At 40.0% G+C, this 72,089-nt stretch overlaps 1 protein-coding gene, 2 long non-coding RNA genes and 1 other non-coding gene across 4 annotated transcripts; 3 read left to right on the top strand and 1 right to left on the bottom strand.

Annotated features, from left to right (window-relative positions):
- Window positions 1-39,186: 39,186 nt before the first annotated feature.
- On the bottom strand, window positions 39,187-39,292 carry LOC130460411 (small nucleolar RNA R71). Its single transcript, XR_008920285.1, has one exon. It is a non-coding gene; the product is annotated as a small nucleolar RNA R71 (small nucleolar RNA).
- A 7,005-nt stretch (window positions 39,293-46,297) lies between these two features.
- On the top strand, window positions 46,298-51,067 carry LOC110785988 (uncharacterized). The gene is made up of 5 exons (XR_002532760.2): window positions 46,298-46,511; window positions 46,619-46,670; window positions 48,687-48,750; window positions 50,097-50,252; window positions 50,753-51,067. It is a non-coding gene; the product is annotated as an uncharacterized lncRNA (long non-coding RNA).
- Window positions 51,068-57,539: 6,472 nt separating this feature from the next.
- On the top strand, window positions 57,540-61,473 carry LOC110785983 (uncharacterized). Its single transcript, XR_002532754.2, has 3 exons — window positions 57,540-57,845; window positions 58,729-58,879; window positions 59,274-61,473. It is a non-coding gene; the product is annotated as an uncharacterized lncRNA (long non-coding RNA).
- Window positions 61,474-61,513: 40 nt separating this feature from the next.
- On the top strand, window positions 61,514-66,436 carry LOC130459874 (uncharacterized). Its single transcript, XM_056827494.1, has 2 exons — window positions 61,514-66,162; window positions 66,251-66,436. Exon 1 carries the CDS (start codon window positions 65,315-65,317, stop codon window positions 66,107-66,109), a length of 795 nt encoding a protein of 264 aa, XP_056683472.1. The 5' UTR covers window positions 61,514-65,314; the 3' UTR covers window positions 66,110-66,162; window positions 66,251-66,436.
- The last annotated feature ends 5,653 nt before the right edge of the window (window positions 66,437-72,089 follow it).

The following is a 72,089-nucleotide window of genomic DNA, read 5'->3' as shown; positions in this document are numbered from 1 at the left end:
CTTATAGCCGACATCGAACAGGAAGCAAGTCCGTCTTCTACAAATCAAACTTTAAACCCCTTTCCGAACCGATCCAAATGGCAACAGTTGACCAAATCACACAGCTCATGGCCGCCCTAGCCAGTCTCAACACCAACTTACAACTTGTGAGTAACCGTCAGGGTGTAGTAGAGCAAACCGCAGCTCCAGTTGATCTTATTAAGAAAATCGAAAGCATGGTTAATAAGGTAACCAACAAGGAAAACTACTTCGACACCTTGGCGGAGGACGACCTCAAGGGGGAGGCCAATTTTCCGGACAAATTATCAGCCAATGACATCCCTAAGTTCAAATCAACAGATAACCCTATGTACCATCTCAAAAACTTCAGAGCGACCATGACACTCAAGGGAGTCGATCATGACCTATACCCTGTGGTGTTCCCTATGTCCTTGTAACCAATCTGTAAGAAATGGTACTATTCCCTCAAGGACCATCAAACTAGCACTTGGGATAAGGTAGCTCAAGCATTCATGAGCGATACCAACCAAATATACAACTTCAAACCACTCATCGAGAATTGGAGGTTCTCAGACAAGGACCCCAAGAAGGTTTCACCAATTACCTCAACCGATGGAGGGAAATGACATCTCAAATGGTCACTCGGACCTCTGAGAGAGAACTAGTCAAGATCTTCTTGTCGGGCTCTTACCAAAATATAACACTCACATGAAGTATCTGGGCCTAGAGAGTTTCAAGAGAACCTATGATATCGGGGGTCGACATAGAAGATGACCTCATGAAAGCATCCACGACACAGGTTCCACAAAGTTGAGAAGTGGAAAGGAAAGAAGGCTGAGACGACACACAAGGTCCACGAGGTCAACGCCTTAGAGACTCCTCAAGGTCCGAAATCAAGCAACTTCAAAAGCAATGCCAATCAGCGGAATTTCCAGAACAGGGCTCAAAGATTTTTCACCAACCTTGGAATGTCCTATGCCGACGCCTTTGACCGGTTGGTATAGAGAAGTAAGTAATCACTCCTATTGGTCCAACCGAGGATCCCCCAGCTTACAAGAGATCCAAAAGTTGGGACCCCAAGGCTTATTGCAAATTCTACCAGGAAACGAACACGACATCGAGAATCGTTTCAAGCTCAAACACCTGATCAAAAACATGATTGACAACAAAACTTTACCTTTGTCCGCGGGAGCCAAGCAGTCACCATCTGTACAAGCCATCTTCCAAGACTACGGGGATGAGGGAAATGATTTTCCATGTAACCTGATTCATACAATGTACAAACCTTCTTTTGAGTTGGTAGTCCAAAGCTTCTATCATCTCATCCCGTAGATTCAAGATTGGATGATCCCTAATCCTAGGGTAACCACAGACATTCAAGTAAACATCTTCCCTTTGACAACCCTAAAAGCTTTAGGCTTCACTGAATATGACCTGATTCTGACTATGGAGCGGGAAATCCAATTCCATGGCATCACATACAAGATCTTGGGGATCCTCACCCTGGTCATCTCTATCGAGACCTATCGCAACCAGGCAGAGTTCGTGGTCATTGACATACCAGCCGACTATGACTTTCTATTCGGAGAGCATTGGCTCGAGGAATTATTGGATGGTGTTAGGTTATGATACATATGACAATTCATAAATCATGCGGAAAAACCATAAAGCCAGGAAAGCATATTATTTACACATAATCATTTAGCATAGTTTAGATGCATACACTTTGTTGCGTGCCTTCCCTAGCTGCGCCCGAACCGAACAAGAACAAGTCTTTAGGACTCCAAGTGTCGTCCCTCCGTAGATAGTCCACAGCACGTCCGGATCCGCCTTAAGCTTGACCAACTAGGATCGCCCTTAAGGTACTTAGAATTTTCGGCTATTGTAGGCAATTATATGACTGAATTTTTGCTCTCAAAAATCACTTTGAATACTTGAATCCTCTATACAAAATAATGACCCTAGGCCTTTATTTATAGAGGTATGGAGAGAGAATCATAATCCTATTAGGATACGAATTAATTAAACTAGAATCCTAATTGAATTCTTATTTAATTAATTCATCCTTTTAGGTTTAGGAATTTAATCATTAGTCGAAACCTGATAGCTTTAGGATTCGTATAGCACACCAACACACACATGCACGCACAGCAGCCCACGAGGGGCGCCATGCGCGCGCGCGCAGCCCGCGAGCTCGCAGCCCATTGCCACGAGGCCCACACGCTGCCGCAGCGTTGTCGCGCGCTGGGCCTGCCTTGCGGTGGGCCTGGCGCAGCCTTGGCTGGTGCGTTGTGGCGCGCTGGCTTGCTGGGCGATGGCCCGGCTTCGTGCTGGGCCTTCGTCTTGCAGGCCTCGTCCGATGCTAATTCGTACGATACGCTTCCGATTAATTTCCCGATTCCGGAATTCATTTCCGATACGAACAATATTTAATATTTCCGAGTCCGGAATTAATTTCCGTTTCGAACAAATATTTAATATTTCCGTTTCCGGAATTATTTTCCGATTCCGATAATATTTCCGATTCTGACAATATTTCCGTTTCCGGCAATATTTCCGATTCCGGCAATATTTCCATTTTCGATAATATTTTCCGATACGTACCATGTTTCCGTTTCCGGCAACATCTACGACTTGGATAATATTTATATTTCCGATACGATCCATATTTCCGTTTCCGGCAATATCATCGTTTTCGGAGCATTCATTTCTTGCCTGTGACGATCTCAGCTCCCACTGAAACCAAGATCCGTCGATTCCGAATATCCATAGATGGAGTATTTAATGCCATTAAATACTTGATCCGTTTACGTACTATTTGTGTGACCCTACGGGTTCAGTCAAGAGTAAGCTGTGGATTAATATCATTAATTCCACTTGAACTGAAGCGGCCTCTAGCTAGGCATTCAGCTCACTTGATCTCACTGAATTATTAACTTGTTTAATTAATACTGAACCGCACTTATTAGACTTAACATAGAATGCATACTTGGAACAAGGGCATTATTTCCTTCAGTCTCCCACTTGTCCTTAGGGACAAGTGTGCATTTCCTAATTCCTTTGTCGCTCGATGCTTGCTCTTGAACATAAGGTAAGAGTTGTCATCCTTATTATGTCTAGAGGTGTTCCTCGGTTTCAGAGTTCAACTGATCAAATAGACAGATAATCATAGCCTATGATTCATCCGAGCACGGCCATGCATTTCACAGTTTCTAGCTCTCCGAGTGGCCTTGTACAACTAATAAGCATCTCATCCCGATTTATGGGAGGACAATCCCAATCTTGCGATCTTGAGATTAGACTTCGTTTGATAGGTGATTACCTGAGCGTTGCCTTTATAGCCTCCTTTTACGGTGCGACGGTTGGTCAACGTCAAAGCAACCAGTTCTCAAACAAGTATTCTCAAATCACTCAGGTATTGAGGATTTAGTGTCTAATAATTTTAATGAAATTTACTTATGACAGATTTTCATCTCTTACAGTAAAGTTTCATAGGTCTTGTCCGATACTAGTCTTCCCAAAGTAAGTATCTATGCAAATGATTATGACATTGCCATGTCCACATAGTTCAAGAAACAGAACTACTAGTCATCTTGCATTCTAATCGTCTAACGTTTTCTATGCGTCCAATTTTATACAAAACTCCGACTAGGGACCATTTTCAACCTTTGACATTCAAGTTCACTTGATAGACATTTCTTAGTCACAGGACTGGTCCTGACAGTCTATCTTGAATATATCGTCAAATTGAAGGGACTCATCATTTAATAAACCACAAATTAAATGGAAAATGAATTCTTTTCATTTGTTGTGAATGATTAACCAATAATGTTTTACAAAGATTTAAACTCTAAAACTTTAAAACATTAAACAGGGATATCAAAGCCATTCTCCAATATGCTTGATTCCCATAGCTGCAGTGTGCGAGTTGTGCTTCGCTTGCGGCAGAGGTTTAGTCAATGGATCAGATATGTTGTCATCAGTTCCAATCTTGTTTATCTCGACTTCTTTTCTTTCAACGAACTCTCGTAGAAGGTGAAATCTACGAAGTACATGCTTGACTCTCTGGTGGTGTCTAGGCTCCTTTGCCTGTGCAATAGCTCCGTTATTATCACAATACAGGGCTATTGGTCCTTTAATGGAGGGGACTACACCAAGTTCACCTATGAACTTCCTTAGCCATATAGCTTCCTTTGCTGCTTCATGTGCAGCAATGTACTCCGCTTCAGTTGTAGAATCCGCAATGGTGCTTTGCTTAGCACTTTTCCAGCTTACTGCACCCCCGTTGAGGCAGAAGACAAACCCAGACTGTGATCTGAAATCATCTTTGTCGGTTTGGAAACTTGCGTCCGTAAAGCCTTTAACAATTAATTTATCATCTCCACCATAGACCAGGAAGTCATCTTTGTGCCTTTTCAGGTACTTCAGAATATTCTTGGCAGCAGTCCAATGCGCCTCTCCTGGGTCTGACTGGTATCTGCTCGTAGCACTGAGTGCGTACGTAACATCCGGGCGTGTACATATCATAGCATACATTATTGAACCAATCAATGATGCATATGGAATCCCATTCATTCGTCTACGCTCATCAAGTGTTTTTGGGCACTGAGTCTTGCTTAGAGTTATTCCATGAGACATGGGTAGGTAGCCTCGCTTGGAGTCCGCCATCTTGAACCTATCAAGCACCTTATTGATATAAGTGCTTTGACTAAGTCCAATCATCCTTTTAGATCTATCTATGTAGATCTTGATGCCCAATATGTACTGTGCTTCTCCTAGATCTTTCATCGAAAAACATTTCCCAAGCCAAATCTTGACAGAGTTCAACATAGGAATGTTATTTCCGATAAGTAATATGTCGTCGACATATAGTACTAGGAAAGCAATTTTGCTCCCACTGACCTTCTTGTATACACAAGATTCGTCTGCGTTCTTGGTGAAACCAAAGTCATTGACTGCTTCATCGAAACGTATATTCCAGCTCCTGGACGCCTGCTTCAATCCGTAGATTGACTTCTTTAGCTTGCATACCTTTTTAGCATTCTTTGGATCCTCAAAACCTTTAGGCTGTGTCATAAACACAGTTTCTGTTAAAACGCCGTTTAAGAAAGCAGTTTTGACATCCATCTGCCATATTTCGTAATCGTAATATGCAGCGATTGCTAACATTATCCGAATAGACTTTAGCATTGCAACTGGTGAAAAGGTTTCATTGTAATCCACACCGTGGACTTGCCTGTAACCTTTTGCAACCAATCTAGCTTTGAAAACTTCAAGTTTCCCATCCTTGTCCTTTTTCAGTTTGAAAACCCATTTGCTTCCAATGGCTTGGTAGCCATCTGGCAAATCGACCAAATCCCATACTTGGTTTTCAGACATGGAGTCTAATTCAGATTGCATGGCTTCTTGCCATTGCTTGGAGCTAGGGCTCGTCATAGCTTGTTTGTAAGTCACAGGTTCATCACTTTCAAGTAATAGAACGTCATAGCTCTCGTTCGTCAAAATACCTAAGTACCTTTCCGGTTGAGATCTATATCTTTGCGATCTACGCGGGGTAACATTTCTAGATTGACCATGATTCTCACCAGATTCTTCTAAAGATCTCTGAGTTTCATCCTGAATGTCATCTTGAGCATTCTCTAGAGTTTGTTGTTCGACTCGAATTTCTTCGAGGTCTACTTTTCTCCCACTTGTCATTTTGGAAATGTGATCTTTCTCCAAAAAGACACCATCTCGAGAAACAAACACCTTGTTCTCAGATGTATTGTAGAAGTAATACCCCTTTGTTTCCTTTGGATAGCCCACAAGGATACATTTGTCAGATTTTGGATGAAGTTTGTCTGAAATTAATCGTTTGACGTATACTTCACATCCCCAAATCTTAAGAAAAGACACATTTGGAGGCTTTCCAAACCATAATTCATATGGAGTCTTTTCGACAGCTTTAGACGGAGCTCTATTTATAGTGAGTGCAGCTGTATTTAGTGCATGTCCCCAAAATTCTAATGGAAGTTTGGCCTGACCCATCATTGACCTGACCATGTCTAGCAAGGTTCTGTTCCTCTGTTCCGACACACCGTTCCATTGTGGTGTTCCAGGAGGAGTCAATTCTGATAGAATTCCACATTCTTTCAGATGGTCATCAAATTCATAGCTCAGATATTCACCGCCTCTGTCAGACCGCAGTGCCTTAATCTTCTTGCCTAATTGATTCTCTACTTCACTCTTAAATTCCTTGAATTTGTCAAAGGATTCAGACTTATGCTTCATTAGGTAGACATAACCATATCTACTGAAGTCATCAGTGAAAGTGATAAAGTAGCTGAAACCACCTCTAGCATTTGTACTCATTGGTCCACATACATCTGTATGGATTAAACCCAATAGTTCATTTGCTCTTTCTCCAACTTTAGAGAAAGGTTGCTTTGTCATTTTGCCAAGTAAACATGATTCGCATTTACCATAATCCTCTAAGTCAAATGGTTCTAGAATTCCTTCCTTTTGAAGTCTTTCTAAGCGTTTCAAGTTTATATGGCCTAATCGACAATGCCACAGATAGGTGAGATCTGAATCATCCTTTTTGGCCTTTTTGGTATTTATGTTATATACTTGTTTGTCGTGATCTAATAAATAAAGTCCATTGACTAATCTAGCAGATCCATAAAACATCTCTTTAAAATAAAACGAACAACTATTGTCTTTTATTAAAAAGGAAAATCCCTTAGCATTTAAGCAAGAAACTGAAATGATGTTTTTAGTAAGACTTGGAACATGGAAACACTCTTCCAGTTCCAAAACTAGCCCGGAGGGCAACGACAAATAATAAGTTCCTACAGCTAATGCAGCAATCCGTGCTCCATTTCCCACTCGTAGGTCGACTTCACCCTTGCTTAACTTTCTACTTCTTCGTAGTCCCTGTGGATTGGAACATAAGTGTGAGCCACAACCTGTATCTAATACCCAAGAAGTTGAATTAGCAAGTATACAGTCTATAACGAAAATACCTGAAGATGGAACGACTGTTCCGTTCTTCTGATCTTCCTTTAGCTTCAAGCAATCTCTCTTCCAATGCCCCTTCTTCTTGCAGTAGAAGCATTCGGATTCAGAAGTGGGTTGACTGACCTTCCTCTTTACAGATTTGGCGCCAGTTTGCTTAGTTGGGCTGGCCTTGTTTCCACCTTTCTTAGCATTTCTCTTCTTTCCAGATTTCTTGAACTTGCCCCCACGCACCATAAGCACATCCTGCTTATCACTTTTGAGCATCTTTTCAGCGGTCTTCAGCATACCGTGAAGCTCAGTGAGCGTTTTGTCCAGACTATTCATACTGTAGTTCAGTTTGAACTGATCATACCCGCTATGAAGAGAATGGAGGATGGTGTCTATAGCCATTTCCTGAGAAAATTGCTGATCCAGCCGACTCATATTCTCAATGAGTCCAATCATTTTGAGAACATGTGGACTTACGGGCTCGCCTTTCTTAAGTTTGGTCTCAAGAATTTGCCTATGAGTCTCGAATCTTTCGACTCGAGCCAGATCTTGGAACATGTTCTTCAACTCACTGATGATTGTGAAAGCATCTGAGTTGATGAACGTTTTCTGCAGATCTGCACTCATGGTGGCGAGCATTAGACATTTCACATCCTTGTTGGCATCAATCCAACGATTGAGGGCTGCCTGAGTGACCCCGTCGCCTGCGGCTTCGGGCATCGCCTCTTCTAGGACATACTCCTTTTCTTCCTGCATAAGAACTATTTGCAAGTTCCTTTGCCAGTCAAGGAAGTTTTTCCCGTTCAACTTCTCCTTTTCGAGAATTGATCGAATGTTGAATGAATTGTTGTTTCCCATATTTAAAACTACAATTGAAAAGAATAAACAAATAAATAACCATTCACAGTTTCTCTTAATAAACTTAAATTCTAGCATACATGCATAATTCAATGTTCATTAAGCATTTTATTCAAGTTATGTGTTCCGGCAGGTGTGAATAAAATGATTCCAAGATCCTAAAATCATTGAAGAACTAAGCACAGTTTGTCGACTTAATCCTAAAACATCTTAGGTAAGCAAAAGCCTTTTGCTAATAGTCTAGAAACTATTCTTGGTTGATAGGTACGTCTAAGAACTTATTAGGTAAACCTATCGATTATGCCACGACATAAAAGGACTCCTTACTTATATCGTTGAGTTTCACCAAAACTAACATGTACTCACAATTATTTGTGTACCTTGCCCCTTTAGGACCAATAAGTAACACCTCGCTGAGCGAAAACTATTACTAGATTGATGTAAAGGATATCCAAGCAAGTGTATATTTTGGCATGGCACCTTTTAACTCAATTTTTAAGTTTGGAACTTAAGGCTCTTACTATGTTGGTTAGATTTTAAGTGAACTAAAATCCTTAATCATGCAACATAATCAAGCTTTTGATCTCATGCATTTTAAGACATATTTAAAAGCAATAAATAACTTAAAACATGCATAAGATAAATGTGATCTAGTATGGCCCGACTTCATCTTGAAGCTTTAACTTCAAAGTCCGTCTTGAAAATCTCCGTGGGAGGCACCATTTTCTTCAAATAGGATAAGCTATAATTAAAACTAATTACAACTATTTGATGGTACGCAGACCATATTTGAATTGAAAAACAACTTTGGTACTTTAGACCAATTACATTCAAATTAATGGTACGCAGACCATATTTTCTATCCTATTTGGGCCATACTAGTCACTTCATAACCTGCAAAACAGTACATATACAATATATACCATTCACCCATTCATTATCATGAATGGCCCACATAGCTGGTTAGTAAAACACATTATGCATCACATAAACATTTGCAGCAATTAATCAAGGGCACCAATAATCTACAAATTATTCAGTCCTTATTAATTCTAATCAAGTTGTTTTAACCTTAAGGATTTGTAGACCTAATCAAGAGTTTATGACTAAAAAGGGCTCCCACTTAAACCAATAAATTCATATGCTTTACTAATTTTAAACATGAAAATGTATTTCTAGTCTAACCGGAAACATACAAATTTAATTAAAATTTAAAGCTCATATAAATTTATAATTGAATCCAAAAAGTTTAATTTAATTTCAGTCGTATTTAAATTAATTCATGATTTTAATTTTAGTAAAATAATTAGAATAAATAAAATTTATTATAATTACAATATTCGAAATTAAAATCCAAGAAAATAATTTAAATCATTAATTATAAAATTAATTAAAATTACGTAAACTGAAAATTTCAAATTAAAATTTCAAAACGATCTAATCGCAACGCAACAATCCCACGCATCGCACGCCCATGGGCCACACGCACACAGCCATCGCTGGCCATGTGCGCGCAGCCCATGCGCTGCGTCGCATCGCTGCTGCTCACCATCGCAAGGCATCACGCGAGCTGGTGCTCGCTGCGCGCGCCAGCGCTCGACGCAACAAGCATGCTGCCGCAGCCCATCGCTGGGCGCAGCACTCGTCGCACGTCGCAACAAGCAAGCTGCTTGCCATCGCTGGGCGCAGCGCTCGTCGCACGTCGCAACAAGCACGCTGCACCCCATCGCTGGGCGCAGCGCTTGTTGCACGCACAATAGCGCTCGCTGCGCGCGAGCGACCGATGCTGGGCGTAGCACTCGTGGCACGCGAGCTTGCGCTCGCTGCGCGCGAGGCTCCGCACGCTTGCGCGAGGCAGTGCGCGCTGTGGCGCAGCACGCTTGCTGCCCACATGCGACTGCTGTGCCTTGCTTTCGCCCCTGCCCATACGCCCATTGCTCACAGCCCACGACACAAGGCAGGGCTGCTGCCTTGTGCTCGTGCACCATGCCCTTGCTCGCTGCATTCGTACCGCATGGGCGACGAGCTCCCTTGCTCGTCGTCGCATGCCCGCACTATACAACACCCCTTAAGGGTAGCACGTAGCGTCCATTGCTTTGTGCGTGCAAGTTTTATGAGCGAGTCGCATAAAAATTAAAATTTTATTTTCAAAATTAATGACAAATTAATAAATAATATTAATTTCATAATTTTAGGGCGAAAAATCGAAAATTTATTATTTAATTGATTTCCGATTAAATGGATTCAAGTGTAGGTCATAAAAATTTTAAATTTAACATAAATTTACAATTTTTATGGTGGTTTTTAATCATAGGTGTCTAATTAAATTATAACTAATTATGAAAATCAAATTAATTCTAAATTATTCCAATTTTCAACAAATTAATTATAATTACAAATTAGATTGCATAATTAACAAGGCTAGGCATTCAAACTTGTTAAACATATACAGTAGGTCAATCAAAAATTCAAGATTTATCAACAAGAATCGCAAATATTTAATTTAACATCTTAAATTTACGAAATTTTGCATTCGAAAAACTAAAACCTCCGAAAAGTCATAGTTAGGCTTCGAATTTGAGAATTCTGGGTTCGGCCGAAAATTACTATTTATGTCAAAATTTTAGAATGCCTTTTACATGCGGAATTGACACAAAAATCACTCGATTTGGATGAGTAACGAAGAAACTGCCGAAAAACTGCGTACGTATAATTAAATAAACGCAATTTGCAATTAATTAACAATTACGAAAATTAATCACCCCTTTTTAATTCTTGCAAATTTGTAATATTTAACCATGTTTATGCAATTTAGATTATGAAAATAATAAGAGGCTCGTGATACCACTGTTAGGTTATGATACATATGACAATTCATAAATCATGCGGAAAAACCATAAAGCCAGGAAAGCATATTATTTACACATAATCATTTAGCATAGTTTAGATGCATACACTTTGTTGCGTGCCTTCCCTAGCTGTGCCCGAACCGAACAAGAACAAGTCTTTAGGACCCCAAGTGTCGTCCCTCCGTAGATAGTCCACAGCACGTCCGGATCCGCCTTAAGCTTGACCAACTAGGATCGCCCTTAAGGTACTTAGAATTTTCGGCTATTGTAGGCAATTATATGACTGAATTTTTGCTCTCAAAAATCACTTTGAATACTTGAATCCTCTATACAAAATAATGACCCTAGGCCTTTATTTATAGAGGTATGGAAAGGGAATCGTAATCCTATTAGGATACGAATTAATTAAACTAGAATCCTAATAGAATTCTTATTTAATTAATTCATCCTTTTAGGTTTAGGAATTTAATCATTAGTCGAAACCTGATAGCTTTAGGATTCGTATAGCACACCAACACACACACGCACGCACAGCAGCCCACGAGGGGCGCCATGCGCGCGCGCAGTCCGCGAGCTCGCAGCCCATTGCCACGAGGCCCACACGCTGCCGCAGCGTTGGTGCGCGCTGGGCCTGCCTTGCGGTGGGCCTAGCGCAGCCTTTGCTGGTGCGTTGTGGCGCGCTGGCTTGCTGGGCGATGGCCCGGCTTCGTGCTGGGCGATGGCTCGGCTTCGTGCTGGGCCTTCGTCTGGCAGGCCTCGTCCGATGCTAATTCGTACGATACGCTTCCGATTAATTTCCCGATTCCGGAATTCATTTCCGATACGAACAATATTTAATATTTCCGATTCCGGAATTAATTTCCGTTTCGAACAAATATTTAATATTTCCGTTTCCGGAATTATTTTCCGATTCCGATAATATTTCCGATTCTGACAATATTTCCGTTTCCGGCAATATTTCCGATTCCGGCAATATTTCCATTTCCGATAATATTTTCCGATACGTACCATGTTTCCGTTTCCGGCAACATCTATGACTTGGATAATATTTATATTTCCGATACGATCCATATTTCCGTTTCCGGCAATATCATCGTTTCCGGAGCATTCATTTCTTGCCTGTGACGATCTCAGCTCCCACTGAAACCAAGATCCGTCGATTCCGAACATCCATAGATGGAGTATTTAATGCCATTAAATACTTGATCCGTTTACGTACTATTTGTGTGACCCTACGAGTTAAGTCAAGAGTAAGCTGTGGATTAATATCATTAATTCCACTTGAACTGAAGCGGCCTCTAGCTAGGCATTCTGCTCACTTGATCTCACTGAATTATTAACTTGTTTAATTAATACTGAACCGCACTTATTAGACTTAACATAGAATGCATACTTGGACCAAGGGCATTATTTCCTTCAGATGGTCCGTCCTGCTTCACACCTAAGGGCTCCAATTACAAAAGCACTTTCATCCAAGCAACATTTGCTCTGCGACAAGGAAAAGATGATCCTATTCATGAATACTACTGCAGGTGGAGGGACTCTGCTCATGAGATCCAACATGGACTACCAGAGGGAAGGGAGATCAGGATGTTCCTCCTAAGCCTCAATGATGCAGCAAGAGCCGCTTCGCTGCATTCCCATGCAGTACCTGGAATCAAGTCTGGGATCAAGCATCAAAGATCTATGGAAACAACCTATTCTACTATGATGATGATGAGGAGGACATCTGGGAATACCCCGAGAAATACTTCTATGATTAGTTTCTTATGTTTCAAGTCCAGAGTCTGTCTTTCAATTTTCGAGTGTAGTGATGCGTCCAAGAGTGTAGGGCTAGAGTCTTGCATTAATCCAGTGCCCTTAGAGGCCTAACTCCAAGTCAAAGTTGTCCATGTAATGATTGCTAATTTCAATATTACTTCAATTTCCTCCAACTCTTCAAGTCCAAATTCAAAACACATTCCTAATCCAAACGATGTTGTTTCTCACGAAACTGACTTTGAAATCTTAAAAGCTATCGAAAATCATGAAAATAGGACGCCCATAATTTAGGAAACATAAATAGGTTAACCTTTCTAACAGCAGTGATTCAAAACTAGTTCAGATTGGATTGACTCTATCTCAAGCAGAGCGGGATGATTTGATCAAGCTACTTTCAGAGTACATAGACGTCTTCGCATGGTCCTATCATGATATGCCAAGGGTTGATCCAAGCATCGGTTAGCATATAATTCCCCTCATTCCAAGTTCAAAGCCGGATGATCAAGCAGAAACTCCGTCGCATGAAACCGGATGTTTCCCTCAAAATTCAAGAAGAGGTCTCTAAGCAGCTAGAGGCCGAGTTTATTCGAGAGTCCAAGTATCCAGAATGGATTGCAAATGTCATTCCAGTTCCAAAGATGGACGGCAAAGTCCGAATGTGCGTCGATTGTAGAGATCTTAACAGGGCTAGCCCTAAAGACGGTTTTCCACTTCCACACATCGACATTCTGGTCGACAAGATAACAAATCATGCCTTACTCTCTTTTATGGACGGGTACGCAGGCTAAAATCAATCCCCATGGCAAAGGAAGACATGGAGAAAACAACCTTCATCACTCAATGCGGTACATATTGCTACACAGTTATGCTGTTCGGACTGAAGAGCGTGGGGGGTTATTTATCAGAGAACAACCACAACCATCATGAGTGATATGATTCAAAGAGAAATCGAGGTGTATGTCGACGATATGATCGTCAAATCCAAAGAACGACATGAACATAAATCAATGCTTCGAAAATTCTTCAACAGACTAAGGCAATACAATATGAGGCTCAATCCTCAAAAATGTGCATTCGGGGTAACGTCATCAGTTCCCAGGACATTGAGGTTGATCCTTCAAAAATCAAGGCCATCCAAGACATGAAACCTCCAGCGAATGAAAAATAAATTCGGGGTTCCTTGGCAAATTACAATACATCAGAAGATTCATGTCCAAACTCACCATGATTTGTGAGCAAGTACTTCGAAAACTCCGCAAGAGTGAGCCTGAGGTATGGGACGAAGACTGTCAGCATGCATTTGATACCATCAAGGGATATCTTTCAAATCCACGAATGTTAAAGCCAGCAATACCGGGTATTCCACTCAGGCTCTATCTTACAACAACTGACTCAGCAGTCGAGGCAATGCTTGCCCAAGAAATCAAAGGCAAAGAAAATTCGGTGTACTATTTAAGCAAGAAAATACTCGAGTACGAAACCAGATATACTCAACTCGAAAGACTCAGCATCGCCTTGGTTTGGGCAACAAAGAAACTCAGACACTACATGCTCTCCCATACAGTGCACGTTGTTTGCAAAGAAGATCCTCTCAAGTTTCTGTTCGAAAAACCGGCTCTTAACGGACGGTTGTCCAGATGGTTGGTTATGCTATCTAAATTTTATTTAAAGTACATCCCTCATAAATCTATCAAGGGTTCAGCGGTCTCTGATTTCCTAGCCGACTGTCCTATCGAGGCAGAAGATGAGAGTTACGACCTACCCGATGAGAAAATTCTAATGACAAGCTATGACAGTTGGTCGCTGCACTTTGACGGTGCCTCTAATCAAAGCGGATGCGGTGTCGGGGTAATCCTAATAGCTTCTGATGGGACTCACACTCCAATTTCAACGAAGTTACAATTCAATGTCATCAACAATGCGGCCGAATATGAAGCATGCCTTATGGGCCTGGAAGCCTCCATAGCATTGGGTGTCTAGAAACTTCGAGTATACGGGGACTTCTCCCTAATAATCAATCAAATTTCCGGCAAATGGAAAGTTAGAAGCGAAAGCTTAGCCCTTTACCAGTCCTATCTCGAAAAGCTGTCTGAACAACTGGAAGAGCTTCGTTACACATACCTACCCAGAGAGAAGAATCAGTTTGCCGATGCACTGGAAAAAATAGCATCAATGATCAACATTCCAAATGGCATTGCTGAAATGCCACTTACAATTGAAACCTGTCAAGAAGCAGCATATGTCCATTCTATTCACGATGTCGAGTCTGATGAAGATAAACCTTGGTTTTCAGACATTCAAAAGTATCTACAAACTTCCGAATATCCACCACATTTCTCAAGAAAGAATCAAAGGGCTTTGCGCCTTCAATCAGCCAACTTTGTTCTAGGATGTGGTATCCTATACAAGAGGTCCCCTAACGGCCACAATCTCCGATGTGTTGACAAGCATGAAGAACAAAAAGTCATGGACACCATACATGTCGGGGTCTGTGGCACTCACATGAATGGGAGGATGTTAGCTCTCAAAGTCATTAGGGCTCGGTATTACTGTACCACCCTCGAACAGGACTGATACTTCTTTGTCAATAGGTGTCCTACCTGCCAAAAGTGTGCGAACCTGAAGCACATTCCTCCATCCTAGCTATATTCACAATCATCACCATGGCCACTCTCAGCTTGGGGTACCAACGTCATCGGCAAAGTCACTCCAACAGGCACCAGGGGTCATGAGTCCATACTGGTTGCAATCGATTACTTCACTAAGTGGGTCAAAGCCAGATCTTTCCAAGTGTTGGGTTCCAAGCAAGTAGCCCAGTTCATACAAGAAAACATCATGCCGATACGACGTTCCTCACGAGTTCATCAGTGACCGGGGAACCCATTTCCAAGGCGAATGTGAAAATCTATTAACTGAGTAAAAAATCAAGCATCACCGTTCTTCGCCTTATCGCCCATAGGCCAATGGGGTAGTCGAAGCGGCCAACATAAATGTCAAGACCATTATAATGAAGATGACAACCAATTATAAAGGCCGGCCCCAAAAGATGCACTTTGCGGTGTGGGGGTATCGAACTTCAATTCGTACTTTAACTTGTTAGGTTATGATACATATGAATAAACATAAATCATGCGGAAAAACCATAAAGCCCGGAAATATATTATTTACACATAATCATATAGCATAATTTAGATGCATACACTTTGTAGCGTGCCCTCCCTAGCTGCGCCCGAACCGAACAAGAACAAGTCTTTAGGACTCCAAGTGTCGTCCCTCCGTAGATAGTCCACAACACGTCCGGGTCCGCCTTAAGCTTGACCAACTAGAATCGCCCTTAAGGTTACTAGGATTTTCGGCTATTTTGGGTTGCAAGTGTTTGGCTGATTTTTGCTTCAAAATCTTACCTTTTGAATACTTCAAATCTCGATGTAAATATGTGACCCTAGGCACCTATTTATAGAGTTTATGCAAATGAATTATAATCCTACTAGGATATGGATTTATTAATTAGAATCCTATAGAACACTAAATAATAAATTTAATCTTTTAGGATTAGGATTGAATCAATGCACGAATTCCGATAGGATTAGGATTCGTTACGAACACGAGCGTCGCACGACTACGAGGGAAGCACGCACCGCGCAGGCCTTGCGGCCCACACGCATGAGCGCTGCCTCGCAGCCCACGAGCACGCTCAGCGCGCGCGCCAGCAGCCTTGCTGGGCCTGGCCTTGCGCTGGGCTTTGCGAGGCTTGTGGCCTTCGTGTTGGGCGCTCGGCTTGTTGGGCGTGGGCCTGGCTTCGTGCTGGGCCTTCGTCTAGCAAGCCTCGTCCGATGCTAATTCGTACGATGCGCTTCCGATTAAATTCCCGGTTCCGGAATTCATTTCCGTTACGAACAATATTTAATATTTCCGATTCCGGAATTAATTTCCGTTTCGAACAAATATTTAATATTTCCGTTTTCGGAATTATTTTCCGATTCCGATAATATTTTCGATTCTGACAATATTTCCGTTTCCGGCAATATTTCCGATTCCGGCAATATTTCCATTTCCGGTAATGTTTTCCGATACGTACCATATTTCCATTTCCGGCAATATCATCGTTTCCGGAGTATTCATTTCTTGCTTGTGACGATCTCAGCTCCCACTGAAACCAAGATCCATCGATTCCGAATATCCATAGATGGAGTATTTAATTCCATTAAATACTTGATCCGTTTACGTACTATTTGTGTGACCCTACGGGTTCAGTCAAGAGTAAGCTGTGGATTAATATAATTAATTCCACTTGAACTGAAGCGGCCTCTAGCTAGGTATTCAGCTCACTTGATCTCACTGAATTATTAACTCATTAATTAATACTGAACCGCATTTATTAGACTTAATATTATATGCATACTTGGACCAAGGGCATTATTTCCTTCATAACTGGCGCAACTCCATTTTCATTAGTCACTAGAATGGAAGCGGTACAACCTATCGTGCCATAACTAACTTCCTTAAGGATAGTCCTCGAAAAAAAAATCCCAGAAGCTGCATGTGTACTATCAAGATACGGCGAGCTAGTCATGCTCAATGAGCGCCGACTTCAAGTCGCTTACCATGTACAGTCTATCAGTGCCGAGTGGCTAGAGACTTCAACAAAAGGGTCAGTACCTGAAACATCAAGGAAGTCAATCTTGTACTAAAGGCCCTTCACAAAAGCGTCATGGACCCAGGGGGAAAATTCAGACCCAACTGGGTCAGGCCATACATTGCAAAGAAGATCCTTTCCGGGGGAGCAGTCGAATTAACAGAAGTCGATGGAACTGAATTCCGTTCTTTGACGAACCTGGATCAACTCATGAAGTTCTATGTCTAAATTCAAATTCAAGTCCAAAATTCAAAAAATTATGTAGGTGAGAACTACGTTCGGACTGAATCTTTAACGGGACACTTATGCAACCTCATTCCGAGGCCCGACCACCTGAATACAAAAAAATTAAAAGTTTCATCAATTAAGTGCATCCTAAAAATCAAATCAATTTCAAAATTCAATCGTTGTCGTTCTCATTTCAAATGTGCAAGTAAAAAGCATGTTCAAGTGGAATTTGGCACAACTTTCAAATAACTGTTATTTTGGCAATAAAGACTAAATTCAAGCTAAAACGATTACAAGGTTGGGATCAAGTGAAGCAAAGTCCAAAGCCTTTCAAACAAATTTTCTAAACACATTCCAAAACACATCTCCTACAAATGCAATTTCAAAAGCCTTCCAAAACACATTTTTTAAACACATTCTATAACACATCAAATGCAAAGTCCAAAGCCTTCCAAAACACATTTTCTAAACACATTCAAAAACACATCTCCTACAACTGCAATTTCAAACACATCAAGCCTACGAAGATCTGGGGTTGGGCGACTGTGCTCTTGATTCCTAGCACCTCGAGTACTATCCCCTGACCCTTCTTGCAATCATTCATCCATCTTCCCCTTGCCCAAGGGGCGGGAGAAGGAACTTGCTAATCTTCCAAGGCGGGAGGATGACGAACCTCCCCTAGACCCGGAACGGTCAAGCATTGTACGTACCACACTCCTGTCACCTTCTTCATAAACAATTGATGCAAGGCCTCTAGCTCTAGAATATTTGGCTCCCACGGACGCGCAAAGAGAAATGTCCCTTTGGCTTGGACCTTTCATCCATACAATGTACCCCGCAGACAGAGTAACAGGCTCAAGTGGGAACTGAATATTCAAGAATAGTTTGGCAACCCAATACCTCCTCCACCGTGTAAGAGGGTCAACATTCAGTACAATAGGCTTCGGATGTTCCATAGCAAAATCCGGTATCTCTTGCCTCAAGCCATATTGCCTCATCACTCGAGCAGGAGAGTAGACGACCAATATCGAAAGGCTAGGCACCCTCAAAACAATAGAATCATGTGCATGTGTCATAACAGCAATTCCCCACCACGGAATTACCCATCTGATACAAGATCCAATCTCCGAAAGCGCACAACACCACTCATCCAGTGAAATCCGGCCATGCATCATGGGTCGCACAGTGAATCCCTTCCTATTATAGCTTGCCATGTTCTCTGGTGGTGCCACCAACATGAGTCTCTCCATAAGCAAGACCTTGGGGAAAATACAAGAAAGCAATTCAATATTTAATTTTCTAAATACATATGCCAATTTCAATATACGAGACACTCCAGATCCTTACTTGGAGTAACATCGAACTTCCCTATGGTTTGGAGGAGGGGTCCTATTTCAGCATATCAAGACCTAGCAGTGTCTCGCCAATCACGAACGGTATTGGGTTTCTAACACAAGCAAAATGCTCCACAATCTCTTTTATGGAGGCATCACCATTGCGAAACCCATGCTTCGAAAAGAGAAAGCGAGCAAGGATACAAAAGCTCTTAGCCCTCAAGCGGTAGACCTTGGGGATGTCCACTCAAGAAAAATAGGTGATGAAGAGGGACAAATCCACCCCTTGACCATATACAACAGCACTCATAAGTAGGGGCTCAAGGCCCAAGTACCTCTCGAAATTCGAAAAGAAGTGTCCTTCAACACTAGGCAGACAAGGCTATATCATAAGGGACCAACCCAATATAGCACTAAACTCTTCAGGGAGGGGACATACCTCGTTGTTACCAAAGCAGAAAACGTGGTGCATCGGATCCCAAGCCTGCAAAGCACCATGGAAAAAATACATATCAAGTTTCACGAACCGGAAGGAGACGAGCAACCCAAAATGCATGCCATCTAGCTCTCTTTTCTCCAGCTTGCCTAGCGAACCTAGCCAAGAGTTCAAGGCACTTTCAAAAGACACAACCATTTGCTTTCTTTTTGAGAAGAAGTAGAGGGCGAAGCAGAGCAGAGAGGGATTGGTGGAAAGGAAATGATCTGGAGGGCTCTCTATTTATACAAAAACCAGCACTTATGGTGGTACTTTCAAGTACCATCAGCGCTAGGCGCAAAAGCCTGCGCCAGGCGCAGGGCCTTCCAGAAGGACTAGACCAACTTTCCACTTTATGGCATCGAGTACGCCCCTCTTCATGGAATTGTACAAACAAATCGATTCCAATAATTTGGGCCGAATATTCCAAAATCCGTAAGTGCGCAATTTCAAGCAGTTCGAATCAGCACCCGGGTCAATTTTGGGTCAATTTTGTTCAAATTTCAAGCATTCTAGTCCTAGATCGACGTCTTAAGTCGAGTCAGCATATGAATAAGCACAAGTTGAATATACTTTGACTTGCGCTTTTTCTAACTTAAAAACCTTAGTCAAAGTGGGGCTTATAGTGGTTGTGTCTTTTGAAATGGGAATTTTTTTTCATTTTGCATGCATACATATAGCCACAAATTTCAAAATGCACACACTACGCATACAAAATTCAATTCAAAACCATACAAGGTCAAACCATACAAATCCAAACCATACTAGTTCAAAATACAAAATCCAAGATTCAAATACAAAAACCATACAAATCCAAATACAAATACAACTAGAAGTATCCATACAAAAATCCACATACAAAATCCCATCTGAGGCAAAGCTAGAACTCACTACCATGCAGGATTAGTCCGAGTCATGCTCGATCACAGTCTCGGTCACAGGCTCCTTGTTCCAGTTCCGACTCATGTACCTCTCCAGCTCCTTGTCAAACTCTGTCCCGGGGGTAACTGGCTCCTGCTCTGAAATACGGAGGGTACTGGAAAACCGCTGAGGTCCCGGCTGATGTGAAGAAACCTGATAAGAATATTGAGCCGCAGCAAGTCGACGCCGTATCTCCATATCCTGAAATCGGCACATCCTCTCAAGCTCGTACCACTGAGCCCAAGACATCGCACCATAGCCAGGTCCCCAGGCTGAGAACTGCTCGCTCCTAAGTGGTCGCCAAGAGGAGTCATGAAAGGCATCTGACCACCTGTATCTCCAAATGAATACGAATACCTGCCACGCTGAGTAGCAGAAGAGGGAATATCTCCACGACCAACATCTGAGTACCTCTGGCGAGCATCAGCACCAGAGTTCGGGCGATGACCTAAGCTCTGCCCGGTCTACTCCATCGAGACGTTGGCCTGAGGAGCCTTGTCCTCCCTGCGGTCCTGACGGCGCTCCTATACAAAGTCTAAAATTCAAGCATCAGGTATCCATATACAAGTTTCAAGATACAAACATCTCAGAGCTAGTGAACTGACAGCTCGATCTCTGCCTGCGAGCTTCTTGGTCAGATTGAGATAATGCTTCTTCAAGGAATCAATAGCGACCATCCAACGGTGCTCCCTCGCTCGAGGCACCTGCATACATACAAAATTCAAAATCAACTTCTACATAAAATATTACAACCTATTTCAAGAAAATACAAAGGCCCTTACAGCTGCATAATGCTCCGGAAGAGCATTGGCCGCCATCCGATCTGGAGGAGAGGCCATCGGGACAGTAAACTCCACCTGTTCCCCATCTGAGTCCACAAAACGGAGGACCTTGTCAGCATAGGGGATATCCTCCAGGTCGACCTCCTCGACCTACAAGCACATAAACAATGTTCAAATTGTACAAGATTCAAGAGTACAAGAATACAAAAATACAAGAATACAAGATTCAAACCCAAAGCTCACCGGTGGCACAAAGCGAACTGGTGGAGCAAGCCTCGACAGGAAGTCTCCATAGCTAGCCCTCTTGTCTAAAAGAATATCCCATGGGATACAAATGGAATCACCACCTACCTCCATGCCCACCGCATAGACTTGGGAAACATCGGCAACCTTCAACAACATGGACTCCGGAAGATCCAAGCCTACCTCCAATACTGTGCTGAGGAGTCACTCGCTCACCCAGATACCACATGGGGCGATAAATCCCCAGGAACAGCACCCGTCGCCCAGACAAGAAGAAAGCCCGCATAGCCGAAGCAGGCGTGGGTACATCAGAAAAGGGACGCCAACACACCTACAGGACAGGCAGCTCAGTTAATATACAAATACAATTGGGATAAGATCCTACTAAAGTCACCTTCTTGCGCGCCGCTCTTTCCCAAGGGGCGGCAAACGAGTAAGCCGCAACCCTAGGGCGGTCTGGCGCCAAGCCGGGAAAATTCTCGAACGCCCAGATCTTCAAAAGCATACAAGGCATCAGTCAGTCTCATGCATACGAAATACAACATATAAGTATAAAATACAAAATACAAGGAATCCTAAATACCTCCAGCACTCTCCACAGGACGAATATGCTCACCGAACTCTCCTGGGCAGTCCGCGAAGCGTTCTTCAAGTCGTACAAGAGGTGACCATATGCTAAGCTACCCCAGCTGCGGCCCGAAACAGCCCACAAATCTCTCAAAGACCCCAGAAAACCCGCCAGCATGCTACTATTACTACTAGGGGTAACTACTCGACCTATAAGGGCCAAAAGGAATAGTCGAACCCTCTACTTCGCTGTCATATCAGCTAGGCGAAGCCCCGCCAAAATCACCTCCACTGAGACAGAGGAATCAATATCCGTGATCAAACCAACAATAGGACTGACCAAGTCCCTAACGCAATCAAAATGCCATTTCAAGGCAGTGTCGAAAAGAACCTCCCTCTCAGAGAACGGGAGGCCATTAATCATAGCAAACTCGAAGGGAGTAATGGTAATCTCCCCCCAGCTCATATGGAATGTATTAGTGGTGTCCCACCACAATTCCAACAGGGCTTGTATCCAGGCTTTGACGCCCACCAGCCCTCTAAAGCCTCTCGTCGCCTCCCGGAAAAGAGCAAAACCAGTCTGATCCCAAATCACTCGGGTCTCCTCGACGACAAGAAATGTTGAAGAGACAGTCCAGAGCTCCTCCAACGACCAAAACACTTAGATCCCTTCCCTATCAGTCTACAAAAAGGACGGATCAATACAAACCTATACAAATTCAAGTAGCAAGTTCAATAGCAGAATATAAGGCATACCAAGCCAGCGCGTGGCCGCTGACACAAGTGATATCTCTGGTGGAATACAAGGTCCCTAGGCTGCCAGCCGTGACCGTCAAAAATAGGTCTTCCTCTCGGAATCATGCCAACAGGCAGTGGCTCTATCTCAACAGCTTCACTGTCTGAAGCATCTTCCATGGCCGTTCGGCTACTCGAGCATTCAACAAGCTTTCTCCGAATGTGACGAGGCATATTAAAGCATTCAAAATACGAAAATCAACATCCAAGTCTGGGGGCTATCTTATACTAGCCCGTAAAAAAATTCAAGAATCTAAAAAATAACTAGTGGCCATACAAGTTTAGCCAGGGACCTCTATTTTAAGGAAGCATACAAGTTCTAAACCAACGCCTGGGCTATCCATGCCGAAGCAGGTATTCAAGTTCTACTCCAACGCCTAGGTTATCCATGCCGAAACAGGTATCCAAGTTCTACACCAACGCTTAGGCTATCCATGCCGAAGCAGGTATTCAAGTTCTACACCAACACCTAGGTTGTCCATGCCGAAGCAGGTATTCAAGTTCTACACCAACGTCGAGGCTATCCAAGCCTATTATTTCACAAGACCCAGAAAGGTCCCCAGTGAAATCACTATCTATAAGTGCTAAGTGCAAAATTCAACATGCAAGATTTCGATTTCAAATCCTACAAAGTTCCAACGGTTCAAGTTCAAGATGGCTACCAAACAATTTTTTTCATACAAGATACAAGAAGACTGCTACTATATAAGTACATCATCAACAAGTACGAGAACATTTCAAGTAAAAAAACCTCCCCTACCCGCAATCCTAAGGTAATTTCATAAGCAAAACTTGAAATACTTTACATGGACAAAGGTAGAGGCAAGACAAGAGCAACAAAGCCAAAGGGAGAGAGCAATCAAACTATGAGATAGAAAGAAGAAGCAATGAATTTGCTCATGCAAGAGCACGGCGGGGGCCTTATATACTCAAACCCTGCACTGGGCGCTGGCCTTGTGCCAGATGCAGGCCATGATCCATGCACAGAGAATCTAGGCGCGGTCACCTGTACTGATTGTGCGTACTTTGCTTCTAGGGTTTTCTGCACCATGCATCAAACCTCAAATTATACTACTTTCTGATAAATACTAGTATGCATCTGTTCCACCGGCATCAACAGATAAATATCTCAAGCATACGAAGTCCGAAAAATATGCGGATTTAAGCATTCTACTCCCAGCGGACCCAAGCTCCGGGAAAGTCCAACAAAATTTTTCAAAACCCCGGAGTCAATTAAAAGCTCCTTTCCCCAATGAATATATTCCCTAGCAGCGCAAGTACAAAACCTAGCGGATTAACTACGGGTATTCAAAATTCAAAATTCACAATTCAAAATTCAAAATTAAAAATTCAAAGTTCAAAGTTCAAGATTCAAAATTTTGACTTTAAACATCTTGACCATTTTCCGTCCCTATTCGAAAACTTTGACTTTCGCTTTCCTGACCTAACGCTCAGTCAAAGTGGGGGCATTCTGTAGACACCAAATTTGTGTCTCCCCTAATGGGATGATGACGAGACCATTATCCTTGCTAGGTAGTTGGTGCAACTCCGTGCAGAAGTCCCAATTGCTAAGGTATATTCCAAAATCAAAAATCCAAAGTCTAATCCCCGAGCCCGTTCCCATTTTGGAACTCGGTACAAAATTCAATTTCCAAAAATCAAATTCAAAATCCATACACAATCTGGCCCAATGGACCTCTCCACTGGTTTTACAACGTCGTTCCCAATCGAAATGACACTAAGAAATCCAAAATCGGGGGTCGGCCCTAAAACCGAGCATGCCGGGCCCCTTCCCGTAAAACTGAGTCCAAATTCGCAACCCGAATACAAGAAAAGGAGTGTTTTTAGACACAAACCCAGGCCTTAACCTCCAAGAAAAACTATGTGAAAAAATCGTACAAACTCGTACAAGGTACAAGACTACAAGACAAACAAAAAGGACGGTGTCATCGTCCTTTTTTGGCGGAACCTAAGACACGTCACCTGCGCCAGGCGCAGGCCTTGCGCTGGGCGCTGACGTGTCTTGGCGTTTAGCCGCCTAATCTCCTATAAAAACCCTTGTTTTCTACACAAATGGAAGAGGCAAATTTCAATACAACGTCTTAATCTCAAATTTTCCCCTCAAATTCCAATACAAAATTCAAGTTTCCAAATCTAAAATTTCATTTACAATTTCCAAAATATGTAAGCAATTGGGAGCACTAATCGGAAAACTAATCTAATCCTAAATAGGTAATTCCGAATCCCTTATCAAATCATTATGATGTTTTCTACTTTTCTACATTCCTAGATTCAATATACAATTCCAATGATGTTGTCAGTTGAGTTCATGCTCATGACCAACTAAGAAGCATATCCAAAAGTTCCATCTTTGGGGAGGTTTTCGTTCTTGAAATTCTTCGCAAATTATTTTCTAAGCACATTTTCAATATCAATATGCAAGATTCAAGATTTATTTTCGAAAATGATTAGTAAAGTGTTGAACTTTCATACATGAAAGGTTTCTCCTTTACAACAATCATCATACAATTTTACAAAATACAAATCATTTCAAAGTTCAAGGATGTTTGGAAAAGTGCAAACCCTTTTCCAAACTAGAACACATGAACATTCATATTTCTATGTTCAAATACAAGTTCTATTTTCAATATTCAATGATGTTTAAGTGAGATCAACTCCTCCTTAAACTAGAATGAATTTCACGTCATGGAGCATATTAAAGGTGAGGCCTTTTTCATATTAAAAGGTCTAATCTTTAAGAACCAAGTCCCCTAATTTCAATATTCAAGTTCAATATTCAAGTTCTATTTCAATAATCAAAATCAATGATACTTTATGATGAGCAACTCATCTAAAGTTGATATTTTTAGAGAATTGAATCCGTGTTGGACACACTTATTATTAAGTAGTTGTTTGCCGTTCGGATCTCAAGTACAATAATACAATTTCAATATAGTCATTTCAATAATGTCATTTCAATACCGTCATTTCAATATTGTTATTTCAATATCGCACTTTCAATACCGCATTTCAATACAACAATTTCAATATCGCACTTTCAATATCGCACTCTCAATAACGCACTTTCAATAACGCATTTTTGTTTTTGCAATTTCAATTCCGCACTGTTGGCACACCTTTTTTTAAGCTGATGTGGTTTTGTACGCATTTTAATAATTCCTTCATTTTTGTGATGATGCTTTACATGTTTATTACTTTCATCACCCCACATGCTAAATACAATAATATACAAAAGGTTACATCACGCTTAACAAAGATAATTTTTGGACAAACCGGCCTTAGGTTCCCTTAAATAACTTTAAAGCAAAGTGACCACGTACAATTAGCAAATACAATGTTCTAAATGCATGTTTCAACCGACTTAATGTCATGATTAGGATTTCATGAAAATGTTCCTTGTCTTGTATTCGAATGTACTTGAAAAACTTGCCAAATAAGCGGTTTGTTCCCGTGCTCGAATCCCACCCATTCGGTTTCTAAGATTCAATGCCTTATTCACAAGAGTCAATTTTAGTCCTTCCAAACCGGACCCTTAAAATGTTTGGTGGCGACTCTTTCGAAATCCGAAATCTCAAAACCCGTAGGGAAAAAAATACAAAGAGAAACACCCCCTACAGTAAGTCTCCCAACACTTATCTTATTAGAGAATACCACCTGAAAGCCGTCATTATCCACCTTAAGGGCAATACCTTCTTGATTTTTTGACTAAACATGTTTTGGAACCCAAACCTTCCTTCCCACCTTCTTCTTACATACCGTAGTTTCATGTCCTATCCCTTTGCACGATGAGCATACTACTCGCCTCCATTCACATTTATTTCCATGTTCACAGTCTGCTCTTTCTTATTCTCAAAAAAACTGTGATCCAGAAAAAATTTAGACACTAACGCTTCTACTAAGAGTCTCGGGTATTGTAAACGATCTCTTTTTAGGGTAGCTTGATGTACCTTTATAGGCTTTCAAATTTGGTAAATTATCTTGAATAAACTTCTCTCCCCCTAATATTTGATATCTAAACCTAACAATTGTACCCAAATTGGCACTTATTTAACTTTGTCTTTGGTAAAATCATCCTCACAATTCCATGGTTTCATTATGATAAGTTTCTTATCAAAGAATTCCATGCCTTTAACCAAGATTCTATCTTTGGTTTCTACAGCAACAAATCTAATGATAAACAACCCATGGTTCAACATACCCACTTTCTCAACTGCATTATCCTTCAAAATTCTTGGCACAAAACCATCAAAAACATTCAAAGGGGCTTTTATCTCCCAACATTTATGGGCTTGGAGTTCTGGGTATTCTCTTATTACTATTAATTTCTCCTAACCATGTCAAAAATTCAACTCGGGCTCTCGATTATTGTTGCACAGAAATCACAGAAGATCTTGGAGTCAATACCTCGCCTTCATCTTCGGCCGCAAAATCTAGGTCTGAAAACTCCAACTCCGAATTCATCAAAACATCCATCGTTGTTTGTCGATTCATATTCTTTACAGTTTCTACACATATGTCTTTCAATTTTTGAACGGGACTACCTTGTTTTGATTTTTTTTTCTCTAGTAAGCCCTTCCATGGCAACATCAAATGCTGAGAGGTTTACTAAAGCCGCTTTTTTAATGTTTGACGAAAAAAGAATTTTTTTTTCCCCAAGTTAGATTTTACTCTCACATTATCAAATATTTTCTTACCCTTATGCCCATCCTATAATATAAGCTTGAATAATGTCCTTTTTTTATCATTGTACAATATGTGTACCAAAAAAGATTGAAAGTAGTCACTTATCAAGGACTAAAGGGATTGTGTGCATTTCAAGTCGACTTCGGCGTAGGTTGAATGATTATGAGAACCCAAATATTCGAGTATTGTGATTTGAGAGTGGATATTATCCATTTGATTAGTATGCATGTTCTAATTTGAGTGGCGAGTGAACGGGCCACATTTGGTTCACTTATCCCGCCACAAATACGAGAGGAGTTACTAGAATGGTGAGGTCTAATCTTTGATTTTATACATGTATATCTTCTGAGCGTTGCGTGACCTTTGTACATGTTGATGTGTGACAATGAGGACTAGACGAGTCAGTCATGATACTTGTCTACTTTGATTTGACCCTTGATTTATCGCTAATATTCTTCTTGAACTTGGGGTGAATTGATTGTCTTATGTCTCATTGATGTTGTTTACTAAGGGACAAGCAAAGGTTTATCTTTGGGAAATTTTATATATTCATTTTATATAGAGCTTTTACCCACGTCCCATGTGCACTTTTGATCTCAATTGAGCTCTTCTGATCCATTTTTAGTGCTAATGTGGGTTGTGTAGTGTGCATAGTTACAAGATCGCTATTTGATGGAAATTGATCTTTTGAGACCCTTTTTCCTATGTCCCTACATAGCTACACTGATCACCAGCATGTTCATGATGTTTCAGTCGACTTCAAGAGGCCACTGATAGTTATTTAGGCCCAAAGGAGTTAGAATTGGGCCTAAAGGAAGGAAGCCCATGGAAACGAATATAATTACATATGCGCCTGGTTGCACCGGGTAATGCCGCCTGGCCGGGCAGATTTATACAAGAAAATGCAAGTCAAAGTCGTGCCCGACCAGGCGAAACTTCTAGGAGCCATTGGGGGGAGGAGAAAACAAATGTTGTTGCCTGCTAATGTTTGTCGCACCCGATCGGGCGAGCCAATCTAATCGGGCTCAATTCTTCCGGATTCCGTTGTTTCCTTTGTTTCATTGTCGAGTACCAATAAATACGTAATGGGTTCAAATCCCAAAACATCGAATTTTCCAACATTTTTAGTTTCACTTAGTTTATTTTGAAGCACTTCTATTCCCTCGAACATTGGGATTTACATTATTCAATTTCAATTCAAGATTCAAGCTTTTGTTCATCGATTCGTTATTCACCTTGGTATATTTCTTTCACTAGTAGAAAAAACATCAAAGGTTGCGCTTAAAATAGGGGTATAGGTGGCTCTTTACAAGTGCATCACATGACCTGGTCACATTTGGCCAATTCACAAAGGTGGCGCTTATTACCAACAAGGGCCACCTTTGTGATTAAATTTCTTTTTAAAAAAAAAAATTGTAATATAATACTAGCTTGTTCTGAGCCTGTGCAATACATATTAATTTATAGAAGACTATTTCACCAAACATCACCGTGACATTCCTCAAAAATTAGACAAAATTTCAAGTTTACAATAATAGTACCACATTAATTCAAATGTAATTAAATCAATAAATAACAAAGTAATTTTAGAGTCACGGATAACTACTAGCTTGTTCTATTTACAACGAGGGTATTTCACAATCGGTGAAGTAAGTAGCTCACTTGTCTCGAACTTCATGCATCTCCTCTTTGGTAAAGGGCCGCTCCCTTGGAGTATTGAAAACTTTAAAAGAACAACATGCAAACGAATAAGTTAAATTAAGTTAAATATAAGATTAGTTGAGAGTTGGGAGCGAAAACAGCTTTTATAGCCAAAATATTTCCTATAACGATCAAATGAGCCTTAAATATGCATAAATAGACCAAAGCAGATGAGAACGAGTATTGACAACCTAATACTAAGTATATTAAATATGTAAAGGGTTGTGCATAAATAGCTTTGAATAAGTTTAATAAACCTTAAACTAATAATATTAATATGTAAATGGTTTAGAATGTTTACTTAGGTTCGTTTTGTGAAAGTTGGGAGCGAAAACGACATTTAGGCTACATATGACCTATAATGACCAAAACGAGCCTTAGATGTGCATAAATTGACCAAAGTAGATGAAAATGAGGATTGTAAACCTAATACTAAGTGTATTAAACATGCAAAGCGTTTAGAAATCCTATTTTGGTTCATTAGTTGAGAGTTTGGAGCGAAAACGACTATTTTAGTCATAAAATGACATATAACGATCAAACTAGCGTTAAATATGCATAAATTGACTAAAGTAGATGAGAATGAGGATTTTAAATCTAATACTAAGTATTTTAAACATGTAAAGGGTTATGAATTCCTATTTTGGTTCATTAGTTGAGAGTTGGTAGCGAAAACGAATTTAGTCAAAATATGACATGTAAGGATCGAACGAGCCTTAAATTGACAAAGGTAGATGAGAAGGAGGATTGGTAACCTATTACTAAGTTTATTAAACGTGAACATGGTTTAGAATTCCTATTTTAGTTCATCAGTTGAGAGTTGGGAGCGAAAATAGTTATTTTAGTCAAAATATGACATGTAATGATCAAACGAGCATCAAATGTGCATAAATTGACCAAAGTAGATGAGAAAGAGGATTGTAAATCTAATACTAAGTATTTTAAACATGTAAAGGGTTAAGAATTCCTATATTGGTTCAATAGTTGAGAGTTAGGAGCGAAAATGACTATTTTAGTCCAAATATGACATGTAAGGATTGAACAAGCCTTAAATTGACCAAAGTATATGAGAATGAGGATTAGAAACCTAATATTAAGTATATTAAACATTTAAATGGTTAAGAATTCCTATTTTGTTTCATTAGTTGAGAGTTGGGAGCAAAAACGACAATTTTAGTCAAAATATGACATATAACGATCAAATGATCCTTAAATTTGCATAAATTGACCAAAGTAGATGAGAATTGGGATTGGAAACCTAATACTAAGTATTTTAAACATGTAAAGGGTTAAGAATTACTATTTTGGTTCATTATTTGAGAGTTTGGAGCGAAATTTGCTATTTTTGTCAAAATATGACATGTAAGAATCGAACGAGCCTTAAATGTGCATAAATTGTCCAAAGTTGAGAGTTGGGAGAAAAAACGGTTATGTAGTAAAAAGTATGCCTAATGTAAGGTTCTTTTGGTATAACTATGTTCATTTTAAGTTCTTTACATTGAATTTGAATACGTTTTATAGGCGAATAGTTGTTTTTAACTAATTTCTAGCTTAAAAATACATCATAAGTATACTATTTTATGTACCTTTTCCATATATTCAATTTCCTTGCAACTTTCGAATAAGTCATGCATGAATTGAACCACGTAATAGCCAAAATCAACTTCACCCTCTTGTTGGGCGGACTAGATTAAAGAGAACATAAGTGAGATAAGGAAATGTATTTCTTTTTGCCGTAGAATAAGTGGTGAACAAGTTATTATTTACCTTAACTGATTTCCATTTAGGAATTGCACTTTGTTTTACATTTATTTTCTTCAACGCTCTGCAATTCCATGATTCATTGAAAGTTAATTAACATTCAATGTTTGAATGTAAAATATGGTTGCAAGTTTTATTTGATATGTACAAAAAACTTAATACGGAATGTACCTATTCCATAGTTACCTGACCAACAAGAACAGGAGCTGTAGACACCTAAATCGTGTCTCCCCATTGGGATGATGACGATACCATTATCCTTGCTAGGTGGTTGGAACAACTCCATGCGGAATTCCCAATTGCTAGAATTTATTCCAAAGTCCAAATCCCCGGGACCGTTCCCATTCCGGAACTCGGTACAAAATTCAATTTCCGAAAATCAATTTTAAAATCCAAGTACAATCTCACCCAACGGACCACTCCATTGGTTTTACAAGGGCTTTTCCAGTCAAAATGACACTAAGAAATCCAAATTCGGGCGCCGACACACAAAAACGAGCGAGCCGGGCCTCGTCCCGTAAAACCGAATTCAAAAACCGAAACGACTAGTTTTTAGTCGCAGACTTCCTTATTCCCCAAGAAAACCTACGTGCCAAAAAATGTATAATTCTTATAAAGGTATGCCCACTACAAGCCAAACACAAGGACGACATCTTCGTCCTTGCTTGGCATCTTCTGCGCCACGTCAGCGGCGCCTGGCACAGCTGATGCGCTGGACGCAGCTGTCAGCTGGCGTTCATCCCCTCATTTTCCTATTGAAACCCATAATTTTCAGCATTTTAGGGCAGCAATTGACAAACAGAACGTCGTAATACAAAAATTGCCTCTCAACATCAAAATACAAACTCTTCAAAAATCCCATATAAACTTTAAATATTCAAGCAATTGGGAGCTCCAAGAGGAATTCTAACCTAAACCTAACTAGGTAATTCCGAATCCCAATCCTAATCTACTATGTTTCCATAATTTCTCTTTCAAAATGATTAGTAAAGTTGGCACTTTTATTCTTACAAAATCAATCACATATTTTTACAAAATCAACACTTTCTATGATACAAATACAAAGTTTCAAGATTCAATGATGTCTAAGGTTGTTTATAATCACTTCCTTAAACGAGAATCATTTTCAAAACATGGAGTAATCAAAGGTGAGGCCTTTTTAATGTTCAAAGGTCTAATCTTTGAGCTTCAAGACTCCACTTTTCAATATTCAAGTTCAAGTTTCAAGGTTCAATTATGTTTAAGGTTGTTTGTAATCACTTCCTTAAACTAGAACCACATCAAAATAGGAGCACATCAAAGATGAAACCTTTTCAACATTAAAAAGTCTAATCTTTGAGATTCAATACTCCTCATTTCAATATTCAAATACAAGTTTCAAAATTCAATGATGTTTAGGGTTGTTTGTAATCACTTCCCTAAACTAGAATCATCTCAATATATGGAGCATATTAAAGATGAAGCCTTTTCAACATTAAAAGGTCTAATCTTTGAGATTCATTACTCCTAAGTTCAATATTCAAGTTCAATATTTCAAGTTCAATATTCAAGTTTCAATATTTCAAGTTCAATTTCTATGTCAAAAATCTAAGACACTTTAAGATGAGCAACTTGTCCTAAAGTTGAGATTTCTAGACTTGAATCCGTGTCGGCCGCACTTATTCTTAAGAAGTCGTTTGGCGTTCGAATCTCAAATACAATAGTTCAATTTCAATATCGCATCTTTTAATTATGCACTTCAACATCGCAATTTCAGTAACTCCTTTCAATTATGCACTTCAATATCGCAATTTCAATAACGCCTTTAAATATTGCACTTTTCAATTCCGCACTTACTATTATGCAACTTTACTTGCCTAGTCCTTCAACAGGGCCGGTCCTGATAATTTAGAGGCCCTAGGCTAACTAATATACAAGTGCCCCTTCACCCTTGCGGTCTTGCCACTAATTTAAAGTGTAAGCACATGTCGATTACTACATCCGAGACTCCGAGTATAAAAACTAAACATTCATTTATATCCCATTTTTGCAACAAAAAGAAAAACTTGTACACCTTTTATCATTTTACTGATTACCATCATATAAACATTATTAAAAAAGAATTCAACTAATGAGTAAAATGATAGGTAGTACGATTGTACACAACTTCAGTTTTCATAAATCCATACACAGACATAGTTACATACCAAAAAAAAAACAGTGAAATAACATGATATCTCCGGACAAGGTTCACACTTCAAGTCTTGAATAATCTGAACCTTAGTACGTCGTATAGTATTTGTATTATAAGCCAGATCCCTTATGATTCACTAGTTATGTAAAAATAAAAACATAAATTTTACAAATTTTGGGTAAATTTTGGATCCAACAAAGAAACTAAGGACACTATGTTCGATCGTCTTCCCTCATCCCATAATACTAGAAGAAAAGTACTCCGTATTAAACATTGGAGTTATCGATTATCGGTGTAAAATTCATTTCTTTTCAATTTTCAATACCAATTAAAAGAAGAAAAGTATGGAGGAAATTGTTGTACTAGATGTTTCAAAGGGTAAACGAGGCTATTCAATTGATTATGAAGGGTTGATGGTTTGAATTCCTTCCAAATGCAAAAATTAAAAAACAGGAAGTATTATTCGGAGAATGGGAGTATATAGTCTTTCAATTTTTTATTGGAAACTATCATTGTCTTTAATAATCTCCATTTACAGGAGTTAATGACGTTTTTAATTGAAATCTGGATTTATAGGAGTACAATTGAAAGCATTACAGAATTTTACGTACTTTTTGGTACATTAAATGCCATTTTTATTACTTTGTTCTCTCTTCATAGCAGCTTATGCGGTAATTTTTGGGCCCATCCGAGCCTTGGGCCCTGGGCGGTGGCACTCCTCGCCTACCCTCAGGGCCGGGCCTGTCCTTCAAGGCAATGTGGTTTCCCACCTAGTCCTTTTCTAGGTGGTGATGTATTTTTACTAATTACGCATTTATTTTCTATTGTGATGTTGCTTTACTTGTTTATTGCTTTCATCACCTCACATGCTAAATACAATAAAATGCAAGGTTACACCACGCTTAACAAAGATAATTTCTTGGACAAACCGGTTTTAGGTTCCCTAAAAGTAACTTTAAAGCAAAGTGGTCACAATACAAAGTAGAAATTCTATTTGTTCAAGTACTAAATCCTAACCCACATAGTGTCATGACTAGGGTTATTCGAAAAAATTTTGTGCCATGCATTCGAATATAATTTCTAAATCTCTCGGAATAAGCATCTCGTTCCCTTGCCCGGATCTCACACATCTGTTTCTAAGATTCAATGCCTTATCCAATATAGAGTCAAATTTGGTCTTTCCAAACGGGACCCTTAAAAATTTTTGGTGGCGACTCCTTCGAAATCCAAAAATATACAAAGTTCTAAAGCCACTCTCGTAGGGGAAATACAAAAAAGTACGAGAGGAAAAATACCCCCTACAATTCTGGCGACTCCTCTAGGAGTTCCTGATTTCAATTTTGATAATACGAGCATACTTTGAGCAGCAAGCCACTTCCTTGCTTAAGTTCTGGATGCCAGCTTTGGCGCCAGGCGCAGACCCCTGTGCCAAACGCCACTGCCTGCATCCAGCACAGTGTCTTACAGTGGCTGGTTGCCCATGTAGCTCAAGTTTTCGAGTGGGAGTCAGTCTGTTTTTGAATTTCGAAGGACACTCCCAAACCTTGAGAACAAATGTCGAAAAACGAGCCTTTCAAATACAATATTCGAATGCGATTTTCAATTTTCAATTTCTAGGCATTTCATGCATATTTCGAAAACCATATTTGTGCATAACGAATTTCTACCTTGCCCAATACGGATGTGTTCTACATTCGGGCTAGCCCCAGGGGCAACGAAATGGTGACTCTCTATACGGTTCCTGACCAAAGTGTGTGACCATTTCCGCGCCTACCGAAACTTGGCATTTTCTTGACATTCCCGATGTCAAGCATGGAGGTCGTCTGCCGACACACACGTCCCTTAGGTCGACGTGCAAGTTGTTGCCGGATCCTCCTCTTAGTCAAGTACCCTTTTAACACCTAATGCCGACCACTTGCATCATACAAAACTTAGACCGACCTTAGGTTGAGAACTTTGCATGTCGCATTTCATATCCATGTTAGTGTGACAACGTGTTATTTGTGCATTGTGTGGGCGTCTTTGCACGCGTGAATGTCTAACCTCGAGTTCTAGCTTTGCCAAAACCATTATCTCCAACTAGGAAACCAAACCCCTAGGAGCATCATTCAAGTTTAAAATGCATCCAAAATCGCCGATTTAAGGTCTTTTAGGAGTGCCACTCCATTTGATTCAAAACCCTTAAACACGCCTCACGCACAAATGCCAAATTCAAATTCCATCCAACGGCGTCATAATGCCGGGTTTTCTAGTCCAAATTTCAAAATTCAAAATTCAAATCCAACGGCGTCATTAAGCCGGATTTTCTAGTCCAAATTTCAAATCCCAAATTCAAAATTCAATCCAACAGCGTCATAATGTCGGATTTTCTAGTTCAAGCCTTCAAAAACCTCCAATTTCAAAACCTCAATTTCAAATGTCTCAATTCATGATGGCGTAATTCCAACTTTTCAATTCCATCTCTCAAACCTCAAATTCAAGTTACCAATTTCAAAAACTCAAGTTCAAATGTCCAAACTCGTGCCGTCGTAATACCGACTTTTCCATTCCATCTTTCAAACCTCAAGTTCGAACTCCTAAATTCAATCTTTCAAATTTCAAGTCCTATATTCGAAAACTTCAAATTCCAAATCCGTGATGGTTTTATGCCGAATTTTCCCCATTCAATTCAAATTCAAAATTCCATGACCAAACACTTGAAAATTCCAAAGTCCATGGCGGCATGATGCCGGACTTTCAAAATTCGAAATCCAATGTCTCAAATTCATGGCGACATAATGCAGGAATTTTCAAATTCAAAGCCTCACACTCTACACAAAAGTGCATCTATTCCATTTCAAAGTTCAAACTCCGAATCAAATTCAAATTTCAAATTCATCTTCGAACTACAAAAAATTCTTGCCTCCCATTGCTCCCAAATACAAAATTCAAAAACACTTCCTAAAGGGTTGAAATCCCCCTAAAATACTTCGAAATTCAAAGGGTTGAAATCCCCCTAAAATACTTCGAAATTCAAAGGGTTGAAATCCCCCTAAAATACTTCAAAATTCAAAGGGTTGAAATCTCCCTAAAATTCTTCGAAATTTAACGGGTTGAAATTCCCCTAAAATACTCCAAACTCTACTATGGGTTGAAATTCCCTTGAAATATTCCAAAATCCAATGGGTTGAAATTCCCCTAAAATATTTTCAAATTCTATTGAATGTTTGAAATCCCCTTGAAATAATACAAAATCCAATTCCCTTTCGATCGGGTTCAAATCCCCTTGAAATAATACAAATTCAATTTCCAAATTCCCTTTCTCATGGGTTGAAACTCCCCTGAAATAATACAAATCCGATCTACTAAAACATTTCCAACGGGTTGAAAATCCCTTGAAATAATACAAGTCCAATTTCCAAATTCCAATGGGTTAGAATTCCCCTAAAATAGTCCAAATTCCAATCGGTCGAAATCCCTTTTTGATATTCCTAGTTATAGTACAAGGAGAAAGCCTCCACAAAATAATGAAGCTCCTTTCAAATATTCCCAACGGGTCGCAAATCCCGAATACAAATACAAAATCCAAAATCCCGAATCTTCGGAGTGGAACTTAGAGTCAAGTCTAGGTCTCAAAGTTCTAAATTTAAATCATGTGGTAACTAGGTGCTCGGACTCATTCTCTCATAATCCTATTCAAGATGACTTCACTAGCAACGGCTGTAGCAGAGCTCTATGAACGTGTTAAAGAAGTTGAGGCTCGCATAAGGGCTCTCGAAGACAATCAGGAAACTCTTTTCCATGCAGTGGGTCCTTTTGAGGTAGAGGAAATTTTCCATAACCAGAGGCCTGCGCCCTACCTTGTGCAACCAAGTAAAGGTTCAGAGCCTCGGTTTGTTACCGGATTGCCTCAAGAAGACATTTGTGGGATATGGGCCAGCGACGATGAAAACATATACCAAGACCCTCCTATTGAGGACATCTCTGACGATGAATGCCAAGAAATTGTGAACCCCGATTGGTACCTGGACACCAAGGCAGAAAACAGTGTTCAGGTGATGAGCGGCATTTATGTCGCTCTAGGCCTAGGATTTTATAGAATTTTATTAAGATTTTCGATAGTTTTGCGTAGTTTTGTTGCATTTTTATCCCCTTATTCCATCTTTGTACTTTTCAGGTAAAAATATTGAAAATGATGGAAAATAGCTGAGAATTGCTCGAACAGGGCCCGTGCGATCGCACGAAATTTATGTGCGTTCGCACGGGTCAGCAAAGTTGCCTCCAAAGTCAAGCAAGTTCGTGTGCTCGTGCCCCAGAAGTGTGTGTTCGCACAAATTTGGAAAATCGATGCAGGAACTATATGGGAATTTGTGCGATCGCATATCATAGAGGAGCTCGTTCGCACGAATCTGAAAAATCGATGCAGGAACTATGATTGATTTTGTGCGATCGCACCACAGAGGAGCCCGCTTGCACGGAATTTCGGTGGGCTCGCACTGAATTCCTGTGCGAGCACATGAAGATTTATGAAGATTTGGCCAATTTAGAACCGTGCGATCGCACGGTTGCTGAGCACGATCGCACGGCACGAAGGAGGAGAATCGTCGCTGAGCTCGTTCGCATGGATCACAGCACGATCGCACTGGTGCTATCGCAGCTGGGTATGCCCGTTCGCACAGCTGCCGGGATTCAATTTTCGAGTTTAAATCTCTTATTTTCGGGGTTTAGTATAAATAGAATTTTCTTTATTTTCATTAACAATTAATTTTCAGAAATAGATTTTAGGAGGTTTTTAGATATTTTGCTCTTCAAGCTAGTATTCTAGAGAGAGAAACTCATTGATTTTCAAGCTTCAATTCTGTAATTCCTTCAACTCTTCTCTTTTTCTTGAAATTTAATTCTTAGTTTCTTAATTCTTGCTCTTGCTTTGTTGTTGATTGTTCTTCAATTCCTTAATTTCTTGAATTCTTGATTTCATTGATTGAAGTTACTTTGATTTTCAATTTGTGATTTGATTGTGCAATTAAACTCTTAATTCTCTTCTCCTACTCCTTCAATATCATGCTTGCTAGCTTATTCTTAATGGATTGCTTGATTTCTAGAATGACTAGTGAGTAGAATTAGGTTAGGGTAAGGGGAGAATCTAGGGGCTTAATTAGGGGATATTGTTGATTGATTGTTGGTTGATTCATGTGATTAAATATGATTATTTGATGATAGGATATCCATTCTAGTTGAGTGGTAGTTGCAAATACTATTCGATTAGATTCACATTGGAACCATAGGATAGGTTTGGCGAGAGATTGTGGGCCTATCTTGTGTGATCAAATGGCGGTACCTATTATATGCTAGTTAGTTTAATCTAGGATTAGGCGAAAGCTCTTCCGTGGATTAGACGCTTAGCGTTCCCTATCCGAGAGGTGACGGATTCGTCTTTAGATGCCATTTGCCTAATCACCATTTCGTTGCATGATCACCATTGCTAGATAGTTGAATTCATTTCCCCCGGTTTCCCTAGTCTATCCCCGACTCCCAAACGTTTCCCTTTCTTGATTCAATTTAGCATAATTATTAGTTTTTAGATTCTTAAAAGTGACAATTCGAAACCAAATCCTTGTTCGAACTAGATTGACTTTCAAACTCAATAACCACCGTTTCTTTGGGACGATCCCTTTTCTTACCGCTAGCCGGTAGTTGAGTGGTTTTATAAATATTGTTTGCATAGGTTGTTTTCTATCAATGACGGAAAATACGCCTATCAAAATGGCGCCGTTGCCGGGGAACGGTTGTTGTTTTTGAGTTTTAGTTGATCATTAGAAAATACAAAAACATTGCAATTTCGCTTAGCTTTCTTTTTCCTTGGCATTGCTCACGGTTTTGGTTGAGTTTGTATGCTTGTTAGGGGGCGTACTCGTCAAAGGATCCTCCATCCTCTTGACCTTGAATTGGAGAGGACACTTAGGAGACAAAGGCGTGTACGGTGTAGCTCATCAAGCAATAACAGATTCGCTTCGTTGAGTGTTGGTGAGGAACAACATGAGAGTGAGCAAGTGTTTGAGAACATGGCGCTCCCGGTTAAGAACTTGGGAATACCGGGGGCATTCGAAGCTACATGTGGAATTCAAGCCCCAACAACGGGTGCCAACAACTTTGAGATCAAGCCCGCCTTGATCAATTTGGTGCAAAGCCACCCCTTTTGTGGGAAGAGTAATGAATCACCTCACGAACATCTCAAACAGTTCGAGCACTATTGTGACACAATCAAACACAATGGTGTCACATCGGATTATGTGAGGTTGACATTGTTTCGGTTCTCTCTACTTGGGCGAGCGAGTGATTGGCTTGACAAGGAGGTCAAGCCCAACGAGATGAGTGATTGGATTGGCTTGACAAGGAGGTCAAGCACAATGGTGTCGCATGGGAAGACGGCGGAGTGTCGCCATAAGATCCAATCCTTTGAGCAAAAGCGAGACGAGTCACTCTTCGAAGCTTGGGATCGTTACAAGGAGTACCAAAGGGAATGCCCTCACCATGGGATTCCTAAATGGTTGTTGCTCCAAACATTTTACTTGGGGTTGAGTCCGAGTTCGAAGACAAGTCTTGATGCGGGTGCGGGAGGCCCCATTATGAATAAAACTAAGGATCAAATAGAGGAAATCATTGAGGATATAGTTCAAAACTACCAATCTTGGAATGTAGGCACAAGGAATTATGATGGGAAAGGTAGGAGTGAAGATGGTAAGGGTTCGGTGTACGGCATAGAGCAAGCAAGGATGATAGAGAAGCTTACCTCACGCTTGGAGAAGCTCGAAAACACATGAGCCAACCGCCATCACCGTCTACAATTCCTCCTCCCTCGGCCACTCTTCTCTCTAAGGGGAAGGGCAAGGTTAGTTCTTATGGCTCAATGCCTCCGGGCACATTTTTTTGTGAAAATTTCCAAGACTATAGTCATTCCCCCGATGCATGCCCCTTAGTTCATAACTTGTCATTTGTGGATTATGGCCCTTCGTATGACGGAGAGTTTGATGTAGAGTATGCTAATTCCATTAATGAGAGGTATAGGAATGATAACAACCCTAACAATCCTAATTTTTCTAGGCAACCTAGAGGGCCCTCCATGTATGGTCCCCACCAAGGCTATGGCCAAGGAAGTGGGTATGATAGCCAAAATCGAGGTGGCTATAGAGCACAAGGCTATCAAATCCAAGCGCCCTATGGTCAAGCTCAAGGTTTTGGCAATCAAGGCCAATACAACCAAGGGAGTTATAATCCCAACCATCAAGGTGGAGGGGGTTATAACTACTCTTATGGGCAATTTAGGGGTGCCTCAAGTGGGGGTTATCCTTTGAACTCGGGAGGTCCTTATGGTGCGTCTCAATTGCCACCTCCCGGATTCAATGGACCGAGGACCTTTGGCAAGCAATATCAAGCAAACCTTAGTGGTTATGGCGTTGCACCTCCACCACTCACGCCTCTCAAGTCTAATCTTGAGGCTCTCATGGAGTCGTTTGTGGGGGCGCAAGCCAAGAAGAATGTCGAGTTTGAGGATGGATTCAAACCATCCAACACTCACTTGAAGATGATTGAGACCCAACTAGCCTAACATGCAAATACCTTTAGGGAACATCATGCGCATGCTAGTCTCCCACCCCAAAGTCATGCTCCGAGGCAAATGAATGACATAGTGACAAGGAGTGGGAGGATCTTAGATGATGTTCCTCGAGCTAGTAAGGTTTCTAAGCCTAATGGGAAGGATCAAGAGGGAGTCATTGAGTCTAGTGACAATGATGTGGTAGAAGAGGAGCCTTCCATCAATGAAGTAGGTGAAACTCCTATACCAAAGGAGGCAACTCTCCTACCTCTCCCCACTCCTAAACTTTCCTATCCCCAAAGATTCATAAGGCACAAGTTGGATGTGCAATTCTCAAAATTCCTTGATGTTCTTCGAAATTCTCACATCACCCTCCCCTTTACGGAAGCATTGAAATAAATGCCTTGAGAAATCTTGAGTGGGAAGCGAGATTGCGACGTAAAGGAGACGGTGAACCTCACCGAGAATTGTAGTGCTATCATTCTCAACCAAATGCCACCCAAACTCAAAGACCCGGGTAGTTTTTCTATCCCTTGTGCTATTAAGGAGCTTGAAATAAGCAATGCCTTGTGTGACTTGGGTGCTAGCGTTATTCTAATGCCTTATTCGGTGTTTGCCAAGCTTGATGTTGGAGATCTTGTCCCAACCAACATCACCTTGCAACTTGCCGACCGTTCGGTCAAGTACCCTATTGGTAAGGTTGAGGATGTGCCCTTGAGGGTTGGTGGGATAGTGATCTCCGTCGACTTTGTAGTCCTAGACATAGATGAGGACGTGCATGTCCCTATTATTCTAGGCCGCCCATTCTTGGCTACGGCCGGGGCAATTATTGATGTCAAGCAAGGGAACATTACTTTGAAAGTTGGGAAGGATAGTTTGTTCTTTGACTTTAATAAAGCTATGCGTTATCCTAGTTCCACTAATGAGAAATGTCTCTTGGTTGACTCTTTTGATCCCATTGTGAATGACATGCACGAGCATTTGCTCACCACTAATGATCCACTTGAGCTTGTTCTTTTGAATAGACATGGTCTAGGTACTTTAGGGATCGAAGTGGCTAACTACAAGGAGCTCTTGGATGCCACACCACCTTGCACTCAACCCGAGCAATGCATGCTTGTGTTGGATGGGAAAGAAGCTTTGGATAAAGCCGAAATTGGTAAGGAAGCTCCCAAGGTAGAGCTAAAACCTCAACCTTCGAGCTTGAGATACGCATTTCTCGGACCAAACTCTTCTTACCCCGTGATTATAAATTCCTCTTTAGATGACGAGCAAGTGCTCAAGCTCACTCATGTCTTGAAACGTCATCAAAGGGCTTTGGGCTACAATATTGGAGATTTGAAAGGTGTTAGCCCAACCCTTTGCATGCATCATATAGAGCTTGAGGACAACACCGTCCCACATCGTGAGAGGCAAAGAAAACTTAATCCACCTATGGGAGAGGTGGTTAAGAAGGAAATAATGAAGCTTTTGGCGGCCGGGATTATCTATCCTATTTCTAATAGTCGATGGGTATCCCCGGTCCATGTGGTTCCAAAAAAGGGTGGGATGACAGTAGTCAAGAATTCACATGGAGAACTCATTTCCACCCGGACGGTAACCGGGTGGCGCATGTGTATTGACTATCGCCAACTCAATCTATCCACTAAGAAGGACCACTTTCCTCTACCATTTATTGATCAAATGCTTGAACGTCTAACCAAACACAAGTATTTTAGCTTTCTTGATGGTTATTCCGGTTTCTTTCAAATCCCCATAAACCCGGAAGACCAAGAGAAAACTACATTTACTTGCCCTTATGGGACTTTTGCCTATAGGAGGATGCCATTTGGGCTTTGCAATGTCCCCGGGACGTTCGAAAGGTGTATGATGAGTATTTTTGGTGATATGCTTGAAGAAGAAATGGAGGTGTTCATGGATGACTTTTCGGTGGGAGGATCCACCTATGATGAATGCCTCATAAATCTTGGGAAGTGCCTTGCGAGGTGTGAGAAAGTCAACTTAGTGCTCAATTGGGAAAAATGCCACTTCATGGTGGAGGAAGGAATTGTTCTAGGGCACAAAGTCTCTCACCATGGGATCGAGGTGGATAGAGCGAAAATCGAAGTCATAGAGAAGTTGCCTCCGCCGGTGAATGTTAAGGGGATCCGGTCCTTTCTTGGGCATGCCGGATTCTATAGGCGATTCATTAAAGACATTTCCTCTATTGCTCGACCTCTCACTAACCTTCTCCAAAAAGATTGTGACTTTCACTTTGATTCTGCATGTCTCAAGGCCTTTAACACAATCAAGAGTGCCCTTATTTCTACTCCCATAGTTCAAGCTCCGGATTGGTCTCTACCTTTTGAATTGATGTGCGACGCAAGAGATTTCTCGGTTGGGGGAGTTCTTGGTCAACGAAAGGACAAAAAGCTCCATGTGAGCTATTATATGTCCAAGACTCTCAATCAAGCTCAAGCCAACTACACCACGACCGAGAAAGAATTTCTCGCCATTGTGCATGCATTTGAGAAGTTTAGGACCTATTTAGTAGGGTCAAAGACAATTGTGTACACGGATCATGCGGCTATTCGCTATCTTATGGAGAAAAAGGAGGCCAAACCGAGACTCATTCGTTGGGTTCTACTCCTTCAAGAATTCGATATTGAGATAAGAGATAAGAAAGGAGCCGAGAATGTGATGGCCGACCACCTATCTAGGCTTGAACTCGGGAGTGTTGCTCCGGATGATGTCCCAATCGAGGATGCTTTGAGAGATGATACTTTGTATATGGTTGGGAACTCCCTTGGTTTGTAGACATCGTTAATTACTTGGCTTGTGGGGGAATCCCGGAAGATCTCACCACTCAAGAGCGCCGCAAGTTGAAGCATGATTCTAGGCGTTATATTTGGGATGAGCCCACTTTGTTGAGGCGTTGCCCGAATGGCCTCTTAAGGAGATGTGTTCCGGATGAAGAGTTCCCTAGTGTCCTTCGTATGTGACACTCCTCCCCTTGTGGTGGCCATATGGGAGGTGATAGAACCGCTTCCAAGATTCTTCAAAGCATGTTGTGGTGGCCTACCCTTTTTCGGGATGCTTGGGCATTTGTCAAATCTTGTGATCGTTGTCAAAGAAAGGGTAATATTTTCAAGAGACATGAAATGCCACAAAATCCCATCCTAGATTTGGAAGTGTTCGATGTGTGGGGAATTGACTTCATGGGTCCCTTCCCTTCTTCTTATGGCAACCTCTACATTCTTGTAGCGGTTGACTATGTTTCCAAGTGGGCGGAAGCCGTTGCATCTCCCACTAATGATCATAAAGTGGTAGTCAGCCTCTTCAAGAAGATCATCTTTCCGCGTTTTGGGGTTCCTAGGGCTTTGATTAGTGATGGAGGGTCCCATTTTGCCCATGGTAAGTTCAAGGCTCTCTTGCGGAAGTATGGTGTTCGTCACAAAGTTGGTGTGGCCTATCACCCTCAAACTAGTGGTCAAGTGGAAGTCACCAATAGGGAGATCAAGTCTATCTTGGACAAGTCGGTTGCCAAAAAACCGCAAGGATTGGTCAATCAAACTTGATGACGCCTTATGGGCGTATAGAACGGCTTTCAAGACGCCAATTGGGATGACTCCCTACAAACTTTTTTATGGCAAGAATTGCCACTTGCCGGTGGAGCTTGAGCACAAGGCCATGTGGGCCATCAAAACTTTGAATTTTGAGCTCACTAGTGCGGGTGAGCGACGCTTGCTCGATCTCCATGAGTTAGAAGAACTCCGCATGAATGCCTATGACTAGGCAAGCATCTACAAGGCGCCTTCTAAACAATATCATGACGCCAAGATTAAGAAGAGAGAGTTCAAGGAGGGGGAGAAGGTCCTCCTTTATAACTCTCGCTTGAAGTTGTTCCTGGGAAAACTAAAATCCCGGTGGAGCGGTCCGTTCGATGTTGTTCGGGTCTTCCCCCATGGTGCTATCGAGATTCGGAATGATGATTCCATGTCCTTCAAAGTAAATGGGCATCGGCTCAAACACTATTTCTTGGGAGACTCTATTGGATTTTTTTTTTCCTTGGATCTCAAGGACCCCCCTTGAATTTGGGGGGGATTCGTCAAGCTAATGACGTTAAACGAGCGCTCCCGGGAGGCACCCCGCGGCTTCTATACATTGTTTTGGTATGTTTCATTGCGGTGGGTTCACACTTTCCACCTTTTGCCTTGTCCGTCTTTATTTTGGTGAGTTTGTTCGGGTTTTAACGGCTCTTTGCGGGACTTGCTCCCACGACATTTCCGGTAACATCCTTCTAACTCTATTGCATACTTTAGGGGACGGACATACATCATGTTGGGGCATTTGGTTGGATGGGCAGTTGTGCCCCTCCTTTCTTGGTTTTAGGCCTTGAGGACATGGCCTAATTCTAGCTTGAGGGGAGTTTTGTTGTGTGGTTGGCTACTTGTTGATGCTCATTGCTATGAATCATACCATTATGTGCTTGTTTCTTTGTTTTTAGTTTGATTTAGTTTGGTTCTAGTTTCTTTTCTTTTTGTTTGTTTCTTTTTGTTTCCCTTTTTGGTGTGTTTTCTTATTTTCTTCCTTTTCCTTTTGTTTTGATTTCCTCTTCGTCAAGGCAAGTTTTTCTAGGTTTTCTTAGGCAATATTCTTGATTGGGGCATATAAAATTGGAACTTGTAGATTAGAGTGCTTTTATTCCTAATTGGTAGATTTTTACTCGGTTTTTAATGTCTTGGGTCGAGTCTAGGATTTGGTGTCAAGAAAGTTGGTTGAACTATGGGTAGCATGCGTCATGAACTCTTGGCTTGTGGTAAGATGGTGTCGATTTCTCTAGTGATTTGAAGCCGGAGAGGATGGTATTTGCTCCCTTGTGAGGTTCATGTTCAAATAAGCCCAAACACATTTTCATATATTGAGTGGCATGGATCCTTAGCATTGACTTTCTTGTCTTTCGAGTTTGACCATTTTCTTCCCGAGACCGCGACCGAACTACTTTAGGGGACGATAGAGGCATTTCTTTCGGTGACTATTTTTCTTTTTAGTTTAGGACATTATTTTCTATTTTTCTCATATGTTTTTGTTTGCATTTGCCCCCTTTGCTAGCCATTTGAGCCTTGACCCTTCGTTTCTTATAAGCACATTACAAGCCTAATAGCCTTTGTTTTGTTTTCACCCTTAGAAGTGATAGTGAAGCTTAGAGTTATGATGCTTGTTGTTTTGGAGTAATTATGCAAAGTTGAGGAATGAATATTGTTTTGTATGAATGGCAAAGTTTTGGAAGAATGTTGTATATAAGTTGTGAAAAAGCCAAAAAAATAGAGAAAAATAAGGCATGAAAATTTTCATTTGAAACACAAAAAAAAGGAAAATCAAATCAAGAAAAAAAGTGCAAAAAGAGTTGTAGTTTAGAATAGTTGTTTAGAATAGTGGTACGAGTTTGTGTTTGGTTCAAAATGCTTGAGTTTAGTTCTATTATTGCGCTTCACTTTAGGTATGAGCACCAAATTGCCAAATTTGTTCCGCACCTTACCCCTAGCCTACGTTACGCCCTAAAAGCCCTCTTGACCCTTTAGAGTTGAGTCATTGTCGGTGGAGGGAGGATTTGGTCAAGCTTAAGGAACAAGGTTGTCATGCTAAGATGTCGGGTAGCCTATTGTTGATTTTCTGGCGCCTTCGCGGTGTCTTGAGACACTATTCTCAAGGGTGGATAAGATCTAGAGATTTGGCGTGGTATGCCCGGATGTAGGGGGATTGACTAGTGCTTGCCCTTAGTTCACTTTGCTTGATGCTAGAATCTTTCACTCGATTTAGGACATTAGTTGGCGTGTACTCATTTATTTGATTAGTAATATTAGTGTTCTTCTATACTTGTTCCATAATACACTACTACAAAAGCCTTAGTTTCTGGACGCCGGGAGCTCTGACGCTTGGGCTAGAGCGTTGGTGGAAAAAATTGATTTCCGCTTATTCATGATGCCGTTTGTCGTCCAGGATTATCTAGACAGCATTTGGCGTTGAGAACACACGTGTAACCCACGTGATGTTTGATAATTAGATACGTGTTGCCCGCAACTTCACCTTCTTTGGGAAACGCCTCATTGAATAACCCTCACTCAGTCACCGCCTCTCATCTCCAGCAAAAGAATCTCAGATCTACTCTTCTCTCATTGGAATGGTAAGGTCTTTCAAGTAGCTTCTTCATTTATCTTCTCTTGGGCTTGTATTTCTCTGTCTCCCCTCTCCAATTTTTTTTTATTTTAATTTCATTCTCTGGGTTTGTAGATCTTGTTCGACATGTCAATGGTTCATCATCTCCTCGTCAATCTTGTGAAAGGTAGCACAAATTTTCATTTACAATTCGTTTCTTTTTGTTTTTTCAATTTTTGCTCCTTTGTGTTTTTAAAATCTCGGTACTTATTTGCAGTTGAATGATATTGTATAATTTCGTTCTTCTCATATAATTAGTTCAGACCCGAGTAATTTTAAGCTCACTCTTTAAATTGGGTTTAGATTTGTCTATGTTGAGTAAAAATTTCCGATTCTCGTCCTCATTTGTGATGATTTTTTCGTTTTGGAGTGCTGTTGAAACCTTTATTCTTTCCAGCTGATATTTTTTCATGACTGAAAGGTAAATGTGTTGGATTTAAGGGACATAATATGCTTAAGATGTCGACAGAATAGTTTTCTCTACATGTGATTGATGTTGGCTATATTTGAGTTGCTTGCCTCTTGATCGGTTGTATTTATGCCTTTTGTGTACTGTTGTTGTTTTAAATGACAACAATTAAAGAGAGTAATTTTCTTTTCTAGCCTTGTACAATCCAAATTAGTCCATATCTGTTGTAACTTGTAAGGTTAGTTTGTATTTTTCTGTCTTGCTCAAAGTTTTTTAGTGTAATAATAGCTCTTTTTCATTGAATATCTTAGGAGAAACAAGATAAATTTTATAGAATGTGAACTTAGAAGCACTAACAATACAACAAGAAGCAAGTCTTATTGATGCTCTCTGTACACCGATAGCAGGGAACTAAAAATTGATAAGTTATGCTACAATTTGGCTTGATATAACTTATTTGTTAGTGTTTCTTCCTAATTAGCATATATGATTTATACCTTTCCATCCCTAAAACAAAATTTTGGCCCATTTGACATGGATGTAAACCATATGATTTATACCTTTCTATTTTTATTGTCACCCACTTTGTTTTTTCCATCGATCAGTAGATTCTTTTTAGTTCGCGTGCTTCGGTAGTTTAGATCTTTAGATACAGGGGTGTGAATATATAGGTATAATTTGTGTTCTCCTTGTAATTATCAAGTTGCTAAGGTGTTGAAATTCTATTTCTTTTTTCTATTTGAGATACTTTACAATGCTCTGTATGTATTGTTTCAAACCTCAGAATATTTGTTCTAATTTGCCATAATATGGAGTGATTGGTTTGGAAAAAAAACTAATTCTTTGTGTTTGTTGTAAGTGTCTTGAGCTCAACAGATATTCTGTTGACTGGGTTAACTAACACTACAACAAACCCACTATTTCTCGACGTAGATGCAGGCGTATCTGTTGAGTTTGAATTATTGATCTTGAATTTTGGATACTGGATATTATATATCTTCTAAGGGATGTTTTCTTATAGTTAGAGTTGTCACAGACCTTCTTACCTTTTAACTTTTGTAGAGTACTTGCAGTTTATTTGTTCTACACTTCCGTAATTTCTTGATATTCACTACTACAAAATACATACTTTGAGGACGCAAAGCCCTCGACGTTGGGGTAGAGGCGTTAGCTTAGGTCATGTATCCGCGCGTTTTGTGGACGCCTTTCCGGGTGGAACCAGTATTCGACTTATGAAAGCGTCGAGATATTACAGTCACGTGATATGAATTGAAGCCCACGTGTTTAAACTTTAGGGAAAAAAGAAAACCGGTGTAAGAAATGGACTTCTCATTTGTTCTCCACATTTCCAAACCCTAACTTTTCATCTCTTTTCTTTTTCTTCAAGAGTTCAAGCCTTTGTAGAAACCGCAAAGAGATTGCAATTCTTTGTTATTTTTGCAATTGTTTGTTATTTTTGCAATTCTCATTCAGATTGTGGTACTTTCTTTGCTGTTCTCATCAAATTAATTGGTTTTTTAAGGTACGGTATACAGGCTCTCAATTAATATTATATCTAGTATAGTATGATTTCATCCGAATTTTGTTTATTCTTTAGGATTTGCGATTTCACCCTCAATTTCTTGGTCCATTATCAATTCTAATTCGATTGATTGATAAAAATCATTTTAGATTTTCTGATTCTTTTCGATAAATCTAGGGTTTCTGATATTTTTCTCAAAATTATGATTTCAGGTGTTCCACACATGAATATTTATGTAATACCATGTCAATGATTTCGATAGTAGCTACCTATCAGGTTAGAATAGTCTCTTTTTTTCTTTTTTGATTTCGATTTGATATGGGTAGATTTTGTATTATTGTTGATGTGTCATGTGTGCTTTGAATACATGCATTACTTTTGATTTTGTTGTAATATCCATTGAGAAACATTCAATCTCTGAGTTGTAATGAGTTTCTTCAATTCTTTTGAGTTTCAAAGTTAAGAAAACAAGTATCTAAAATTCTTTGACTTGAAAGGTTATTTACTTTTGCTACATGTTTTTCTCTGTTGTTAGACAATTGTCATTTTCCCCTTTGGATTCTTTGATGTCCTCCATGATTGGAAAATTTTATTTCTGTATATAACCAATTTTATTGAAGAGATTTTCAAATATATGTAAATAATCCGATATTCTTGTTATATGTCCATGGGTCATTTGGTCACTCAAGGACTGACTTTCCTATGATTATTACATCTGGTAAGTATATTGATAGTTTTTTATATCATAAGGCCTATGTTAAAAGGTCATGTTCTTAGCTAGTCCCTATGCTTGCTCTGATGTATTTTGGAATCTTTTTTGTGTTGTCTTCCTCTCAAATCAAAACATTCTAACTGTTTTAAAAAAAGTGTTTGAGCTTCTGTAAAAAGTAATTAATGTTAAGAATTGAAGAAGCTCACTACTTTCATGATAGACAAGCCATGTTTTAACTATTAAAGCAAAGAACACAAACTAACTGATAGATAAACATGTTTTAATGCAGCCATGCAGGTAAAGTCAATATATTATGTTGTTAATTCTTCCTTGTTAAGAAGAAATACCAAGCTTATAGAGTTATCATGTATCATGTATGTATTCTAGGTCTAAATAATAATGAAAGAATCGTCATACACCTTTACAACTTATATGCTAAGTAGTACTTAGCTGAGATTCTCACGTACGTAGGATACTTATCCATAAGGGGCATGCCTTTTATTTGAGCAAGGGTTGTAACAGCGTGCATATCTTGGCACGAGGTTGTTTTATTTTGCGCGTGTTGTTGTGCTTGTGTGTATGTGTCTAGGCTCAATTGCATGGGTTTCTTATATGTCTAGGTTCTAGCTATTTTGTAAAACTTTTTGGAATACCTATCTGCTATATTATTTACAAAGGCAATAGAATTAAGCTTTAACAGAATGCTTTCGTATTATTTTTTATCTGATATAAGATAAGAGCTCAATTGTTACCCTGTAATTAAGTCTTAATTAAGTCTTAATAACATCTCCAAGGTATCAATCTAACTTCTTTCTAATGCTTGCTGTCAGTCTTTCTCCTGTTGTTCTTGGGAAGTCTGAACGGTGGAGCTATCTATAGTTGGATTCTCAGAGTATGTTATTTTCTCTAGGTTGGCCAGAATACAACCATTTCTCTTGGTAGGCGTTGCAAAAATCTCGAGTTCTTAGATCTTTCATGGTGTCGCCTCCTTATAGACAAGGCACTAGGATTAATTGCTGACAGCTGCTGGTCTCTCAAGTTGCTCAAAATTTTTGGTTGCACACAGGTAAACAAGTTTTTGTTCATGACTTGTAATGATAAGCAGTTGACACTATTCGTTATGTTTTCCTATTGCCATTGGTTTAGAAATGATTTTCCATGCCAGATATTTGTTTATACTAATTTGTATTTATACTAACAAGTAAGTAACGTGCATGAAGTTTATTACCAACTCTCCCTAGTTATTCTAGTGCAATCAAGTAATGTGCATTCTAGCAATTAGATCATTGACTAAGTTACGGATCGTATCTGTTCTAAAAAACAATGATTGCTCTTGTGTCAGTCAGTCTCTGATTTGTTAGGAAGATAGGTGATGTATGGAGTGGATAGGGGTTGTTGATAGTGAGAGATGTTAATAACCAGTAATGAGTGATGACATTCAATTCCTAGTAATGAGTGACGACATTCAACTCCACAGTAATGAATGATGACATTTAATTTCCTTCGTGGTTTTGGTTTCCGATTTATTATGTACTTATTACATATTAATTGTATTTTTCTTTGAAGGTCGTCCAACGTGATAAGGTGCAAAAGCCGCATGAAGGCCAAGACAGTGGAGCTTCACATCGATCATCTATATTTAGTATATATAGTACATCCTAGCTAGTTATTTTTTCTAGGTTTTAGTTTTAATTTCTTTGGTTAGATTTATGATGTTGTTTTGGACTATTTGGTTAGGATTTTGGTTAGTTATATAGATGCGTGTATGTTTGGATTCTGGTTGGTAACATACGTGTACGTACTATGAAATTTAACTACTTAAGTTTTTGTAAGTTAATTTTATTGTTAATTGAAGACCAATTATTCACAATTCAGGTTTAATTGATCTTGTGTTAACACTTTATTTTTAAATTTATAATTCTGATGAATAATGTTTTATAAATATATGCGATACAGGAATAGGTACGAGGAATAAAAAGAGCTTATATGCGATACACGAATATGTGAAAAAAAGCTTATACAAATAAATGTGGACGCTTTATGGAGTCGTGTTATCGTAATCATTTAGATTAACATTTATGTCAACAGAAATTTGTGGACGCTTTTCGTTGAAGAGAATCCAAATTTCTGGACGCTTTTTGGCGTCGAGAAAATTAAATAGCTTAAAGGTGGGCATAGCGGGAAAATATTGTGTCGACACCAATATCAAAAGTCTGGACGCCTAAAAGCGTCGAAGAATTCGACGCCAAATCGAAAATGGGGACAGCAAAAGGCGTCTTCATTCCCGACGAAATAAAGCGTCGAGGAAATTATCGACTCTCACTTTCTCGACGCGTCCTGAAAGCGTCGATGGCTAAATTCTCGACGTCTTACGGCGTCGTAAAATGGTCAAAAAAGCGTCCTTAACAGGCGGGATTTGTAGTAAAGTTGCCTCCAAAGTCAAGCAGGTTCGTGTGCTCGTGCCCCCAGAAGTGTGTGTTCGCACAAATTTGTAAAATCGATGCAGGAACAACTATATGGGAATTTGTGCGATCGCATCACAGAGGAGCTCGTTCGCACGAATCTGGAAAATCGATGCAGGAACTATGAGTGATTTTGTGCGATCGCACCACAGAGGAGCCCGCTCGCACGGAATTTCGGTGGGCTCGCACTGAATTCCTGTGCGAGCACATGAGGATTTATGAAGATTTGGCCGATTCAGAACCGTGCGATCGCACGGTTGCTGAGCACGATCGCACGACACGAAGGAGGAGAATCGTCGCTGAGCTCGTTCGCATGGATCACAGCACGATCGCACTGGTGCGATCGCAGCTGGGTATGCCCGTTCGCACAGCTTCGCGGGATTCAGTTTTCGAGTTTAAATCTCTTATTTTCGGGGTTTATTATAAATAGAATTTTCTTTATTTTCATTAACAATTAATTTTCAGAAATAGATTTTAGGAGGTTTTTAGATATTTTGCTCTTCAAGCTAGTGTTCTAGATAGAGAAACTCATTGATTTTCAAGCTTCAATTCTGTAATTCCTTCAACTCTTCTCTTTTTCTTGCAATTTAATTCTTAGTTTCTTAATTCTTGCTCTTGCTTTGTTGTTGATTGTTCTTCAATTCCTTAATTTCTTGAATTCTTGATTTCATTGATTGAAGTTACTTTGATTTTCAATTTGTGATTTGATTGTGCAATTGAACTCTTAATTCTCTTCTCCTACTCCTTCAATATCATGCTTGCTAGCTTATTCTTAAGGGATTGCTTGATTTCTAGAATGACTAGTGAGTAGAATTAGGTTAGGGTAAGGGGAGAATCTAGGGGCTTAATTAGGGGATATTGTTGATTGATTGTTGGTTGATTCATGTGATTAAATATGATTTGATGACAGGATATCCATTCTAGTTGAGTGGTAGTTGCAAATACTATTCGATTAGATTCACATTGGAACCATAGGGTAGGTTTGGCGAGAGATTGTGGGCCTATCTTGTGTGATCAAATGGCGGTACCTATTATATGCTAGTTAGTTTATTCTAGGATTATGCGAAAGCTCTTCCGTGGATTAGACGCTTAGCGTTCCCTATCCGAGAGGTGACGGGTTCGTCTTTAGATGCCATTTGCCTAATCACCATTTCGTTGCATGATCACCATTGCTAGATAGTTGAATTCATTTCCCCCGGTTTCCCTAGTCTATCCTCGATTCCCTAACGTTTCCCTTTCTTGATTCAATTTAGCATAATTCTTAGTTTTTAGATTCTTAAAAGTGACAATTCGAAACCAAATCCTTGTTCGAACTAGATTGACTTTCAAACTCAATAACCACCGTTTCTTTGGGACGATCCCTTTGCTTACCGCTAGCCGGTAGTTGAGTGGTTTTATAAATATTGTTTGGTGAGGTGAATTTCTATTCAACGACGGAAAAACACCTTATCATCAGGTCATGACTAGATCCGGTCGAATTCAAGAGCCAGTCAACAGGACAATACCGGCAACTAATATCCCTCTACCCACCGAGGACAATCCTTTGGTCAAGCAATTGAAGCGCACAAAGGCAGAGGTTAATATTTGGCAACTCATGGCTTCCTCTGTGGAACATCGCACTGCTCTAATCAATGCTATTGTCAAGTTGAATGTCACCCCAGAAGTCACTCCTGACGAACTGGTCGGGTTACTAACAAATCTAGAAGAAGGATTACCTTTACAACTGAAGACCTCCCACCTGAGGGGGCAAGCCATCACAAGGCTCTCTATCTGACCGTTGAATACAAAGACAAAATCATCCCCATGAGTCTAGTGGATAATGGGTCATCCATCAACGTGTGTCCTCTCCGCACTGCTGAAAATTTGGGCTTCACAACTAGTGACTTTTCTAGTTCCTCCGAAGGTGTTCGTACCTATGACAACACTCGTCGGGAAGCAATGGGAACTCTCACCCTACTACTCCGAACATGCCCCATTGAGCGCAAAGTGAGCTTCCAAGTGCTCAATATCAAAGCAAGTTTCAATCTCCTTTTGGGGAGACCTTGGATCCATGACCTCAAAGCTGTGCCATCCTCACTCCACCAGAAAATCCGAATGGAGGTCCAAGGAAATTTCATTACTCTAAATGCATCCCATCCAAGAACCAAGATAGCTGACAAGGATCTGATATTAATAGAACATGATGACAATGATGAAGACCTTTGGGGGTTCAGTGCTTAAGTAGGAGGCATCGAGTCAAAAATGAATCCCATGGCAAGGCACATAATTCTTAAGCGTGGGCGCTTCTTGGGCACTACTCTGCCACCGCCTACCGAGTCTCCTTCCAAGACTCATGGACAGACTAACTGTTGTGGTCTGGGATACAAACCGACTAAGTACGACAACAAGAAACAAGAGGCTAAGCTAATAGCCCGTCGAGCTGGCAATGATCAATTCAAAGTACCTCCCCATCAGCGTACACACAATGGGCAATTCATAAAAGAAGGAGAAGATGACCTGTACTTTGACTTTCCAGAGCCTTTCTATGATACTACAAAAGGGGCTCCCTACCTCGGATTCGAGATCTTTCAAGACTGTCACTTCCTTGAGGATGCCCCTCCGATACAAGATAAGGCTACCCCTGAGTGCCTTGATTCATCAGCCTTTGGTCTTTTATTCTGCCAAAAAGGAACACCAATCATTTATGAAGATACTATGGTTCAGATGATCACTCAAATCGAAGATTTTGACCCATCTAAGATGATTGCTCCAAGTGAGAAGATGGTCAATGGCTGGAGGAAGTCCCTCAACATATCTGCTCCAAATGGCATAATGTTCAAGATTACTATGGGCGAAGGATCTATGATGAGCGAGTCCGAATCAGAGGATAAGTCTGGATCCTAGTCTAGTGATGAGTCTAAGAGTTTAGGGCTAGAGTCTTGCATCAATCAAGAGCCTCTAAAGGACGAACTTCAAGTTAAAGCTCACGATGTAATGATTGCTAATTTCAATAACACTTCAATTTCCTCTTACTCTTCAAGTCCAAATTCAAAACACACTCCTAATGCAAAAAACTTTGCTTCACAAGAAACTGACCTTGAAATACTAAATTTATTGAAAATCATGAAAATAGGACGCCCATAATTGAGGAACAGAAAAAGTTAACCTTTCTAACAGCAGTGATCCAAAACTAGTTCAGATCGGTTTGACTCTATCTCAAGCAGAGCGGGATGATCTTATCAAGCTACTTTCAGAGTACATAGACGTCTTCGCATGGTCCTATCATGATATGCCAGGGGTTGATCCAAGCATCGGTCATCATACAATTCCCCTCATCCCAGGTTCAAAGCCCATCAAGCAGAAACTCCGTCGCTTGAAACCGGACGTTTCCCTCAAAATTCAAGAAGAAGTCTCTAAGCAGCTAGAGGTTGGGTTTATTCGAGAAGCCAAATATCCAGAATAGATTGCAAATGTCGTCCCAGTTCCAAAGAAAGACGAAAAAGTACAAATGTGTGTTGATTACAGAGATCTTAACAGGGCTAGCCCTAAAGACGGTTTTCCATTGCCTCACATCGACATCTTGGTCGACAACACCGTAAATCATGCCTTACTCTCTTTTATGGACGGGTATGCGGGCTACAATCAGATTCCCATGGCAGAGGAAGATATGGAGAAGACAACCTTTATCACTCAGTGGGGTACATATTGCTATACAGTTATGTCGTTCGGACTGAAGAACGCGGGGGCAACATATCAAAGAACAGCCACGTCCATTATGAGCAACATGATTCACAGGGAAATCGAGGTATATGTCGATGACATGATTGTCAAATCCAAAGAGCGACACGAGCATACCTTAGTACTTCGAAAGTTCTTCAATAGGCTCAGGCAATACAATATGAGGCTTAATCCTCAAAAATGTGCATTCGGGGTGACGTCAGGCAAGTTGTTCGGGTATGTCATAAGTTCTCGAGGCATCGAGGCTGATCCTTTAAAAATCAAGGCCATCCTAGATATGAAACCGCCGGCGAATGAGAATGAAATTTGGGGGTTCCTTGGCAGATTGCAATACATCAGTAGGTTTATTTCAAAGCTCACTATGATCTGTGAACCGGTATTTTGAAAGCTCCGCAAGAGTGAGCCCAAGGTATGGGACGAAGACTGTCAACATGCATTTGACACTATCAAAGACTACCTTTCCAACCCGCAAGTACTAAAGCCAGCCATGCCAAGGATTCCCCTCAGGATTTACCTTACAACAACAGATTCAGTAGTAGGGGCCATGCTCGCCCAAGATGTTGAAGGTAAAGAGAATGTTGTATACTATATAAGCAAAAAGCTGATCGCGTACGAAACTAGATATACTCAGCTCGAGAAACTCAGCATCACCTTGGTTTGGGCCACAAAGAAACTATATGGCACTACATTCTCTCCCATACAGTGTATGTAATTAGCAAAGCGGATCCTCTCAATTATCTATTTGAAAAACCAGCTCTCAACGGACGGTTGTCCAGATGGTTGGTCATGCTAGCGGAATTTGATCTCAAGTACATTCCTAAAAAATCCATCAAGGGTTCAGAAGTCTCAGACTTCCTAGCCGACTGTCCCATCGAGGCAGAAGAGGAGGATTATGACTTACCCGGCGAGCAAATTCTAATGACAAGCAATGACAGTTGGTCGCTGCACTTTGACGGTGCCTCAAATCAGAACAGATGTGGTGTTGGAGTGATTCTAGTAGCTCCGAATGGCACTCACATTCCTATGTCAACAAAATTGCAATTCAACGTCACAAACAATGCGGAAGAATATGAAGCATGCATTATGGGCCTGGAAGCCGCCGTAGCATTGGGTGTCCAGAAACTTAGAGTGTACGGGGATTCCTCCCTGATCATCAATCAAATTTCCGGCAAATGGAAAGTGAGGAGCGAAAGCTTGGCCCCATACCAGTCCTATCTTGAGAACCTGTCTGAGCAAGTAGAAGAGCTTCGCTACACATACCTCTTGAGAGAGGAGAATCAATTCGCCGACGCACTGGCAAAGCTAGCATCAATGATCAACATTCCAAATGGCAAGGCTGAAATGCCACTTACAATTGAAACACATCAAGAAGAAGCATATGTCCATGCTATTGACGACATCGAGCCTGACAGAGACGAGCCTTGGTTTACAGACATTCAAATGTATCTGCAAAACTCTAGGTATCCCCCGCACTTTTCAAGCAAGAGTCAAAGGGCTTTACGATTACAATCAGCCAATTTCGTCATAGAAGGAGGCGTTTTATACAAGAGGTCCCATAGCGGACCCAATCTCCTATGTGTTGACAAGCACGAGGCACAAAGAGTCATGGACACCGTGCATGCCAGAGTCTATGGTACCCACATGAATGGGAAGATGTTGGCCCTCAAAGTCATGAGGGCTCGATATTACTGGACTACCCTCGAACGGGATTGTTACTCCTTTGTCAAGAAATGTCCTACCTGCCAAAAGTGTGCAAATTTGAAGCACACTCCTCCATCCTTGCTATATTCTCAGTCGTCACCATGGCCATTCTCATCTTGGGGTATCGACGTCATTGGTAATGTCACTCCAACAGGCACCGGGGGTCATGAATTCATACTGGTCGCAATTGACTATTTCACTGAGTGGGTCGAGGCAAGGTCATTCAAAGTGTTGGGTTCCAAGCAAGTGGCCCAGTTCATACAAGAAAACATCATATCACTAGTAGAAAAATCGCCATGTGCTTCCCTTCAAGTGCGGCTCATTTAGTAAATTGGCAGCACTTGAGAGCACCCAAAAAAAAAAAAAAAAATTTAGCAAGTGCGGGCTCATTTTAAAAAATTGGCAGCACTTGACTTTAAGTGCGGGCTTTAAACTCAAGTGCGGGCTCAATTTAAAAACGAGCCGCACAAAGTATTTCTAAAAATAATTCCCAACATTTTTTCTTTTCCCGCTTCTCCTCTCCTTCCTCTTCTCTGGTTTCCCTAAAACCTACTCTCACCTTCCCCTCTCTGGTTTCCGGCTCCTAGTTTCTCTTCTCTTCCCCTCTGCGGTTATCTGGGCAGGAAATCAATACTCACAACACACACCGCACTCCCACCGCCGCATCGCCGCAGCTGCTCCCCACCGCCGCATCGCCGATGTTTCCCCCCACCACAGAATTTGTCCTCTTCCTTCCGCGACCACAGCATAAAGGCGTCGCTCCTCCTTATCTCATATAGGTTTGTAATTTAAATTTAGTTATTTGTTTCCTATAAGCTTGTTACTGTAATGACGAATTGATAAGGAAATGACGAATTAGCTGTAACTGGAAATCTATATAAGCTTAGCTTGTTACGAATTCGTGTAAGATTTCTTTGGTTTACTTACGGATTGGGTTTACACAAATATGACTTAGGTTCATCACTTTTACCAATCTTTTTTTAATTGCTCTTTCTAAATTTGTTTACTATTGTTTTTGTTTGTCAATACTCGAAGAACAGTGCTGCAATTGCACAAAATAATCAAATATTACCTGTTTATATATTAATCAAATTAGCTAGGAAAGCCATGTTTTAGTTGTGTTTGCAAGGGTGATTGTAGTGGGGTGTTGAATGTAGTATGTAGTCGTCAGGGGAGTCGTGTTTTAGCTGTTGTTGCAATGGTGAGTTGGTGACTGTAATGGGGTGTGGAAAGCAGTAGTTAGGGAAGCCGTGTTTTAGTTGTTTTTGCAATGGTGCCTGTAGTTAGGTGCGGAATGTAGTAGTCAGGGAAGCCGTGTGTTGGTTGGTTTTTCATTGGAGATTGTAGTGGGGTGTGTAATGTAGTATAGGAATGAGGTTTTTTTTAATTTGTATCATGTTTTTATTCCTGGCCTCTGGTGGATGAATGTAAAAACTAGTGGGATTTCTTTTGAAGAAAATAAATATTAAAGCGATTAAGTTAACTGGCTATGAAGCCTGAATTAGAGCTAGAGTTTGACTGAGGATTGAAGAAAGATTGGCTCTATACTGTCATCTTTTGGTGAGCCTTACTTGTCTGACAAACTCTTCATAGATTTGCAATTGTATATGCAGTGACATAAGCTATAATGTTATGAACAATGATACATTCCTGAATTTTCAGGTGTCATAGAACTGCTAGAAACTGCAGGGAAGAGCTGAACTAAGACTCGTGAATCCTGAGATGCTTAAGCCAATGTGCACTGCATTTAGCATTCTTGATAAGTGTGGGTGCCTAATACCTTGTAGGATCTAATGCTGTTGAATGTGTTCAGGTAATCAGTCAAGCTTCTTATGCGTTTCCAGTTCATTTAAGTTATCATGTTTTTCCTGACTTAATTCCTTTTGTATCATTAGCCCCTCATTTTATGTGCTGTATTGCTTTGCCGTTGTGTGTGAAACATGATAAATCATTAGATTCACTGAACAACAAGGCATTTGAGGCATCATGCATGTAGTTCAGAGTATTCAGTATGCATGAACTGCCATTTTGTACGAGTCTACTGAGAACGGTTAGAGGTGTTGGTGACCACGATTTTGTCCTTGTAAATATGGTTTATTTGGATGTTGAGAATACTGTTTTTTTGTGAGTGAAATTATGATTTGTTACCTTCATTTCTAATGTTTTCTTTTATCCAGTTGACAACATGTTTTGTTTGTGTTCTACAGTTTATGAGTGGACTGTAAGATCTCAATCTTTGGTGCCAAATACCAGTTCATGCTCTGTTGTGTTTCCCAGTTGACCTTTTTCGAGCATAATTTTGAGTTTAGCAGTAATAAGCCAAAAAATAACATAGATTTAACTATGTATTAAAAAAAGTTTTGGATCTTTTGATCAATGAAAATCAGTATAGTTGGTCTTGACCAGTCTACAATCTTAAATTTTGTTCTAAATTTTTTACAGCAATCCTTGTAAATTTGTTGCTCTTTAAACTGTTAATTTTCTCAATGTGAAAATCACAATGGTTGAACCTTAAGAATTTGTTTGATAATTTTCCTTCCGCATTTTCTTCCATAGGTGCATAATCATGACCAAGCATGACAGTCATTGATTTCATTTCACCTTTTCTCTTGATTAATGTAGGTCGATAACATATCGATATTAAAACAAACACTCACGGTAGTCTTTGAAACATAAATCTAAGTGTATTAAACATGTTAAGGGTTTAAAATACTCATTTAGGTTCATTAGTTGAAAGGTGGGACCGAAATAAATCATTTAAGCCAAAATGTGACCTATAATGATCAAATGAACCTTAAATGTGTATAACTTGACCAAAGTCGGTGATAATGAGTTTTTGAAACATAAAGCTAAGTGTATTAAAAATGTAAAGGGTTTAAAATACCCATTTAGGTTCATTAGTCTAAAGTTTCGACCGAAATAAGCCATTTTAGTCAAAATGTAACCTATACTTATCAAACGAGTTTCATATATGCATAACTTGACTAAAGTAGGCGAGAATGAGTATTTGAAACATATATCTAAGTATATATTAAACATATAAAGGGTTTTAAATACTTATATAGGTTCATTGGTTGAAAGTTAGAACCGAAATAAGTCATTTTAGTCAAAATGTGGCCTATAATGATCAAACAAGTCTTAAATGTGCATAATTTGACCAAAGTATGTGAGAATAAGCATCTGAAACATAAAATTAAGTATGTTAAACATAGAAAGACTTTAAATTACTCATTTAAGTTCATTAGTTGAAAGTTGGGATCGAAATTAGCCATTTTAGTCAAAATGTGACCGATAATGAACTAACAAAGCTTAAATTTGCATAACTTCACCAAAATGGTGAGAATGAGTCTGTGAAACATAAAACTAAGTGTATTAAACATGGAAAGACTTTAAAATACTCATTTAAGTTCATTAGTTGAAAGTTGGGACCGAAATTAGCCATTTTAGTCAAAACGTGACCGATAATGAACTAACGAAGCTTAAATGTGCATAACTTCACCAAAATGGTGAGAATGAGTCTTTGAAACATAAAACTAAGTGTATTAAACATGGAAAGACTTTAAAATACTCATTTAAGTTCATTAGTTGAAAGTTAGGACCGAAATTAGCCATTTTAGTCAAAACGTGACCGATAATGAACTAACGAGACTTAAATGTGCATAACTTCACCAAATGGGTGAGAATGAGTATTTGAAACATAAAACTAATTGTATTAAACATGGAAAGACTTTAAAATACTCATTTAAGTTAATTAGTTGAAAGTTGGGATCGAAATTAGCCATTTTAGTCAAAATGTGACCGATAATGAGCTAACGAGGCTTAAATGTGCATAACTTCACCAAAATGTGTGAGAATGAGTCATTGAAACATAAAACTAAGTGTATCAAACATGGAAAAACTTTAAAATACTCATATAAGTTCATTAGTTGAAAGTTGGGATCGAAATTAGCCATTTTAGTCAAAATATGGCCGATAGTGATCAAATGAGTCTTAAATGTGCATAACTTCACCAAAATGGGTGAGAATTAGTATATATAAAACTAAGTGTATAAAACATGTACAGACTTTAAAATACTTATTTAATTTCATTAGTTGAAAGTTGGGACCGAAATTAGTCATTTTAGTCTTAAATACCTCCAGCGCACTCCACAGAGCAGCCATGCTCGGGTCACTCCCCAGCGCAGTCCGGGAAGCCCGCTTCATCTCGTACAAGAGGTGGCTATATGCCAAGCCACCCCAGTTATAGCTCGAAACATCTCTCAAGTCCCTCAGAACGGACAGAAACCTGATGTGCACCCGACTGTTCCTACTCGGGACCATCACTCTGCTCACCAAGGCTAGGAGAAAGAGCCTAACCCTCGGCCTACAGGTGAACGAGTTAACTCCAAACCTATACAAATACAAAATACAAACTCAAAACACAGTACAAGACTCACCATGCCAGCGCGAGGCCGTTGAGACAAGTGCCACTCTGGCCGAAACACCAGGTCGGAAGGGCTCCAACCAGTACCAGCAAAAGTAGGCGCATCCTGGGGAACCATACCCCCGTCTGGCGTGTTTATTGCATCCGCTTCATCATTCGAAGCGTCCTCCTCAGCAGCTCGAACCACCGACGATTCGGCGAGCTTTCTCCGAGTGTGACGAGGCATACTAAATCAAGTGAAGTACAAAGTGTCAAAATTCTAAACTAGGGGATATCCTATACTAGCCTATACAAAGTCAAAAAATTCAAAATAAATCCCCAGTGGACCTCTAGTTCAAAGTACAAGTCCAACACCAACGCCTAGGCTACCCATGCCAAAGCAGGTATACAAGTTCAACACCAACGCCTAGGCTACCCATGCCGAAGCAGGTATACAAGTTCAAACACCAACGCCTAGGCTATCCATGCCAAAGAAAGTATACAAGATCTACATCAACGCCTAGGCTATCCGTGCCGAAGCCGATACAAAAATATACATTCAAGAAAACTTTCAAAAAATTCAAAACTACAAGTTCCAACAGTTCAAGTTCAAATGGCTATCAAACAATCTTCCACAAGATTCAAGAAGCTTAAGCATACAAGCATCATTTCAAAGTACGAGAAAATCAAAACTACATGCAATCCTAGAGTTATTTCATAAGCAAAACATGAAATACTTACATGGATGAGGCAAGAACAAGACCAAGGGAAGATAATTCGACCTTTGAGAGAGAAAGAGAGCAAGAAAGCAAGATGTTGCTACTCATAATGGCACGGCAAGGGGCGCTTATATAGCGCAGCCCCACGCCGTACGCCGCCCCAGTGCCCAGCGCTGCCCACTGCATGCGCGAATCTTCAGCGCGCGCGGTCTCCCGTGCTGATTGCACGTCCTTTACTGCTACGGTCTTCCGCACCAAGCATCAAACTTCGCATCGGACCATCCATCGAAAATACGGGAATACACCTGTATCTCCAAGTACAAACAGATGAATATTTCAAGAATATAAAGTCCAAAAAATACAACGACTCAGGCGTTCAACTCCCAACGAACCCAAGCTCCAAGAATGTCAGTCAAAATTCCAAAATTTTAAGGGCCAGTAAAAAGCTCTTATCCCCAGCAAAGCACATCCCCAACGGATTAACTCCGGGTATTCAAAAATTCAAAAATTCAAAAAATTCAAGATTCAAAATTTTCGATGCCAAGCTCCGTCCTGAACTGAAGGCGGAAAAGTACAAGTACAAACCGGAGTCATCACCAACCGCACCGAGGTAGACTCTATCCTTTTTTCTAACGCCTGTTTTATGCAGGTACCGGCATACAAAGAGTGGTCTCGATTGCAGAACATCTTGATCATTCTCCGTCCCTTTCGAAATACTTTGACTTGCGCTTTCCTAACCGAACGCTCAGTCAAAGTGGGGGCTTCTGTAGACACCTAATTTGTGTCTCCCCTCTGGGATGATGACGATACCATTATCCTTACTAGGTGATTGGAATAACTCCAGGCGGAAATCCCAATTGCTAAGAATACTTCCAAAATTCAAGATCCAAAATCCAACCCCCAAGACCGTTCCCCTTTCGGTTCTCGGTACAAAATACAACTTTCCAAATTCAATTTCAAAATCCTAAGTACAATGTAATCTAGTGGACCATCCCATTGGTTTTACTAGGCCTTTTCCACTCAAAATCATATAAGGCAAGTCAAATTCGGGCGCCGACCCACAAAACCGAGCATGCCGGGCCCCGTCCCGTGAAACCGGAATTCAAAACCCGAGAAAGGCTTGTTTTTAAACGTTAAATGATTCCTTAACCTCCAAGCACATACAAAACGCCAAACCTAGTATTATTCGTACAACAGGTACAACACTACAAGACGAAACAAGGACGGAGCCCGCGTCCTTGCTTTGGCGGCATTTAAGCCACGTCAGCAGCGCATTGCGCTGGTCCAGCGTGCTGCGCTGGCGTGTGCTAGCGCCTTGCACCCATTCCTCCTATAAATACCCCTCATTTTCAGCATAATGGGGAGGAGAACAACAATACAACATCGTAATTCTGACAGTACGCCTCAATATACAACTCAAAAGCTCCTCAAAAACACATACAAAATTCCTAAATTCAAAAGCAATTGGGAGCTCTTGCCTAAACCTAAATAGGTAAATCCGAATCCCATTCTAATCAATTATGTTGCTTTGATTTCAAAATGATTAGCAAGTTGGTGTTTTTTTATCATAAAAAACACCACTTGCAACAATCATACATGTTTTCCAAAAATACAAACTTTTTCAATATACAAAATGCAAACTTTCAAGATTCAAGGATGTCCAAAGTTGTTTACAATCACCTCTTTGGACTAGAATCACCTTCAAGTATGGGGTAATCAAAGATGACACCTTTTAACATTTAAAGGTTTAGTCTTTTGAGATTCAAAACTCCATTTTTCAATATACAAGTTCAAGTTTTCAATTTTCAAGATCTCACCATGTTTAGGGTTGTTCATGGTTACTTCCCTAAACTAGGATCCTTTCAAGTTCAAATTTCAATTATTTCAAGTTCAAAACTTTAATATTCAAGCTTTCAAGTTCAAGTTTAACATGCAAAATCTAGGATATTTGGGTTGAGCAACCTCTCCCAAGTTGAGATTTTTGGCTTTGAATTCATGTCGGGCGCACTTATTTTGAAGGAGCCGCTTGGCGTTCGAATCTCATGTGCCCAAGTACAAATTTCAATTATTCACCTTTCAATATTGCAATTTCAATATCGCACCTTTCAATACCGCAATTTCAATATCGCACTTTCAATACCGCAATTTCAATATCACAATTTCAATTCTGCACTTCCAATTCCGCATCTTTACTTGCCTAGTCCATTTCTAGGGAATGTGGACCTACTCCCTAGTCCTTTTCTAGGGGGTCTTGTATTTACTAATTCCGCACTTTATTTAGTATTGTGATGTTGCTTTATTTGCTTTATTGCTTTCATCACCGCACATGCTAAATACAACAAAATACAAAGGTTACATCACGCTTAACAAAGATAATTTCTTGGATAAACCGGCCTTAGGTTCCTTAAATCAATATTTAAAGCAAAGTGACCACCATACAATTAGAGATTCTATTTGCTCTAAATTCAAACCCACATAGTCTAATCTAGGGTATATTTTCGAAAAAATGTTGTGCCAACGTACTTGAATATTTATAAAGCTCGCGGATTAAGCATTTCGTTCCCGTGCCCGGATCTCACCCATCCGTTTCGAGGATTCAAAGCCTTATCCAAAATAGAGTCACTTGCGGTCTCTCCAAACGAGACTTTAAACAATGTTTGGTGGCGACTCCTTCGAGGTACAAAAATTCTATGGTTTTCTAAAGAACCGCCTCTCTTGTAGAACGGGAAACAAGTTTTGCACAAAAAAAACCCCCTACATGAGTACATGTTAGTTTTGGTGAAACTCAACGATATAAGTAAGGAGTCCTTTTGTGTCGTGGAAAATGAGATAGGTTTACCTAATAAGCTCTTAGAAGTACCTATCAACCAAGAGTAGTTTCTAGACTATTAGCAAAGGCTTTGCTTGCCTAAAGTATTTTAGAATTAAGTCTAAATACATAATGTGCTTAATTCTTCAATGATTTAAGGGTCTTGGAATCATTTTATTCACACCTGCCGGAACACATAACTTGAATAAAATGCTTAATAAATGATAAATTATGCATGTTTGCTAGAATTTAAGTTTATTAAGATAAACTGTGAATGGTTATTTATTTGTTTATTCTTTTTCAATTGTAGTTTTAACTATGGAAAACAACAATTCATTCAACATCCGCTCAATTCTCGAAAAGGAGAAGTTGAACGGGAAAAACTTCCTTGACTGGCAAAGGAACTTGCAAATAGTTCTTATGCAGGAAGAAAAGGAGTATGTCCTGGAAGAGGCGATGCCTGAAGCCGCTGGCGACGGGGTCACTCAGGCAGCCCTCAATCGTTGGATTGATTCCAACAAGGATGTAAAATGTCTAATGCTTGCAACCATGAGTGCAGATCTACAGAAAACGTTCATCGACTCAGATGCTTTCACGATCATCAATGAGTTAAAGAACATGTTCCAAGATCTGGCTCAAGTCGAAATATTCGAGACTCATAGGCAAATTCTTGAGACCAAGCTTAAGAAAGGTGTGCCCGTAAGTCCACATGTTCTCAAAATGATTGGACTCATTGAGAATATGAGTCGGCTGGATCAGCGATTCTCTCAGGAAATGGTTGTAAACACCATCCTCCATTCTCTTCATAGCGGGCATGATCAGTTCAAGCTGAACTACAATATGAATAGTCTGGACAAAACGCTCATTGAGCTACATGGTATGCTGAAGACCGCTGAAAAGGCGCTCAAAAGTGATAAGCAAGATGTGCTTATGGTGTGTGGGGGCAAGTTCAAGAAATCTGGTAAGAAGAGGAATGCTAAGAAAGGTGGAAAGAAGGCCAGCCCAACTAAGCAAACTGGCGGCACCAAGTCTGAAAAGATGAAGGTGAGCCAACCCACTTCTGAATCTGAATGCTTCTACTGCAAGAAGAAGGGGCATTGGAAGAGAGATTAATTGCTTGAAGCTTAAGGAAGATCAGAAGAACGGAACGGTCGTTCCATCTTCAGGTATTTCGTTATAGACTGTATACTTGCAAATTCAACTTCTTGGGTATTAGATACTGGTTGTGGCTCACACTTATGTTCCAATTCGCAGGGACTAAGAAGAAGTAGAAGGTTAAGAAAGGGTGAAGTCGACCTACGAGTGGGAAATGGAGCACAGATTGGTGCATTAGCTGTAGGAACTTATTATTTGTCGTTTCCCTCTGGGCTAGTTTTGGAACTGGAAGAATGTTTCCATGTTCCAAGTCTTACTAAAACCATCATTTCTGTTTCTTGCTGAGATGCTTAGAGATTATCTTTTTTAATAAAAGACAATAGTTGCTCGTTTTATTTTAAAGAGATGTTTTATGGATCTGCTAGATTAGTCAATGGAATTTATTTATTAGATCACGACAAATAAGTTTATAACATAAATACCGAAAAGGCCAAAAAGAATGATTAAGATCTCACCTATCTGTGGCATTGTCGATTAGGCCATATTAACATGAAGCGCATAGAAAAACTTCAAAAGGAAGGAATTCTAGAACCATTTGACTTAGAGGATTATGGTAAGTGTGAATCATGTTTACTTGGCAAAATGACAAAGCAACCTTTCTCTAAAGTTGGAGAAAGAGCAACTGAACTATTGGGTTTAATCCATACAGATGTATGTGGACCAATTAGTACAAATGCTAGAGTTGGTTTCAGCTACTTTATCACTTTCACTTATGACTTCAGTAGATATGGTTATGTCTACCTGATGAAGCATAAGTCTGAATCCTTTGACAAATTCAAGGAATTTCAGAGTGAAGTAGAGAATCAGTTAGGCAAGAAGATTAAGGCACTGCGGTTTGATAGAGGCGGTGAATATCACTACTACGAAAATTGGCAAAGAGACCCTTTCAAATATGCCAAAGAGACCTTATCTGGACAGGTCTCTATCTCACAGGTCTCTTTTATAAAGAGACCCCCTCATTAGAGGGGATCTCTTATTAAGAAAGAAAAGACCCTTTATTAGTGAAAGGGGGTCTGTTTTCCTAGTGACTCAAAAAATAATTCAATAGCGGAAGAGACCCACCATTAGAGAAATGAGGTCTCTTTGATAAATAGAGGAGACCCATTGTTAAAGAAATGGGGTCTCTTTGTTAAAAAATTCAGACCCAATATTGGAGACAGGGGTCTCTTTGACATTTTAACATTTTTTTATTATGAAAAAGGAGAGACCTATTATTATAGATGATGGGTCTCTTTTCAGCTATATTTAAAATAAAATAAAATAAATTGTAGCATAAACACCAAAAGAAAAACGTCAAAAACAAAATTATCGTAATATTTAGTATCATATACAATGCTTAACAACAAAAAATTAGAACTAAATACATATGCAATTAAGTTTTGCTGGAACATTAAATGGCATTAAGCCATTTCGTACGACCACCTACATTTCTCCTAAGTTGTGTCTTTATGCTCTGTGAAAGATCAACCAAAGCATGATTCTAACGTAACATGCTCCAACATTCGTATCTAATCCACAATCACGCCCTTGAATTCATGAATATTAGTTTGCGGAGTAGGCACCGGGAGCTCGAAGAAATAACTACAAGAAAACTAAAGCAGGTGAGAGAGAGTCCAGGGATCACAACTTTACAAGTCATAAACATAAAGCATAAGATCACTAATTCACAAGCCAAAGTTGTGAAGAACATCATGAAGAAACTCCAGTTAAAAAAGCAGAACAAGACAAGCTGATAAGCACAAGATTGTAGAACTATTTTCGTGATTTAGTGAATGACATATAAATATATTAGCATTACTACCATTTATTACCACCTACTATATAAGCCGCTAAAGAGTTGAAGAATGCAGCAACTCTTCACATTCGTAACTGGCATTAGCATAAAATAAATATTAACATACTATCTGGGGATGGTATCCGCATCAGGGCTTAGGATACCTATAAGGCTATAAGGTAATTGTTGCCCATGCTTTATGTAACCAATTTCACTCAATCTTACGATTAAGGGCTTAGGACAGTTCATCAACATCATACCAAAGGTTAATTGAAAACTACAAGCCGTTTGGACGTATTGAACTGCTTTCATAAACTATGAAACATCATTCAGTAGTAACTAACATTTATGGAATACGCGGTATATCTAAAAGAAAAATCCCAGCCAGAATTTCAAAAGCTATAAGCACTTGCAGATAGCAAATAGAATCACTCCTCGCGCAATCAAGACAGTAGGCATGCTCGCATGGACTCTGCAAAAACAAAAGTTTATAGTTGTTATTAAACAAATGAATTCCACGACAGAACAGATTAGTAATGAGGAATATATGTATTGTCTTGCATGGTCCAATAATAACCAGAAATGGAATTAAATCAAACTCCTACTATGTGCCCCCTTTCACATTGCACCTGATCCAAGTCTTCTGACAATTTGGTCATCCAACCAGGGTGTTTAACCTAATTTTAGAATATTTCTCAAGGATGCACATAAATTGTAATTTGACTACGGATCAACTCATACACTTTATACGCCTTGACAATCATAACTTCTCAGAGGACCTCTAATATACAACAGATGCTCACTTCTTGATTCATGGTTTAGAGTTATGTTGATCACACTTCAGTTACAAAGCCACCACCTCCCCCACCAAAAAAAATCTAGTGAAACTTCTCTAATTGGTTTACTTTCTAGATCTGAGAACTAAAGGCAACATCATCTTTCAACCCAAGCAACCCACGCAACCCACAACATCACCAGGAGAAACAATGGTCTAGTCAAAAAAGGCAAACGAATAAGGACTAGAAGTACTTCTGTTACACGGATCTAAGACTACACAAGCTCAGCGAATCAACAGCTTACCATGGATAGTGACACAACCCTGAGCTGAATTCTCATAGTGATGGACCTAAAAGATAAACATTTACTTCAACTAACCTAATATCTCGTGGAAGGGGTTGTTTTATATGCAAGACTCTCACAACAGAAATCCAAACATACACTTTTTTGATCCTATGATGGTGTTAAACTCAATTTTTGAAGGATATATCCTTATTTATCTCTGTTAAGCTATTCAAATAAGAACTTTACTCTTACCTAAACAGAAACCTGCATAGACAAAATACCAAAAGTCGATGCCTCAAAATAAAACAATATGTTATCTGGTCCAATTAAATTTTGACAGAATTATGAAAGGCAAGAAACAAAGACTTGAGCTTCTAAAGAATCAGCAAAACTACTTTGCACATGAAAGAAAGCGAGAAAGAAAAGGTTCACTCTACTTAGTTCTCAACAAACACACAGTGCTTGATCTCAAATATGATGAATATTTGTGAGATGTAGGTAGATCACTCTTTTTGGAGCAACATGTTCGACAAAAAAAAAAAGAGTCAATAGCCTAGTTCTGCCCATGATTATCTTAATTAAAATGTCTTATCTCAAGTTCACAAGACAATATATGCACAAGAAGGTGCTTATAGACTATCCATTAGTTACGACGTCGAATTTACCCTCCTCGAAGATCTTTCCGAGTAAATTCCACCATATATACTAGAATTTAAGACATACAACAATATGACAATATGTTACTAAGTTTACCAAGTTTAAAAAAGGCTCAAAGTTGAGATGAAATGCAAAAGTTTTGCTTACGGCACAATCTGCAATGACCATAGGAAAACCCAACATCATCTATCCAGGTCGAGCAACCAAGCACTCTAATCATCAGGAAATTAGAAAATCAAGTTAACAACTTAAATAAGCTAGAGTTAATTTCTACAGACAACCAGTTTAGATGGTTAGTGAAGATAGACTAGTGTCCTGTCAACTTGATATGTCAAAAGTTACAATCACAACCTATCATATCTATTCAGATAATCAAAGCACCTTCTAAAGAACATCTATAATATCAATATCATTCACGAAATAAATCAAGGGTAAGATTTAATTTTCAAGACTCGTGATAAAACCTTAACCCCCCCCCCCTGCATAATAATTCACAGATTCCAAAGGATTTAGAGGAAAAGAAACAAGACATGTTGTGAGGGGGTCGAAAAAGCACGAGGCTAATGCATGACCTCGTCCCTCGTGGGCGTGACGACGTCAGATCAAGTGTAGTTAGATTTCCTGTGAGTTTACACCCAATCGACTAGTAATATAGGAGTCGCCATTCAGTTTTTAACGACAATAAGAAAAACTGACAAAACCCGGTTATCGTGACATAGAGGGAGTGCAATTATGTTCGACCACGACGGCCATAGGTTCCGTTGTGATCCCTGGTGTGGGGATCGCTCAACGTACACCCGCGGGGCAGAGATTGAGAGTTCGGGGGACTGTAACTACCGAGAGGAGTGCTCATCGATAACTCTAGAGGCAGGTTATGCTACTAGCTCAGTTTAAATAATTGAAGGGACATGCGTTTAAACTATTAAACTACTCTGAATTGATTTTAGGAATATGCAACACATAATACTAAATCGATCATGATTATCTTATTTAAATTGATTTAAGGTACCTAGCATGATAATTCAATTGTCCAGGGTAATATCTTATTAGACGTGATAGATCAATCAAGTTAATAGTTTGACAATTTTATAAAAGGGTGATGAAAGCGATTAAATCATATGAGGGACACATTACGACGCACCCTTAAGAGGTGCGTCACGGTTCTCAGAAAACTAACCACTTGGCTTTGCTATTTCTCCTTTTATTTAACGAATCTCGGGTTTCCAAGCAATATTCCAGTATTTAGGCTTAATTCATCAGCTACAAGGGACAGGATGCGTTCGGTTCGACTTTTGGGTCGATTGCGACAGAACGCCGGATCAATTTCGCAGCGTGAGGCCAGGCTTAAGGCTATAGTCAATACTCAGGTTATGGAATTGTGTGTTGTATGTTGTTTTCACGTCGTCTTTAGGGGTCTATTTATAGGAAAAAGTGGCGTAGAAAGATAGATTTTCAGGAATATGAATACGAAACGGATTAGGAAAAGAATCCGTCCCATGTATTTTCGGCGCCCAGCACTGGGCGTCAAAGATTTCGTCGCCTAGGGCAGGGCGTTGAAAATCGGATCCGGGCAGAATTCTTTGTCAGATTGGATTCTAGAGTACGGAGTCCATTAAGAGACTTAATCCGAGTTATTTGGTGCGTATCAATTTACGACGGAATGCGTCTGGGCCCTTTACGAACTCTAGGTTCGTTATGAGTTTAATTAATACGTTAACTCTTTTTCTCGAATTGCGATAGGAATAGAATTCCTTTTACAATTTCTATCTCTTTTAGGATTTATGTTGGAGTGCAACACCTAATTCTGACAGGTTTCTATCTTTTTATTCTTACTACTTTTAGCAATTACCTTTTACGGCAACTACTATTTTTAGCAGGTTTCTATAAATGGAAGCTTTGGCTGAAATGAAAGGGTGATTTGAGATTCGTTATTTTATAGGAGATGCGTTGCCAAGTGGAGATTTATGTTCTCATCATCGAACCTTCCTTTTCGGGAATGGGGACAAAAGTAGGTGTCTACAGTTAGCCCCCACTTTGACTGAGTCTCGAGATGAGACGATGGTTAAAGTACTGGACGGAGTGCGTCATACAAGCCATGGTCTATGTGACCTGTTTTGCGAGGGTCTCACGAGCCCCCGAGTGATAACATTTGACTTAAGGGTCATCACTTGAAGTGTTAACACATTCCTCACGTGTCATTAGAATCTGTTAACCAATAGTATAGAAACTCCCTCACTTTGTCATTGGAAGTATCTAAAGATGTATAGAAACTCCCTCACTTTGTCATTGGAAGTATCTACAGATATTTTCGAAATCAAAGCTAAAAAGTGTAACCAGGCCTGGCCAAGCCCAATCACGAGGTAACAATGTTTTTAAAGATTCTCATTTTCAGGGTTAGCTAAACGAGAAAACCCCCATGTTTTTATAGGACGTAAAATGAAGGAA

The sequence above is a fragment of the Spinacia oleracea genome, chromosome 4 (genome assembly GCF_020520425.1).
Source record: "Spinacia oleracea cultivar Varoflay chromosome 4, BTI_SOV_V1, whole genome shotgun sequence".
NCBI classification, from domain to species: Eukaryota; Viridiplantae; Streptophyta; class Magnoliopsida; order Caryophyllales; family Amaranthaceae; genus Spinacia; species Spinacia oleracea.
Note: the sequence above shows the minus strand (reverse complement) of the source record. Positions and strands in the feature narration are given on the sequence as shown.

Excerpts from the sequence above, each read along its gene's own strand:
- LOC130459874 (XM_056827494.1), top strand. The coding sequence starts at position 65,315 with ATGGAAAACAACAATTCATTCAACATCCGCTCAATTCTCGAAAAGGAG.